At 45.5% G+C, this 60948-nt stretch overlaps 1 protein-coding gene and 2 pseudogenes across 1 annotated transcript; 1 reads left to right on the forward strand and 2 right to left on the reverse strand.

Annotated features, from left to right (window-relative positions):
- Positions 1 to 17424: 17424 nt before the first annotated feature.
- LOC149457662 (vomeronasal type-2 receptor 26-like) lies at positions 17425 to 32525 on the reverse strand. The gene is made up of 3 exons (XM_089683394.1): positions 32513 to 32525; positions 20856 to 20942; positions 17425 to 18317 (listed from the first exon to the last, which is right to left on the reverse strand). Exons 1-3 carry the CDS (start codon positions 32523 to 32525, stop codon positions 17425 to 17427), a joined length of 993 nt encoding a protein of 330 aa, XP_089539520.1.
- Positions 32526 to 34380: 1855 nt separating this feature from the next.
- LOC149457663 (vomeronasal type-2 receptor 26-like) lies at positions 34381 to 48131 on the reverse strand (annotated as a pseudogene).
- A 3206-nt stretch (positions 48132 to 51337) lies between these two features.
- On the forward strand, positions 51338 to 51939 carry LOC149457664 (uncharacterized; annotated as a pseudogene).
- The last annotated feature ends 9009 nt before the right edge of the window (positions 51940 to 60948 follow it).

A 60948-nucleotide genomic window follows, 5' to 3' on the forward strand; every position in this document is an offset into this window, starting at 1 on the left:
CTGGCTGACTGCTACTTCCTCCGTGCACACCGGCACCACTACTGGCCGTTGTGGTAGGCTGCAGTGGAGCTGGTGCTCTACTCCGTGGCCGTTTGCCTCCACTGACACTGCTGCGACCCTGCTGCCTCCTGGCAGCAGCAATGGGAGGCCGTACAGTGACCCATGACACACTCTGGACCTGGCAGCAGCATGAAGAGGCGGTACAGGGGCCCATGGCAGATTAGGGGCCTGGCAGCAGCAATGGGAGACCCGTAATCTGCCAGCACCCTATGACAAAAAATGGAACACACCAGCAGTGTGAGGAGACCTGAAAGTGGCACATGGCATGAGACACTGTGGACCTGGCAGCATGAGGAGGCGGTACAGGGGCTCATGGCAGATTAGGGGCCTGGCAGCAGCTATGGGAGGCCCGTAATCTGCCAGCACCCTATGACAAAAAATGGAACACACCAGCAGTGTGAGGAGACCTGAAAGTGGCACATGGCATGAGACACTGTGGACCTGGCAGCAGCATGAGGAGGCGGTACAGGGGCCCATGGCAGATTAGGGGCCTGGCAGCAGCTATGGGAGGCCCGTAATCTGCCAGCACCCTATGACAAAAAATGGAACACACCAGCAGTGTGAGGAGACCTGAAAGTGGCACATGGCATGAGACACTGTGGACCTGGCAGCAGCATGAGGAGGCGGTACAGGGGCTTATGGCAGATTAGGGGCCTGGCAGCAGCTATGGGAGGCCCGTAATCTGCCAGCAACCTATGACAAGAAATGGAACACACCAGCAGTGTGAGGAGACCTGAAAGTGGCACATGGCAGAGTGTGGCGATGGAGACAGCAACAATGGGAGGCCGTACAGGGACCCATGAGAGACTCTGGACTTGGCAGCAGCATGAGGAGGCGGTATAGGGGCCCATGGCAGATTAGGGGCCTGGCAGCAGCTATAGGAGGCCCGTAATCTGCCAGCACCCTATGACAAGAAATGGAACACACCAGCAGTGTGAGGAGACCTGAAAGTGGCACATGGCAGAGTGTGGCGATGGAGACAGCAACAATGGGAGGCCGTACAGGGACCCATGAGAGACTCTGGACCTGGCAGCAGCATGAGGAGGTGGTATAGGGGCCCATGGCAGATTAGGGGCCTGGCAGCAGCTATAGGAGGCCCGTTATCTGCCAGCACCCTATGACAAAAAATGGAACACACCAGCAGTGTGAGGAGACCTGAAAGTGGCACATGGCATGAGACACTGTGGACCTGGCAGCAGCATGAGGAGGCGGTACAGGGGCCCATGGTAGATTAGGGGCCTGGCAGCAGCTATGGGAGGCCCGTAATCTGCCAGCACCCTATGACAAAAAATGGAACACACTAGCAGTGTGAGGAGACCTGAAAGTGGCACATGGCAGAGTGTGGCGATGGAGACAGCAGCAATGGGAGGCCGTACAGGGACCCATGAGAGACTCTGGACCTGGCAGCAGCATGAGGAGGCGGTACAGGGGCCCATGGCAGATTAGGGGCCTGGCAGCAGCTATGGGAGGCCCGTAATCTGCCAGCACCCTATGACAAAAAATGGAACACACCAGCAGTGTGATGAGACCTGAAAGTGGCACATGGCAGAGTGTGGCGATGGAGACAGCAGCAATGGGAGGCCGTACAGGGACCCATGAGAGACTCTGCACCTGGCAGCCGCATGAGGAGGCGGTATAGGGGCCCATGGCAGATTACGGGCCTGGCAGCAGCTATGGGAGGCCCGTAATCTGCCAGCACCCTATGACAAAAAATGGAACACACCAGCAGTGTGAGGAGACCTGAAAGTGGCACATGTTTGGGGCATGATTCATGGCAGATTTAGTCAGTTGTGTCAGGAACTGGTGGTTTGAAATCCAGACTAATCCACGCCTGATTCATTTTCACAAACGTGAGTCTCTCCACACTTTGGGTGGACAGTCGTGTCCTCCGCGGAGTTACAATACCTCCTGCCGCACTAAACACGCGCTCCGATGCCACGCTACTGGCCGGGCATGACAGCCTTTCAAGGGCAAATTCAGCTAGTTGGGGCCAAAGGTCAAGTTTCGTTGCCCAGTAGTCAAGGGGATTGTCTACCTCGGTTGGCAGGGTGCTGTCCAAGTAGGCCCAAGCCTGTTGTTTGAGGTCCTGCTCCAGGTCCACCTGATGCTGCTGCTGCTGCTGCGGCTGGTTAGTAGTTTCCTCACTGCGCTGGTGAAGAAAGCTACTCATCATCGACTGCAGACTGAGGCAGCCGCTGCTGGTGGAGCTGCCACTGCTCCTACCACCCCACCCCTCCCCTGCTGCCATGGCAGCGGAACGCGAGCGCACAGGGCCCACAGTGTCTGAGGATGGACGTTGGCGCAGAAAGGCAGAGACCAACTGACTACATAGGTGGTTTTTATAGTACGTTATTTTGGCCTCCCTCTCAGCAGGTGTGAAAAAGGCCACCATTTTTGAACGGTAGCGAGGGTCCAACAAGGTGGACAGCCAAAAGTCATCCCTCTGTCTGATGGTTATTATTCGGCTGTCACTACGCAAGCAACCGAGCATGCTATGGGCCATTTGTGCCAAGGAATGCGAGGGACTCCCTGCCTCCATCTCCACAGCATACTGCCACGGTGCGTCTGGGTCCTCTGTCTCCTCCTCCTCCTCCTCTACCAGATGCTCCTGCTCCTCCACTCCTGTCCGCTGAGTGGAAAAACCACCCATTTCACTCAATAATTCCTGAGCACAAATGTCCTCCTCTACCTCCTCCTCTTCTTCCTGTCCTGCCCCCACAGGGGTCATGTGGCGTTGAGATCTGTGCGCCACGTCTACCGCACCCTGACCAGCCATTGTTAACAGCATTTGTTCCAGGACGTGCAACAGAGGAATGACGTCGTTCATCCCATAGTCCTGCCGACTCACGAATAGCGTGGCCTCCTCAAAGGGCCTGAGCAAGCGGCAGGTGTCACGCATGAGCTGCCAATGGCTGACATCGAAGTTACACAGGGGAGTACCTTTATCCGCTTGTAACATCAGGAAATCGGTGATGGCCTTTCGCTGTTCGTAAAGGCGGTCTAACATGTGTAGGGTTGAATTCCACCTTGTTGCAACGTCGCAGATCAGGCGATGCTGTGGAATTCCGTTCTGCCGCTGCAGCTCAAGGAGGGTGTGCTTTGCGGTGTAGGAATGGCTGAAATGCATGCAAAGTTTATGTGACATTTTAAGGATGTCTTGCAGTGGGAAGGTGGATTTTAGGAACCGCTTGACAACCAGATTGAACACGTGAGCCATGCATGGCGCATGGCACAACCTTCCTTGACGCAGAGCAGACACCATGTTCTTTCCGTTGTCGGTCAACATGGTTCCGATTTTCAGTTTGCGCGGAGACAGCCATCTGTCGATTTCTCTGTTCATTACACTGAGAAGTTCCTCCCCTGTGTGACTACGTTCTCCAAGGCATACCAGGTGCAGCACAGCGTGACACCGTTGCGCCCTGCACATGTGATATGCCGGTCGGGTAATGGGACTTGGCACGGGGGTGGCGGCTGAGGACACGGCGGAAGAAGAGGTGGTAGAGGCGGACATATTTTGTGGACCAAGGACGTGCAAACGTGAAGGCAAAAGCGGCGTGACCTGTCCAAGTTGCTGGTGCGGCTGTGACGGCACCACGTTCACCCAGTGGGCCGTAAATGACATGTACTGTCCATGACCGTAGTTACAGCTCCACACGTCGGCGCTGCCGTGCACTTTGGCAGAGACCGACATGCTCAAAGACTGGCCCACCATTTCTTCTACATGTGAATGCAGGGCTGGCACTGCCTTTTTGGCGAAGAAATGACGGCTTGGCACTCTCCACTGCGGCGCGGCACAAGCCATCATTTCTCGGAAAGGTGCTGAGTCCACCACTTGGAAAGGGAGGGACTGCAGCACCAGCAACTTGGACAGGAGGACGTTCAGCTTTTGCACCGTCGGGTGCGTGCTCGCAAACTGTTGTCTCTTGGAAACGGATTCCAAGAAAGACTGCTGATGGAATCCGTGAAGAGGAGTAGCAGGAGAAGGAGCATCAGAACGAGCGGAAGATGCCAACGAGCGACAACTCTCCTCAGCAGAGGTGTTGGAGCCTTGACTGGCTGATAGAGGGCGATTGACGTCGGGTGACAGAGCAAGTAACGGAGCGGGTGATGGAGCGGGGGCTGGGGCAGGCAGAACCGCCGTATCTTTATCACGGTTTTCCCAGGCCACCAAATGGCGACGCTGCATATGCTGCCGCAACGCTGTAGTCCCAACATGGGCCCCCTGGCCACGCTTGACTTTCTGGCCACATAGTCGACATACGGCTACGTTTACTTCCTCGGGCGGCTTGACAAAAAATTGCCTCACCGCCGAGTAGGAAACTTTGCCCCCGATACTCCTCACTGGCTGACTGCTGCTTCCTCCGTGCACACCGGCACCACTACTGGCCGTGGTGGTAGGCTGCAGTGGAGCTGGTGCTGTACTCCGTGGCCGCTTGCCTCCACTGACACTGCTGCGACCCTGCTGCCTCCTGGGCAACCCACCGACTGTTTTGTTCGCTGCCAAGCTGCCACCCTCTTCTCCTGATGATGCGGAAGCAATAGCCTGATGACGACGAGGCTGCCAAGTGCGATCAGCCTCATCATCATCAATTAGGGTCTCCGCCTCACTACTAGCCCCCTCGGCTGCGTGTGGGTCAGGAGACAGACCTGTCTCTAGACCGGCTACCGAGCCACTCTCCTCACCACTACTTCTTCGCCTGGCTGCTGAAGAGGCGGATGTCTCCCCCCGTTCCTGACCGCCCACTGTTAGCTCTTCCTCACTGTACAGTGGGGCTGAGCCCACAGCATACGATACTTCGCTTGGTGAGGGAACACCAAAGGACAGGGGCAGGTCGAGGACACGTGATTTCAGTGGGCTTGCTCCCGGGCCATGCCAACTAACGGTTGTGTCTGACGTACCCACCGGCCGTTGGCTGTAGGTGTCAGAGGTGACCTGGGAAGAGGAAGACGACCGAGCCAACCAATCGATGACGGCAGGGTTGTGGGTGGAGACACGACCGCTGGATGACACCGGGAGCACTGGCCTCTGGCTGCGACTAGTGCTGCCTCGACCCCTTCCTCTGCTGCCACGTCTGCTCGCTCCTAAAACATTGCCTCCTCTGCCACTCCTATGCATGTTGTCTGACATACTCTTTAATTAAACGATTCTGTGTCCCTGAGTAACAATTCTGTGTCTGTCCCTGAGTAACAATTCTGTGTCCCTCAGTAACAATTCTGTGTCCCTCAGTAACAATTATGTGTCCCTCAGTAACAATTCTGTGTCCCTGAGTAACAATACTGTGTCCCTGAGTAACAATTCTGTGTCCCTCAGTAACAATTCTGTGTCTGTCCCTGAGTAACAATTCTGTGTCTGTCGCTGAGTAACAATTCTGTGTCCCTCAGTAACAATTCTGTGTCCCTCAGAAACAATTATGTGTCTGTCCCTGAGTAACAATTCTGTGTCTGTCGCTGAGTAACAATTCTGTGTCCCTGAGTAACAATTCTGTGTCCCTCAGTAACAATTCTGTGTCCCTCAGTAACAATTTTGTGTCTGTCCCTGAGTAACAATTCTGTGTCTGTCCCTGAGTAACAATTCTGTGTCCCTCAGTAACAATTCTGTGTCCCTCAGTAACAGTTCTGTGTCCCTCAGTAACAATTCTGTGTCCCTCAGTAACAATTCTGTGTCTGTCCCTGAGTAACAATTCTGTGTCTGTCCCTGAGTAACAATTCTGTGTCTGTCGCTGAGTAACAAGTCTGTGTCCCTGAGTTACAATTCTGTGTCCCTCAGTAACAATTCTGTGTCTCTCAGTAACAATTCTGTGTCTGTCCCTGAGTAACAATTCTGTGTCTGTCCCTGAGTAACAATTCTGTGTCCCTCAGTAACAATTCTGTGTCCCTCAGTAACAATTCTGTGTCTGTCCCTGAGTAACAATTCTGTGTCTGTCCCTGAGTAACAATTCTGTGTCTGTCGCTGAGTAACAAGTCTGTGTCCCTGAGTAACAATTCTGTGTCCCTCAGTAACAATTCTGTGTCCCTCAGTAACAATTCTGTGTCTGTCCCTGAGTAACAATTCTGTGTCTGTCCCTGAGTAACAATTCTGTGTCCCTAAGTAACGTTTCTGTGGCCCTAAGTAATGGTTCTGTGGCCCTCAGTAACAAATCTGTGTCCCTCAGTAACAATTCTGTGTCCCTCAGTAACAATTCTGTGTCCCTCAGTAACAATTCTGTGTCTGTCCCTGAGTAACAATTCTGTGTCTGTCCCTGAGTAACATTTCTGTGTCTGTCCCTGAGTAACAATTCTGTGTCCCTCAGTAACAATTCTGTGTCCCTCAGTAACAATTCTGTGTCCCTCAGTAACAATTCTGTGTCCCTGAGTAACAATTCTCTGTCCCTCAGTAACAATTCTGTGTCCCTCAGTAACAATTCTGTGTCTGTCCCTGAGTAACAATTCTATGTCTGTCGCTGAGTAACAATTCTGTGTCCCTCAGTAACAATTCTGTGTCCCTCAGTAACAATTCTGTGTCCCTCAGTAACAATTCTGTGTCTGTCCCTGAGTAACAATTCTGTGTCTGTCCCTGAGTAACAATTCTGTGTCCCTGAGTAACAATTCTGTGTCCCTCAGTAACAATTCTGTGTCTGTCCCTGAGTAACAATTCTGTGTCTGTCCCTGAGTAACAATTCTGTGTCCCTGAGTAACAAGTCTGTGTCCCTCAGTAACAATTCTGTGTCCCTCAGTAACAATTCTGTGTCTGTCCCTGAGTAACAATTCTGTGTCTGTCGCTGAGTAACAATTCTGTGTCCCTCAGTAACAATTCTGTGTCCCTCAGTAACAATTCTGTGTCTGTCCCTGAGTAACAATTCTGTGTCTGTTCCTGAGTAACAATTCTGTGTCCCTCAGTAACAATTCTGTGTCTGTCCCTGAGTAACAATTCTGTGTCTGTCCCTGGGTAACAATTCTGTGTCCCTGAGTAACAATTCTGTGTTCCTCAGTAACAATTCTGTGTCCCTCAGTAACAATTCTGTGTCTGTCCCTGAGTAACAATTCTGTGTCCCTAAGTAACGTTTCTGTGGCCCTAAGTAACGGTTCTGTGGCCCTCAGTAACAAATCTGTGTCCCTCAGTAACAATTCTGTGTCTGTCCCTAAGTAACAATTCTGTGGCACTATGTAACGTTTCTGTGGCCCTAAGTAAAGTTTCTGTGGCCCTAAGTAACGATTCTGTGGCCCTAAGTAACGTTTCTGTGGCCCTAAGTAACGTTTCTGTGGCCTTAGTAACGTTTCTGTGGCCCTAAGTAACGGTTCTGTGTCCCTCAGTAACAATTCTGTATCCCTCAGTAACAATTCTGTGTCTGTCCCTGAGTAACAATTCTGTGTCCCTAAGTAACAATTCTGTGTCTGTCCCTGAGTAACAATTCTGTGTCCCTAAGTAACGTTTCTGTGGCTCTAAGTAACGGTTCTGTGGCCCTAAGTAACAAATCTGTGTCCCTCAGTAACAATTCTGTGTCTGTCCCTAAGTTACAATTCTGTGGCCCTAAGTAACATTTCTGTGGCCCTAAGTAACGTTTCTGTGGCCCTAAGTAACGATTCTGTGGCCCTAAGTAACGATTCTGTGGCCCTAAGTAACTTTTCTGTAGCCCTAAGTAAAGTTTCTGTGGCCCTAAGTAACGTTTCTGTGGCCCTAAGTAACAGTTCTGTGGCCCTCAGTAACAATTCTGTGTCCCTCAGTAACAATTCTGTGTCTGTACCTGAGTAACAATTCTGTGTCCCTAAGTAACGTTTCTGAGGCTCTAAGTAACGGTTCTGTGGCCCTCAGTAACAAATCTGTGTCCCTCAGTAACAATTCTGTGTCTGTCCCTAAGTAACAATTCTGTGGCACTAAGTAACGTTTCTGTGGCCCTAAGTAAAGTTTCTGTGGCCCTAAGTAACGATTCTGTGGCCCTAAGTAACGTTTCTGTGGCCCTAAGTAACGTTTCTATGGCCCTAAGTAATGGTTCTGTGTCCCTCAGTAACAATTCTGTATCCCTCAGTAACAATTCTGTGTCTGTCCCTGAGTAACAATTCTGTGTCCCTAAGTAACAACTCTGTGTCTGTCCCTGAGTAACAATTCTGTGTCCCTAAGTAACGTTTCTGTGGCCCTAAGTAACGGTTCTGTGGCCCTCAGTAACAAATCTGTGTCTCTCAGTAACAATTCTGTGTCTGTCCCTAAGTAACGTTTCTGTGGCCCTAAGTAACGTTTCTGTGGCCCTAAGTAACGATTCTGTGGCCCTAAGTAACGTTTCTGTGGCCCTAAGTAACGTTTCTGTGGCCCTCAGTAACAATTCTGTGTCCCTCAGTAACAATTCTGTGTCTGTCCCTGAGTAACAATTCTGTGTCCCTAAGTAAGGTTTCTGTGGCCCTAAGTAACGGTTCTGTGGCCCTCAGTAACAAATCTGTGTCCCTCAGTAACAATTCTGTGTCTGTCCCTAAGTAACAATTCTGTGGCACTAAGTAACGTTTCTGTTGCCCTAAGTAAAGTTTCTGTGGCCCTAAGTAACGATTCTGTGGCCCTAAGTAACGTTTCTGTAGCCCTAAGTAACGTTTCTGTGGCCCTAAGTAACGTTTCTGTGGCCCTAAGTAACGGGTGTGTGTCCCTCAGTAACAATTCTGTAACCCTCAGTAACAATTCTGTGTCTGTCCCTGAGTAACAATTCTGTGTCCCTAAGTAACAATTCTGTGTCTGTCCCTGAGTAACAATTCTGTGTCCCTAAGTAACGTTTCTGTGGCCCTAAGTAACGGTTCTGTGGCCCTCAGTAACAAATCTGTGTCCCTCAGTAACAATTCTGTGTCTGTCCCTAAGTAACAATTCTGTGGCCCTAAGTAACGTTTCTGTGGCCCTAAGTAACGATTCTGTGGCCCTAAGTAACGATTATGTGGCCCTAAGTAACGTTTCTGTAGCCCTAAGTAACGTTTCTGTGGCCCTAAGTAACGTTTCTGTGGCCCTAAGTAACAGTTCTGTGGCCCTCAGTAACAATTCTGTGTCTGTCCCTGAGTAACAATTCTGTGTCCCTAAGTAACGTTTCTGTGGCCCTAAGTAATGGTTCTGTGGCCCTCAGTAACAAATCTGTGTCCCTCAGTAACAATTCTGTGTCTGTCCCTAAGTAACAATTCTGTGGCCCTAAGTAATGTTTCTGTGGCCCTAAGTAACGTTTCTGTGGCCCTAAGTAACGATTCTGTGTCCCTCAGTAACAATTCTGTGTCTGTCCCTAAGTAACAATTCTGTGTCTGTCCCTGAGTAACAATTCTGTGTCCCTAAGTAACGTTTCTGTGGCCCTAACTAACAGTTCTGTGGCTCTCAGTAACAATTCTGTGTCCCTCAGTAACAATTCTGTGTCTGTCCCTAAGTAACAATTCTGTGGCCCTAAGTAACGTTTCTGTGGCCCTAAGTAACAGTTCTGTTGCCCTCAGTAATAAATCTGTGTCCCTCAGTAACAATTCTGTGTCTGTCCCTAAGTAACAATTCTGTGGCCCTAAGTAACGTTTCTGTGGCCCTAAGTAACGTTTCTGTGGCCCTAAGTAACGATTCTGTGGCCCTAAGTAACGTTTCTGTGGCCCTAAGTAACGTTTCTGTGGCCCTTAGTAACGATTCTGTGGCCCTAAGTAACGTTTCTGTGGCCCTAAGTAACAGTTCTGTGGCCCTCAGTAACAATTCTGTGTCCCTCAGTAACAATTCTGTGTCTGTCCCTGAGTAACAATTCTGTGTCCCTAAGTAACGTTTCTGTGGCCCTAAGTAACGGTTCTGTGGCCCTCAGTAACAAATCTGTGTCTCTCAGTAACAATTCTGTGTCTGTCCCTAAGTAACAATTCTGTGGCACTAAGTAATGTTTCTGTGGCTCTAAGTAACGTTTCTGTGGCCCTAAGTAACGATTCTGTGTCCCTCAGTAACAATTCTGTGTCTGTCCCTAAGTAACAATTCTGTGTCTGTCCCTGAGTAACAATTCTGTGTCCCTAAGTAACGTTTCTGTGGCCCTAACTAACAGTTCTGTGGCTCTCAGTAACAATTCTGTGTCCCTCAGTAACAATTCTGTGTCTGTCCCTAAGTAACAATTCTGTGGCCCTAAGTAACGTTTCTGTGGCCCTAAGTAACAGTTCTGTTGCCCTCAGTAATAATTCTGTGTCCCTCAGTAACAATTCTGTGTCTGTCCCTAAGTAACAATTCTGTGGCCCTAAGTAACGTTTCTGTGGCCCTAAGTAACGTTTCTGTGGCCCTAAGTAACGTTTCTGTGGCCCTAAGTAACGTTTCTGTGGCCCTTAGTAACGATTCTGTGGCCCTAAGTAACGTTTCTGTGGCCCTAAGTAACAGTTCTGTGGCCCTCAGTAACAATTCTGTGTCCCTCAGTAACAATTCTGTGTCTGTCCCTGAGTAACAATTCTGTGTCCCTAAGTAACGTTTCTGTGGCCCTAAGTAACGGTTCTGTGGCCCTCAGTAACAAATCTGTGTCTCTCAGTAACAATTCTGTGTCTGTCCCTAAGTAACAATTCTGTGGCCCTAAGTAAAGTTTCTGTAGCCCTAAGTAACGTTTCTGTGGCCCTAAGTAACGTTTCTGTGGCCCTAAGTAACGTTTCTGTGGCCCTAAGTAACAGTTCTGTGGCCCTCAGTAACAATTGTGTGTCCCTCAGTAACAATTCTGTGTCTGTCCCTAAGTAACAATTTGGTGGCCCTAAGTAACGTTTCTGTGGCCCTAAATAACGATTCTGTGGCCCTAAGTAACGTTTCTGTGGCCCTAAGTAACGTTTCTGTGGCCCTAAGTAACAATTCTGTGGCCCTAAGTAACTTTTCTGTAGCCCTAATTAACGTTTCTGTGGCCCTAAGTAACATTTCTGTGGCCCTAAGTAACAGTTCTGTGGCCCTCTGTAACAATTCTGTGTCCCTCAGTAACAATTCTGTGTCTGTCCCTGAGTAACAATTCTGTGGCCCTAAGTAACAGTTCTGTGGCCCTCAGTAATAATTCTGTGTCCCTCAGTAACAATTCTGTGTCTGTCCCTAAGTAACAATTCTGTGGCCCTAAGTAACGTTTCTGTGGCCCTAAGTAACGTTTCTGTGGCCCTAAGTAACGATTCTGTGGCCCTAAGTAACGTTTCTGTGGCCCTAAGTAACGTTTCTGTGGCCCTAAGTAACGATTCTGTGGCCCTAAGTAACGTTTCTGTAGCCCTAAGTAACGTTTCTGTGGCCCTAAGTAACGTTTCTGTGGCCCTAAGTAACAGTTCTGTGGCCCTCAGTAACAATTCTGTGGCCCTCAGTAACAATTCTGTGTCTGTCCCTAAGTAACAATTCTGTGGCCCTAAGTAACGTTTCTGTAGCCCTAAGTAACGTTTCTGTGGCCCTAAGTAACGTTTCTGTGGCCCTAAGTAACGGTTCTGTGGCCCTCAGTAATAAATCTGTGTCCCTCAGTAACAATTCTGTGTCTGTCCCTAAGTAACAATTCTGTGGCCCTAAGTAACGTTTCTGTGGCCCTAAGTAACGTTTCTGTGGCCCTAAGTAACGATTCTGTGGCCCTAAGTAACATTTCTGTGGCCCTAAGTAACGTTTCTGTGGCCCTTAGTAACGATTCTGTGGCCCTAAGTAACGTTTCTGTGGCCCTAAGTAACAGTTCTGTGGCCCTCAGTAACAATTCTGTGTCCCTCAGTAACAATTCTGTGTCTGTCCCTGAGTAACAATTCTGTGTCCCTAAGTAACGTTTCTGTGGCCCTAAGTAACGGTTCTGTGGCCCTCAGTAACAAATCTGTGTCTCTCAGTAACAATTCTGTGTCTGTCCCTAAGTAACAATTCTGTGGCACTAAGTAATGTTTCTGTGGCTCTAAGTAACGTTTCTGTGGCCCTAAGTAACGATTCTGTGTCCCTCAGTAACAATTCTGTGTCTGTCCCTAAGTAACAATTCTGTGTCTGTCCCTGAGTAACAATTCTGTGTCCCTAAGTAACGTTTCTGTGGCCCTAACTAACAGTTCTGTGGCTCTCAGTAACAATTCTGTGTCCCTCAGTAACAATTCTGTGTCTGTCCCTAAGTAACAATTCTGTGGCCCTAAGTAACGTTTCTGTGGCCCTAAGTAACAGTTCTGTTGCCCTCAGTAATAATTCTGTGTCCCTCAGTAACAATTCTGTGTCTGTCCCTAAGTAACAATTCTGTGGCCCTAAGTAACGTTTCTGTGGCCCTAAGTAACGTTTCTGTGGCCCTAAGTAACGATTCTGTGGCCCTAAGTAACGTTTCTGTGGCCCTAAGTAACGTTTCTGTGGCCCTTAGTAACGATTCTGTGGCCCTAAGTAACGTTTCTGTGGCCCTAAGTAACAGTTCTGTGGCCCTCAGTAACAATTCTGTGTCCCTCAGTAACAATTCTGTGTCTGTCCCTGAGTAACAATTCTGTGTCCCTAAGTAACGTTTCTGTGGCCCTAAGTAACGGTTCTGTGGCCCTCAGTAACAAATCTGTGTCTCTCAGTAACAATTCTGTGTCTGTCCCTAAGTAACAATTCTGTGGCCCTAAGTAACGTTTCTGTAGCCCTAAGTAACGTTTCTGTGGCCCTAAGTAACGTTTCTGTGGCCCTAAGTAACAGTTCTGTGGCCCTCAGTAACAATTGTGTGTCCCTCAGTAACAATTCTGTGTCTGTCCCTAAGTAACAATTTGGTGGCCCTAAGTAACGTTTCTGTGGCCCTAAATAACGATTCTGTGGCCCTAAGTAACGTTTCTGTGGCCCTAAGTAACGTTTCTGTGGCCCTAAGTAACAATTCTGTGGCCCTAAGTAACTTTTCTGTAGCCCTAATTAACGTTTCTGTGGCCCTAAGTAACGTTTCTGTGGCCCTAAGTAACAGTTCTGTGGCCCTCTGTAACAATTCTGTGTCCCTCAGTAACAATTCTGTGTCTGTCCCTGAGTAACAATTCTGTGGCCCTAAGTAACAGTTCTGTGGCCCTCAGTAATAATTCTGTGTCCCTCAGTAACAATTCTGTGTCTGTCCCTAAGTAACAATTCTGTGGCCCTAAGTAACGTTTCTGTGGCCCTAAGTAACGTTTCTGTGGCCCTAAGTAACGATTCTGTGGCCCTAAGTAACGTTTCTGTGGCCCTAAGTAACGTTTCTGTGGCCCTAAGTAACGATTCTGTGGCCCTAAGTAACGATTCTGTGGCCCTAAGTAACGTTTCTGTAGCCCTAAGTAACGTTTCTGTGGCCCTAAGTAACGTTTCTGTGGCCCTAAGTAACAGTTCTGTGGCCCTCAGTAACAATTCTGTGGCCCTCAGTAACAATTCTGTGTCTGTCCCTGAGTAACAATTCTGTGTCCCTAAGTAACGTTTCTGTGGCCCTAAGTAACGGTTCTGTGGCCCTCAGTAACAAATCTGTGTCCCTCAGTAACAATTCTGTGTCTGTCCCTAAGTAACAATTCTGTGGCCCTAAGTAACGTTTCTGTAGCCCTAAGTAACGTTTCTGTGGCCCTAAGTAACGTTTCTGTGGCCCTAAGTAACGGTTCTGTGGCCCTCAGTAACAAATCTGTGTCCCTCAGTAACAATTCTGTGTCTGTCCCTAAGTAACAATTCTGTGGCCCTAAGTAACGTTTCTGTGGCCCTAAGTAACGTTTCTGTGGCCCTAAGTAACGATTCTGTGGCCCTAAGTAACGATTCTGTGGCCCTAAGTAACGTTTCTGTAGCCCTAAGTAACAGTTCTGTGGCCCTCAGTAACAATTCTGTGTCCCTCAGTAACAATTCTGTGTCTGTCCCTGAGAAACAATTCTGTGTCCCTAAGTAACGTTTCTGTGGCCCTAAGTAACGGTTCTGTGGCCCTCAGTAACAAATCTGTGTCCCTCAGTAACAATTCTGTGTCTGTCCCTAAGTAACAATTCTGTGGCCCTAAGTAACGTTTCTGTGGCCCTAAGTAACGATTCTGTGGCCCTAAGTAACGTTTCTGTAGCCCTAAGTAACATTTCTGTGGCCCTAAGTAACATTTCTGTGGCCCTAAGTAACATTTCTGTGGCCCTAAGTAACGGTTCTGTGGCCCTCAGTAACAATTCTGTGTCCCTCAGTAACAATTCTGTGTCTGTCCCTAAGTAACAATTCTGTGGCCCTAAGTAACGTTTCTGTGGCCCTAAGTAACAGTTCTATGGCCCTCAGTAACAATTCTGTGTCCCTCAGTAACAATTCTGTGTCTGTCCCTAAGTAACAATTCTGTGGCCCTAAGTAACGTTTCTGTGGCCCTAAGTAACGTTTCTGTGTCCCTAACTGTTTCTGTGGCCCTAAGTAACGATTCTGTGGCCCTAAGTAACGTTTCTGTGGCCCTAACTAACGTTTCTATGTCCCTAACTCTCTCCCTGCATACAGCCAGGTCTGCCTCTGTTGAATGACTGGAGGCAAATGGAGAATTCTAAAATGGCCGCCATTTATAGCTCGACCATTACACAGTGCTGGCTGGCTGGCTGCTGATTGGCTAATGCGATCACATGTCATGAATGAATGCATTATGGGTCAGCGCGCCTTGTCTGCGCGCCTTCCCAGACATCCCCTCTCCGTTGCCGCACATGTCGCCGCCATTTTAGGAAAATTTTCGATTCGCGCATCCGAAGTCTGCTTTTTTTTGGATTCGGCGCGAATCGAAATTTTCCTAATATTCGAAACGAATTGCACTTCGCCTACTTCGATTCGCTCATCTCTAGTGATTATCTAAGGCTCGCAATGGGGATGCCAATGGTTTTAACTCAACTTCAAAGTCCAGCAATACAATAATAACTTGATCCCTAATCTAACATAAAAAATATTTGATAACTATCAAATCCTAGGGACAAGTACTAAGATATACATACAAGATGAAACAATGTATACATACCATACAGAACAGACTGTTAATCCCTTTGCATATTAGGACGATTTTCAACCACAACCACTACCACCATCAGGGACATGCAACATAGTCCAAAAAACAGAAAATGAAGCCCAGGATTGGCCAATATATACTCCCACAGAAGTCCACCCACCTGCATCATCAAATGGCACCAGTGTTGTTACTTCCTTCATAGGCAACAGGACACAAATGCCGGAACACAACTCCCAAATGCTGGTAAACCAAGCAGAGGGGTGGATAAATGAACCAGCCCAAGTGTTGGGTGCCCAATTGGCCCACCAAGCAGGAGACAGTACAGCACCAAGAAGCCCCTACACTGGTGGATTAAAGCCAAGCACTTCACTGAACACCTCATGCACCCAGAATATAAATATAAAGAAATACATAATATGTATCCCATTACAAGTATTACATTGGCTAGTCTCCAAGTTCCGTATCCACGTGACTTTTACTTCTTGCATGACCTATGTGTAAAACAAAAAACTAGGAACTGTTACCTTCACTTGAGCTGGGACGTTAAATAAGCATGGGGGTCCCCATTGTGGGCCTTAGATAATTATATTGCTTGTCATTTATTATAGATAATGTACTGTTTATGGTCAGTTGCTAACAGTCAGCAATGAAATTTGGATTGATTAAGGGGATATTACCAATGAATTTGGTGTAGACATTGTTGGTAATTATGGTAATTAACTCCAGAGACTGGGTGCAAGTGGTATTACATAGTATTTGTGTTGTAATTAGGGATGTACTTATCATAGTATATTACTGCATACTATATATTTATACAACCATGTAGGATACATTGAAAATGTTGGAGGCTGGTGGGATGGTGGCCCCTTCTGTCCTTGTATTCTCCAGTGGTCTTGCGTGGGGGGTGGCACATGGTCCCGGGGATGTCTCTCCCTCACTGTGGGGTCTTGGGCTGATTGTTATGCCTGAATACCCACATGCATCTTGGGGAAGATAATGAAGTGGTAAAGAGAAGATGTGATGTGTATTTGTATCTATGTTGTTATATTTTGTCATTGTGTATATACTTACTGTATATTGTTTTATAGATTGTAATAGATTCTGATCTGTACTTCTGATGAAGCTGCTTGGACCGCGAATTGTGTAGAGCCCATCGGTGACCCTCTTCTCCCCCCTCTTTGTATAAAACCTATTTATAGTGCTGTACGTGGTCAGAGCATTTGACTATCTTGATCTACAAGTATCATACGGATATAGAGGGTTGGATATTTGTTTTGGTTGCACCTATATTAATGATTCAGAATCTTTTTCCTTTTGTAATGTGTTTTATGTATAATCTTTTTTTATTGTGTAAAAATAAACATTTGTATGTATGTTGATACATAGTTGTCATTATTTGATACCTGGTTCCTTTAAAAGCCCAAATGGTTTTCTGTGACTGCACCAAAAACACATGGCATTTACCAATATGTGGGGGTACTATTGAGAATGAATGGCATCTGCTAAAGAGCAGTGTGTGTGTCTGCGTGTCAGGAACATGCACAATTTTACACATATTACTAACAGCAGTAATGGGAACCAAGCCTTAGATTGGGAGGCCTCAAGACTAAAATTACTTTTCTTTTTTTGCTTACAAACGATTTTATTGTATAAAAGTAGACTGTAAAACAACAGTACATTTTCAAATAAAACTTTCCGCTAAAGCATGGCACTTTTGAATAGTACATTACAGAAAAGTATATTAACGTAAGAGAGAAAAGGAATAGAAAAAAAATTAGATAGCAAGCACATGAAATGTGTAAACGATTAAATGATACATCTGTCAACAGTATATGCCATTCAACTTTCATTGGGAATGTAATTAATCATGCAATAAATGTCTATAATCCCTCCATGACTCCCATTTTTTATCAGATAAGTGCATCTTATCCAGTAGGGTATAATGAATGCGTTCCATGAGCATTACAGTATCAATTCTGTGTAAAACGGAGGTCAAGGGTACAGCATTGGACTTCCAATGCAAGGCAATAGACCATAAAGTGGCAATACATATAGTATGTATCAATCTCATAATGGCATCAGAGACCCCCGGGATATGAGCCCCCAATAAACAGGTCTGCATAGACAATCATACCTGGGTACTCGCTAGTGAGGTGGCCACCTTAGATATCTTGCACCAAATCAAAGATATGGTCGGGCAGTCCCAAAATATATGAACCAAAGTTCCTGCATGACCACAGCCCCAGAAACAGAAAGGGGACGTTTGTGGGAACAATACATGTAGTCTTGATGGGGTGTAATACCATCTGGTTAAAACCTTAAGGGCCGTCTCACGAACAGAAAGAGATCTAGAACACTTACATATGTTATCCACCATGGAATCCCAATCCTCATTCGAAAAGGTGATACCACTATCCTCCTCCCATTTTTGTCTGTATAAAGTGGTCCAAAAACGTTTTTGAGACCTGGATGAGGCCATGGAGATAAGGCGGCCACGTAGGACTAAAATGAACAATAATAGAGATAATTCCATAGCTACAGGTAGCCCAGTGTTGCTCCTCACATATTAGCGGATAAATGTTTTTGTATTCAGGTCAGGTCTGAACAGAATTATGTAACATTTTGGGAAAAATATACAGCCAAGAAGTCCAGAACTTGATGCTATTATAGCAAAAACCTCCACAGCCACCATGTATTTCCCTCTGGTGCTCAGATAGGCCGGGATCATGGCAATCCAGACACTGCAGAACACCAGCATGCTGAAGGTGATGTACTTGGCCTCATTAAAACTGTCCGGTAATGTCCTGGCTATAAAAGCTATAATGAAGCTCACAGCTGCCAGAAGCCCCATATATCCCAGGACAGAGTAGAAGCCGATAACTGAACCCTCATTACACTGAATGATGATCTTCCCCTGATAAGAGTGAGTGTCCTGATCCTGGAAGGGGGGAGAAATAGACAACCAAGTGACACAGATTATGACTTGGACCAATGAGAAGACACAAATGATAAAATTGGACAGTTTGGTTCCCATCCATTTCCTCCAGGGACTCCCAGGTTTGGTGGCTTTAAAAGCAATACACACCATGATACTTTTGGCAAGTAGAGAAGAGACGGCAACTGAGAAGATGACACCAAAAGAGGTGACACGCAGCATGCAGGTTACATCTACTGGATGGCCGAGGAACAAGAAGACACAGAGAAAGCTCAGCATGATGGAGACCAGGAGAAGATAGCTCAGGTTCCGGTTATTGGCTTTAACAATGGGGGTGTCCTGGTAATGTATAAATATCCCCAATATTAAACCAGTCAGAAGACAACAGAGGATGGAGACAGCTGAAAATACTGCAACAATGGTGTCATCAGTGTAGGAGAGAAATTCCACCACTCTTGGAACACACCGATCCTTCTTCTCATTTGGCCATTCTTCATCAGGACATTTTATGCAGTCTTCACTGTCTGCAGGAAGAACAATACAAACACAATGAATATCGGGGTCAGAGATTCTGAGAAAATGAATTGTCTTGTGTAGTCTCACAGCTAGCTTTCCCTTGGTGCATTGTGGGAGGGAAAAAGAAAATATGACCTAAATGTTCCTGGTACCAACAACTTCAATGTGGGCACCCGGCCGTGACAGCTTGCAGCTTTACACCTGGGTGCCTACTGTGCATGCACGAGTAGCGCTGCACTTTCTGAATGGTCCCATAGTCTTCTGTGATATGTGACAGGGAGGAGGACAACTTCTGCTTCCGATCCCCTAGGCAATCACAGCAGAAGCGGGAGTGGGTACCTGACAATTTCGGGTACCTGTCCCCCGCTCCCCGAAGGTGCCAATCCTTAATGGGGAAGAGGGGACCAGTATCGAAAGCGGAACTTATTCTTTTAGGTGGAGCGCCACTTTAAGTATACCATTGGGAAAATGTTGTTATATCTGTACAATAAGTGCAAAGCAAAACCCTGCTGATCATGTCAGAAATTCAGATCTGTCCAGTGCACACTTCCTGTGTTATCTCAGCTCAGTCTAATTAGCCCTCCTAGTTCTTATCTTGAGGCTACAGAGTGTGATGGTAGTGTGACCTGGGCACACCAAAAACTGTGTAAGAAGATTCAGGACAGACATGTTGTTTGAAATACATAAGTCAGCCATGACATTTTTTAGAATATGAAGTGCATCTCCATAGCTATTTACCTTGAGTAAATAGTTTGCCAAGGGTCGGACAGAATGGTTAATGGCCTTTCCTGTGTTCCAGTACTTATCATATACGTAACTAATAAACAGGGATTTGCTAAAGCTGTAAATAACTAATTGAATGGTTTATCAGGAGATCTGGAACAGAACACTGCAGTATGTCAGGAATTCTCTTAATATCTGTTAGCAGTAAGCATCCAGAAAGGTATATTAGAACTTACCATTGAGGGAATTGGGGTCAGACATCGTAAAGCTGTAAAATATTATAGTTTTGCCACGCTGTGGACCTCCTGGTACTAAAATCTATTAGAAGTACATGGTGTGCAATAAAATGTCTTACCCTGGGCTAATTCATACCATAAAAGATATTTAGGTCGGCCTCCTGAACTATACTGATAGCTATCCTACTTGACCCCTGAGGGATCAGCAGGGGGGCCACTTCGGTTGCTGTGGCTCCCCTGCAGCACCTGAAGTGGAGGGAAGGTGCTGCTGAAGATCAGTGCTGGAGTCTGGCAGAAGGAGGAATGCCAGGTCACTACAGCATACTGACCTGGCCAACTGGAAGTGGTTCTGTAGGTCCATACGCTGTACAAACGTGGCAGCAAAGGGTTAAGAACTGGTAAGGTGCTATAATGCATCTCTGTTTTCGGGTATATATGCTTTAAGGTGAACTGTAGTAATAGTAGTAGCAGACTGGGTAGGGCTGACACCATTTCTGTAAGGGAATTCCTGTGAGATGGCTGACGAATAGAAGTGCGCATGCACACGGAAATATCCAGAGAAGAAAGACCAGAAATGCGCGATCGTGCATATGCACGGCGAAGATTGGCACCAGACGGACTATTTAAAGGGTGCCTCTGCCTGTGCTGAGTGCTGACTGGTCTTCAGCAGTTCCCCGTGTTCTGCTTGTTCCTGTGTGATTCCCTTGTTACTGACCCGGCTTGTTCCTGACTTGACTCTTGTTTCCTCTCCTGCTTGATACCCGTTCCTGACCTTGACTCTGCTCCTGACTTTGGCTTGCTTATGATTTGGTACCTCGCTGTCCACCCATTGATGACCCTGGCTATTCCTATAACATTGCTCCTGTCTCCCATCCCAGCTTCCTGCCTTACTCTGGTACACTCCTGGCGATCTACCATACCAGCTCTGCATATCACTACTGTTCCTGAATCGGAGGTCTATCATTCTTTTAAGGACTCCAGCTGCAAGTGCTTCAAGCAACATCTGCTGGCACTCTTGTCCCCCTGGTCCCTAGACACCCTCTGTTCCACTTCCAGTGGGGTCGTTGATAGTGACACAAGTGAGGCCAACCTTGTCATTTCATTCTCCAATCAGCTCTGTTGCACGTCTGGCGATCTACCATACCAGCTCTGCATATCGCTACTGTTCCTGAATCGGTGGTTCATCAGTCTTTTAACGACTCCAGCTGCAAGTGCTTCAAACAACATCCGCTGGCACTCTTGTCCCCCTGGTCCCTAGACATCCTCTGTTCCACTTCCAGTGGGGTCAGTGACACAAGTGAGGCCAACTTCATCATTTCAGTCTCCAATCATGTATGTGACAATTTCTTTTGATTTCAGACCACAAACTGCTTTGTGTTGTCAACCCATAAAAGGACTTGAGATCTGAGTATTTCTGACACGAACAACAGGTATATTTCTGTACTTGCAGAGTCCTATAAGGGATAAAACATGGGGAAATGTGCACACGTTACAGACTTGTACTTCATATGTTTCTTTTTTTTCCCCGGACAGAGCAGTACCTTCTTACCAGTACAACAATAATTTACTAACAAATACAAACGCTACCAGAAATGTTGGATATCTCTCCTTCCGGACATGGGACACACTCATAGCAGCATTTTTGAAATGAAGATCCAAACTTTTTTCTGCTGCCTGGTAAACAGGGATCTGAGCATTAGATATCGGAACCTGAAATCAGATATTATTATTAGTTTGTAAAGGTGCATCATCATATATCATGAGGCTATACAAATTAAGTGTTAAAATTAGGAATGAGGGTCAGGTTTGCCTCTAACACAGGTTCAAGGAGAATTCTGAAGGACTGAGATCCACTGGGGGGCAGTCTGGGGTTCCATTTTATTGTGTTATTGTCTAATTTACTGTATGCCCCTAGAAAGCCTGAAGGTGCTCCTTGGATTTTATGGCCTCTCTATGTAGCTAGGCTGTGAAAAAGTCATGGTATTAGCATACACGGGAGGAGTAGCAGAATGTGTTTTGAGATGCAATTCTAAGTATGCCCATGATGTATGTTTGAAATATCTTATTAATTCACAATGTGTACAATTTACTTAGTGTACAAAATGCATCATCTTTTTCTTTCTTGTATTTTTCAAAAACTGGTGGTAAAAAAAGGACATTTTCAAAATACTGACCTTTCAGAAAAAACATTAGGGTGTCTCCTTTCTAAAATGGGGCCATTTGTGTGGGTGTTTCTGCTGTCCTGTCCCTGCACTTCAGGGACTCAAGAAATGTCATGGGTTGTCAAAGTAATACCAGACGGAATTAATGCTTCTTAAAAGCCCAGAGGTGCTCTCTGGATTTTGGGCTCCTCAATGCATCTAGACAGTAGAAAAATGTCACACATGTGGTATCCACATACTTAGAAGTAAAATAATGTGTTTTGGGGTATAATTTTATGTATGCCTATACCATTGCGCAAATTACATCTTTGTGAGAACAAAACAAAAAAAAAACGTAATTTTCCAAAAAATGTTGAGAAGAAAAGTAAAACTTTGAAAACCTCATAATGCCTCTTAATATATAGCTTGGACTGTCTACTTTCTGAAAAAAAGGGGTCATTTGGGGGAGCATTGTACTGTCCTGGCAATGTAGGACCTCAATAAATGGGATAGGCAGTAAGTACATTATGATAGATCAATTTTCAAATATATATATATATATATATATAAATAGATTGTAAACTCTATAACTCTCACACAGACTCAATAATACATTTTTTTTCTTACCAAAGAAATGTAGAAAAATATATTTAGTTTAAATAAATTAATAAGAAATATTTATTTGCAAAGTTATATAACAAAACTAAGAAAAAGGTTTTTTTTTCAAAAATGTCCTTTTTATAGTGAAAGGATATTATCACCGTTTGACAAAAAAACTATAAATGAACATTTTTTAGTAGGTAGCATTGCACCAGCGATCAGCAGATCAGCCAGTCCATTCATGACATGTTACATGTTACACCCTGAATATGGGTGTAACATGTTATGAAAGGTGAACGCTTCCTTTAAAAGTAAAATCTCAGTGATTTTCTTGCAACTAAAAGTGACATTTCCAAGAAACAAAATTTACATTTTTTACAATTTCACTTTTCTCTAGCATTTACCTAACAGGTTATTTCTTCTGTGAAAAATGGCAAAAAAAAACTCACAAAATACCCACCAGACAGTCAAAATTCTGGAATGTGTTTTGGGGGTTTCACCATAATGTTCTTTGTAAGAAAAAAAACTGTAATTGAAAGCCAGCAATAACATGTTTTTTTTCTTTGCAAATGTCCCTTTTGCTATAGTGCAATCTACAGCAAAAATGATACAAAAAAAACATGGAGTCACCCCAGGCCTCCCACCCTCAATGTTCAAGTGGTGGAGCAATAATGGGTTTTTATGAATTGCAGATGTGTGCAAAGCTCAAAGTGCTCTGAGAACTCTTATACTCAGCTCATTTTGTATATATTCCTTGTTGTGTAAATTTGACATGTCTGGATTTACTGCTTTTGAATCTTTATGCTGTTCTGTTGATACATTTTCAGGCTACAACTCAGAGCTCTATATTGTCATTGAAATCTGTGAAACTCCCTTATATAACAAAATGGGAGAGTGATTTAGATGTGATATTGGACTTAGCTACTTGACAGAAGATGATAGGCTGTGTTCTAAAATGTATATTAATTGTTGTATTATAGAGGCTAACTATAAAGTAGTACTTTAGTACTACCCAGTATATGGCGCTGTCCAAACTGGCCTCTTATGTTCCAGAAGCCTCATCACTGTTTTAGAGGTTGTGGCTAGGAAGGCACATCCAACGATACTAGATGGGCTTGCCCAAAAGTGTGCAGAATCTGGATATGTGTATGAACTTTCATATACTCTTTGAAAAGTCACACCAACACACTTTACTAGGCCAACCATTGAGGGAGGCTGTGAAACAGCTAATAACATTTATTTTCATAGCAGCTTGGATCACTATAGCTACCGTAGGTCCTGAAACTCTCCTACCATCTTGTTTGATTTACTCAAGACTATGTTATCCTGGATTATGAATAATTAAAAAAAAAACAATTCTGCAATCCTGAAGGATAAAATGGAGTTGTTTGAGCTACCTTGGATCACATACATTTCAGGGAAGGGCTAATGCCCTCTATTTTTTTTTTTTTTTTTTAATTTAAATATTTATTAGTTTTTCATATTATTACAAAAATTCCATAAGAAGAGACACAATACATATACATAATCAATACATTTCTACTTTGCCCCTTCTAATTACCTCTTTTCTTTCCCTCCCTCCCTACCCATTTCTACCCCCCTTCCCCCTCCCTCCCCTCTGCAAGATCTCCAATCTCTCCAGGCCCAATAACTTTAAATAACTTCCTAGTTTAAAATTTTCTATATTTTTCTTTCAATCCTGATTTTTCCCATCGCGAATAGTATATTCTATATACTAGTATATAGCAACCTATCTTCCTGCATATAGTAAGATTTTTCCATTCTACTAATCTGGATTACTCTATTGATCCAATCCTCCTCCATCGGCACCTCTATCTTCCGCCAAAACTTGGGTATCAACCCTTTTGCCGCACTTAAGTAGTACCATACGCCTGATTCTTTATATTTATTTACTGTTGTCTCAGCATTATGTAGGAGACACATAGTTGGGTCTAATCCTATGTCCTTTCCCGTTATTATTTCTATTAATTTAACTATTGTCTTCCAGAAAACCTGAATTTTTGGACATTGCCACCAAATGTCAAACACCGTGCCCTCCTCCCCACATCCTCTCCAACACATTTTTGAATTCTCCCCACTCATCCTGTGCTCAGTGCTGGGTGTGATATGCCATCGTGTCAGACATTTATAGTTAATCTCAACGTCTCTCATACTAACACTCTCGTGTACCAGTCTGAATATCTTATTCTGTTGATCCTCATCTATCACCACCTCCATATCTCTCTCCCAATTTGTTATAAAAATTAACTTTGTGTCTGTGTCTAATTCTGTGAGTATTCTATAAATTTTTGTAACACCGTGTTTCCCATCTCTACGTGTTTCTAATAGCCTTTCAAACATATTCCACTCCTTTTTTAATCTTAAGGGTTTTGGGAGATTTCCAATGAAACATTTTAATTGATGATATTTCCACTCATCTATTCTAGTAAACATATCTCCTCCCCTCTCTTTTAATTCTTTAAATGTTCTCAATTCCCCCTCTACCAATACATCTCTCAATTGGATATCTTCCTTTTTAAACCATCTCCCTGATATCTCATCCTTTCCTGGAGGGAAATACTCCGTGTTTGCAAGAGGCATTAATATAGAGTTGAATTCCCATTTCATGTGTTTATGTAAATTATCCCATGTCCTTAAAACATTTAAAGTGTAAGTGCTTGTGCCCTCTTTAATTCTTCTATAATGTGCTGTAACCCATATCATCTTACTCAAACTAATTCCACTCAGTTCGTTTTCTATTTTTACCCAACTTTTTCCCTTATGGTTAAATGTCCAATCATAGATTCTTGCTAAAATTACTGCTTTATAATATCTTTTGACATCAGGTAGTCCCATTCCCCCTTTCTCTTTAGTCCTACTTAGTGTTTCGTATGATATTCTTGTTTTTTTATTCCTCCATATATATCTTGTTAACATTCTTCTCATTATCTTAAAAAACGCCTCTGGGAGTTTGATTGGGACCATTTAGAATCTATAGAGTATTTTAGGTATAATTACCATTTTAACTAGGTTTATACGTCCTAACCATGATGGATTTCCTCCTTCTAATCTTTTTAGTTCGTCCTTAGTCTCATTTATCAGAGAAATATAGTTTAATCTATACAGTTGTTTATATGAGGTAGCAAGTTTTATTCCTAGGTATTTTATATCTTTTTCTCTCCATATAAAGGGGAATTCTTTTTGTATCTTTTCTTTTTCGCTCTTTGGTATATTAATGTTCAGAATCTCTGTTTTTGTTGGGTTAATTTTTAGATTTGATAGTTCACCATATTCCTTCAGGGTCTTCATTATACTTGGTAGTGTTATTCGGGGGTTGCCTACATAAAACAATAGGTCGTCCGCTACTTTATGTTCTATATTTTCTATCTGGATTCCCTTTACCGCTCCACTATTCCTTATTATTGACAACAGGGGTTCCAATGTCAAAACGTACAACAAGGGGGACAATGGGCAGCCTTGTCTTGTTCCATTGGACATCCCAATGGATTCCAACCTCTCACCATTTACCGTGATGATTGCGGTGGGCTCCCTATATAATTTACCTATCCACTCACGCATTCTCTCTCCAATCCCCAACACTTCCAAGTTGTCCATCATAAAGCCCCAGTCCACTCTATCAAACGCCTTTTCGGCATCAATTGACAAGAGCACCACCGGGGCTTTCCCTTTTCTACTTTTCTGAATAAGCATTAAAGTTCTCAACCCATTATCTCTACCCTCTCTCCCTGGGACAAAGCCCACCTGATCTCCATGGATCCATTCAGGCATTAGATCTTTCAGCCTGTTTGCTAAAACCTTTGCGTACAACTTGGTATCAGTGTTCAATAATGTAATATTAATTTTTTAATATCCAAACTTTAATTCGGTCTTTAGTAGTTTTTGAAATATATGCTGGCAGAATATATATATATTCCCTATTAATTGGATGTGAATGGGAGGTTTTGTATTAGAGTGGTCAGATGTGAATTATTTGTGTTTGAGTCTAGGTAATCAGTAGAGGTTTAAAGTCATGTTTTCTTTTAAAATACTCATGTAATGTATACCATACTGTGAATTCGTATAATGAGTCTGAGAGTTTAAATTGTAGTCATAAATCATGGATTTTGACAGTTGTATGTAATATAAGAACTTCAGAAACCTTTCTCATAATCTGTATGTCAATCATGATAATGACTTGGTGGTTTGAATGGGAACATCTGTTTCTATTCAAACTAGGAGTTGATTATGGGAGTGGTTTAGAAGCCCGCGAATTTGAAACAAAGCTTAATGGGAGGATCTAATTTCTCATGCATTTTAAGTATGCAGCTTTTCAAACAACGAGGCAGAAGTTTCTCAGATAGACTACACTTCACTTCATTCACTCACACACACAGAGATATTCTTTTCACACACTCTTACTCAAAGCACATGCTTGGACAAAGAACAAAAGAAATTGAATCTCACATGGTCATTTCTTAAACTAGGCCAAGAAAACTTCTATCTAAGATATGCAAAGGAACTACATTATTTCCTAATATCCAAGGCAATTTATTCTTTATTTTTATTTCATTTTAAGCTACATATGTCTGAATTTACTGTTTTTTATTGACTTTGTATTTTTGGTGTGTGATCAAATAAAGTCACACTGCTCATACTGACCTGGTTTTAATAAGGATTTCTTCCCACAACCATCTACAAGAACCTAGAAATATTAATAGAGTTTTTTCATAACTCTGGAAATCTAACAAATAATGAAATCGGTCTGTAGCTAGAGCACTGAGAAGGATCTTTTCCCTCCTTATGAATGAGAACGACATGGGCCTGAAGGGATTCCCTCCTCCCCTCCATCCCACCTCCCAAGTCATTCATATACTTCTTCAACTTCGGTAACAGTAATTCACTAAATTTTTTATAGTACTTAACTGTATAACCATCCGGGCCTGGGCTTTTCCCACCCCCTGTACTTCTTAATGCTGCTTCTATTTCTTCCTGGGAAATTTCCGCATCCAAGGAGTTCAATTGTGTTTCACTGAGCTTTGGTAATCCCGCATTTTTTAAATATATCATCCTTTTTTCGTTAATACCTTCTCTAATTTCTTTTGGTGAACCTTGGTGACTAATGTTATACAACTTTCTATAATACTCCGTGAATACTTTAATAATTTATTTAGTTGAGTGGACCAACTCCCCCTTAGGGCTTTTTATCTTTTCTATATAATTCCTGTTTTTCTTTTTATTCAGGGCTCTCATTAAGTATTTTCCTGGTCTATCTCCCCATCTATATCTTTCACTTAATACTTTGTTATATACTCTTCTCCTCTCCTCTTCCCTCAATCTCTCTAATTCGTCTTTTTTATCCATTAACTTCTGTCTTGTTTCTATTGTTATTTTCTTCTTATGTATCTGCTCCAAATCCAGGATTTCCTTTAGGAGTCCACTAACCCTCTCTCTTCTTTCTTTTTTCTTCCTTGCTCCCATCGCAATCAAGATTCCTCTTATATATACCTTATGGCTTTCCCATACTGTAGCTGTCGATACTTCCTCTGTCTCCTTCTCCTTGAAATATACCTTAATCTCTTCCCTGATCTTCTGCACAATGTCCTCATCCAAGAGAAGAGCCTCATTTAACCTCCATCCCAAGCCTCCCGTCCACCTTCTTCCCCATCTTATTTTCATTATGACAGGGGCATGATCCAAGAAAGTTCTTGTCTCTATTTCTATTTTAACCAGCATTTCAATGAGTTGATGGTCTATTAAAATATAATCCAGTCTCGAGTATATCTCATGTGCATTAGAGAAGAAGGTATAGTCTCTGTCTTTCATATGCATTATTCTCCAGGTGTCCACCAGTTGGTACTCATGGATCACCTTCTTCAAAGCTCTCAGAGACCTACCCCCCTCTCTCTGCACAAGGGAGGTTGCATCCTTTTGTGGGTCCATACAGAGATTTAAATCTCCTGCTATTATCAAACGCCCTTTTTTAAAATCTATCAATTTTTTCAGCAAACCCTTCAAAAAGATCTCCGGTTTCTTGTTGGGGCAATATATATTGGCTAGTGTACACTCAATTCCCTGTAATTTACCCTTCAAGAACAGGAATCTCCCCTCCGGATCAGTCTTTCTATCTTCCAGCTCAAATCTCATATTCTTTGCCAATCCTATTGCCACCCCCTTTGCTCTTTTAATTGGAGAGTCAGCGTAATACCATGTTGGATAATATTTGGATTTTAGTTTCACGTTTGATTCTCAAAATGTGTCTCCTGTAAAAATACCACTGACGTTGCCCTGTGATGTAACTCTTTAAACAACTTAAATCTTTTCCCAGGACAATTCAACCCATTCACATTATATGTTATAAACTGTATTTCTTCCATCCTTCTTGATTCTGTCTATCTCTCTTCTAATTTGTCTCCTCCTATTAGGCCCGAATATCTTGCAGAATATTAACCCCATAACCCCTCCCCCCCCCCCCTCCCTCCCGCCCAACCCCCATCTCCCCCCCACCCCCACCCCCCCCTCTCTTATTTTTCCCCTACCCATTTTTAGACTTATAAACTGCCTACAAATCATTTGTGGAACTGTTTCCACGGCTGATTTAAAATATTGGGCGTAAGCTCCGCCCATGGACGGCTCACCTCTCCTCCGACCTCCCCAGCTCCCCTTTCTCTATCAACTGGGCTCAGCAATAACCTTTACTTCCCCCCCTTAACCGGAGCTTCCAAAGGGACTTCCACTTCAACAGGGGGGATACAAGGGGGGGTGAGGGAAAAAGAGAGAGAAGAAGAAAAACATATTTTTTACTTAATTCTCCCTCCCCTTTCTCCCCAACCCCAGGGCCTCCCTCCCCCTCCCCCAGACCCGCTGCCAGTCCTCCTTTCTTGTACCATCCGTATCTCCTTTTTCTTCTTCTTCTTCTTCCCACCCAGCTATCTCCATTCTTTGCAAGTCCAGTCTATCACAAAAATCTCTCAGTTCCTCCGGGAATCTCAGATATGCTGTGACCCCATTTTTCCAGCCAATTAGAGATGCTGAGGTACCCCATCTATATTGCACATTCTGTTTTCTCATTTGCTCTAATAGGGGTCTCAGGGATCTCCTTCTCCATAGAGTCTCTGATGTTAAGTCCGCAAAAATTTGAATAGTCAAATCTCCATACTTAATTAATGATCTTCCCTTGATCTTCTTCCATATCTCATTTTTGACCCCAAATTTCTGGAACTGGACAACTATATCTCTCGATCTTTCCCTCTCAGTAGCTTGTTTGAACTTTCCTATTCTGAACACTCCATCCAGTTCAATCACGTCTGTTTCAGGTCTGTCTCTTATGGAGTTTAAGATTTTATTAACTAGTTCATATAATGTTTCCCCTTTTGCAGACTCTGGAATTCCTCGTACTCTAAGGTTACACCTTCTTTCTTTATTTTCTTGAACTTCCATCCTATAGAGCAATTTTTTCTGGGTTTTCTCCAAATGGGTTGTTTTTTTTCCTTAGATTATCTGTGGTTTGGGCCTGGGTTTTAACTTTCTCCTCTGTTTCTTCCATTCTCGATAGTAAATGCCCTAAGTCGTTTCGAATAACTGTCATTTCATGTTTTATCGTCTTCTCCAAACCTTGAAACATTTCTATCATCTCCTTCTCATTCGGTACTTGTAGTTCACCATCAAGTTCTTTTTTTCCCAAGCCATCCGCTATTTGTTGGCTACAACTGCTGTTCATACCCAGTGATAATCTAGGACTATTTCCTGAGCTAGTGTCCATTTCCCCTTTAGCACTTGCACCTTGGGCCCTTTCTGGCGTAATATTTACATATGATGTAAATTTCTTTATCGTGCCTGATTGAGACCCTTTGAGCCCTGCTCCCTTAGGACCTTTATTCTTCATATCCTCTATATGTCTTTTGTCTTCTATATTCTCTAGATGGGGATGTACCTCTCCTTTATGGTTTGTGATCCAGACAGGTTTGCTGATTTTCCTTATATTTTACTCTCCTAGGGCACCTGGGACTCTCCTCTTCTATACCCAGGGAATCCTCCCCTCTCCTCCTTAACCCCTTGGTCCTCAATGTCACTCAGGAGTCCACTACACAATAGACCCCCAACAGCTCTCACTGACCCTTCTCTTCCCAGGACGGTGGCTCCAAGCTTGGGTGGAGGGCCTTCACAGCAGCTCTGTCCTGGGGGGGATTCCTCTGGCTTCTGACGCTGTGCCTTGTTTTTTTTTCTCTCTGGGCTTCGTCCCAGGGATGCAGGGTGGGCCTCCTAACACTCCAGGATCGCACAGTCAACTGGCCGGGGGCCGCAGGCAGCTGCAAACCGGGGGCTACAGACAGTAGCAATCCGGGGGTAGTAGGCAGCAGTAAACCGGGGGTTGTGGGGAACAGAGAGCCGGTAACAGTAAGCCGGCGTCTCCCTGTTTCATCAGGCGGCCGGCCGGCCGGCCGGCTTTCTCTTCCCCCAGAGATCCTCCGCGGCTGGACACATGCCCCCACTACGTCACCTTGCCTCCAAGCCGTCCAGCTCCCTCCCTCAGGAAGCGCCGGAGGGGCCGGCGCGCCACTCCAGCCCATGCCCAGCTCCCATCTCTGGCTCCCCGGGCTCCACTCCACGGCCCCCCAGACTCCAGTGAGTCGGTTTCTGAGGGTCCCTAGGGAGGTCGGGAAGCGGGACCTAGCCAAAAGCTAGTGCCGCTCGCTCCCCACAGCCGCCATGTTCAGGCTCCTCCCAATGAAATCCAGTCGCATAGTATGTCTCCCAAACAACTATGTGATAATAAATGGCTTCATATGATCATTATCCTTCAATAAAAGAGCATTTTTTGGCATGATCAGTCATATTTTCAATATCAATGCCACAATTTCTGTCAGGGTATGTAAACTTTTGAGCACAAATGTATCACTCAAAAGTAGAATTTTTTTAAACAAGAAAATATCTCCATCCTGTTCCTTTTATTTATTTTATTTTTTATCGCAACAGTCAAAAGCAAACATTGATTTGACCCCATTAAGTACTAGAACATTGAATAAACATTATGGAATCATTTTTTTTTTTTAAAGACTGTCAGGTCTCAGTGTCAGGCAATAACAGAGATAGCTGCTGTAAGGAGAGGCCTTCATGAGAAGGACACTAGAGGGTTTGTTCCAAAATCTTAATCTGGATACTGAAGTGCCACACTAAATAGTTTTAGTTTGAAGTTAGGTTTATTTCAAATATTAAATGGGTAACACATTTCAGACATCAGCCCCTTCAACAAGGGTTAACAAAATATGAGGTTGACAATCTGGTGACTCAGACGTTGTTGTGGGTCTTTTGAATTTACATCTCAAAAACATGATTTTATCAAGGCATAATCCTATATAACAGCAAGTCCGCATAGCCGGACGTTAAGGGTTAATTTGTCTTGGTTGAAAAGTCGAATGACCATCCAGCTAGAGAAATGTAAACGATGGGTGAAGGGATTTTTTTTTTCCTCCTAGAGACAATATACTATTTGAAGTTCTACAGGTGGTCAAACACCATTATTTAGACTTCGATGGCAGGTAAACATATACAAGGTCTGGACATGACAATAGAGGAACCAAACTGATTGTCTGAGAGCTCACATGGAACTTTGCAAAGTGTAATGAAACAACAAACCTGTCGAACCATCACAATATACTATTGTCCACCAAGGTTGAAAGTATTAATGGTTATTTACTCTGACTCCAATACAAGAGCCAGGCAAACAGAGAGTCTTTTACTACCTATGGGAATGTTTAATTCTGAAACAGAAGTTAAATTCAGGACATTTTAAAGCTAAAATTTGAATGTATCTAACCACAAAGATATTACTACAAAAGCATAGTATCTAGAGATGTTATAAAGAATAGGTTTCACACAACACAAAATATTCAGCAATGGGAATTGTATATCACTAATTTGAGTATTGAGATGATAAAAAGTAAGATATATGGTGAGTTAGCCTCAGTGGTATGTCTCATCGGGAAATAGATGCTTTCACACAAGCTTGTATTTCAGGGAGGAATAACTGAATATACACATATATTCCATGGTTCTTATTTAGAACACTATAGGTATGATCACTTCTATATCTGAAAAAGACGTATATTTAATCCCTGAAATTACCTTAAAATTCCACCCGAGGTATGAGTCATCACAAATACTCAAATTGTTCTATGATACATGACTGCCATCTGGCGGGCAGGTGAGAAATAGCTTATGTACACACATTTCTCAACTAGCCAATCAAGAAGCCTGGTGGGAAGGTATCTTAGAACAATGGATTAGTTGGTATAAAAGCCCATGCACCTTTAAAAAAAAAAAGACTGATCGAAAGAAAAAACCTGACTGAAGAAAGACCTCATTGGAAGAAAATCGGAAGACATCTGAAGAGACCTCTCTATAACCCCTCTTCCATCCTTTCAAACTTCCAAAACTTTACTAAATTGCTAAACCTCTGTACTCCTAACTTCCTACATTCTCCCATACTAAATATCTATCACTTACCCTGTGATATCATTCTAAAGGCGTTCCATTGCCAGCTGATCCACGGGAGAGTTTCATAGTCTGAATTCCGGGTGTGGTGAGATTGTTAATTTAATTTTGCATTGCCTATTTTCTCTGTTGTGTAGAGTCATAGAATTACCTTAGTGTATCACAACCATATTGGGTAGTTATATATATGTAGAGAGATCCTGTTTTACTGTTAAAATTGTTTGGTGTCATATTATATTTTTTTTTATATTTCATAATTTATTAAATATTAATAATTAGAGTATATTTTATCAGAGAATATCTTCTTTCAATCCTATGGCCACGGTTTGTGAGAATATAACCTTTGAGATACTCGAAATTATTAATTATTAATAAATTTAATCAATAATCAGATCATCTAGAAATTGTTATATTGATTTCATTAGTTCGAAACCTTAGTATTGTGTATGATATCGGCATAGTATATCTTTGAACGTGTGTATCAATATTCATTTATCACCAGTCTTTTGTGTTTTGTGTTAATATATATATAATTTTTGTACATAAATAAATTTTTATATTTATCTATTATAAGGCAAATTTTGTGTGTATGGTACGAAATCATACTGGCTAAAAGAATTCAAGGTATAATAATAAGTGGTGATCAAATTATCAAGGTGTCCAAATTATTGGTTTACTAAATATTTGCCGTATTTTAACGGCTGGAGGCACTGTAATATTTCATCTAAGGGAAAGGGACACGCCCTTTATAAGTAGAATATATCCTTACATAAACCACCACAACGTAACTAATGAATTAAGATGTGTGGCAGTGTGAACAAGGGCGGACTGACAACTCATGGGGCCCCCCGGGCAATAGGGGATCATGGGGTCCCTGTGTCCTTGCCCAAACTCAAAGAAGCCTATGAAAAAGGTACCAGGCAGGGGTGGACTGACAACTCATGGGGCCCCTGGGCAGTAGGGGATCATGGGGCCCCCATGTCCTTGCCCAAATTCAAAGAAGCCTATGAAAAAGGTACCAGGCAGGGGCGGACTGACAACTCATGGGGCCCCCCCCTGGGCAAAAGGGAATTATGGGGCCCCTGTGTCCTTGCCCAAACTCAAAAAGGCCTATGAAAAAGGTACCAGGGGCATCCCATGGGGCCCCCTACTGACCCCAGGCCCTCCGGCAGTGCCCGAGTTTCCAAATGGTCAGTCCGCCCCTGCGTGTGAACACACAAATGTATTCATCAGCACCCAATTCACTTTTGGAATAAACTTCACTTTGAAATCAAACAATTTGGTATGGCTCTCCAATCTCTATATCAGAGTTTTGAATACACAACCCAGGGTGACTGTAGGAACCCCTAGATTTGCAGAAGCTTACTACGTACTAATCAGATACCCTACAGGGACGACACCAACATAATAAGTGACATTAATTTGAACAAAAAACCATCACCCACTTCAAGCCCCAGGTTTCATCACCATCCACCTTCCTGAGTATTTAAAACAATCACATAATATTCACACAAATTTCACCCAAGATTAACAACATTTTCTACTTGAATCTGATTAGAGTTGGGTGAAAGCTATGAAAATCTTGTGTGAAAAATATTTATAAGTAGATCCCTAGAGCAGGCCATAGACGTTTGAGATTCAAACCATGTGTGGGCAGGCTGAATCTACCCAGCCTGTCAGATTGATGTGATTATTGCTAGTGGCTAGTACAGCCGCTAGCAGTAAACATCATTTTCTCCCAATGTGGATGGCTACCCCTGCCCCCCCACCACCCAGAGAACACAACGGCTCCACGGGAGGGATTCCCTCATCAACACTGACTGTGTTGATGGGGGTTTCAGGAAAGAATATTGTTTTGTCTATGGTCAGCTTGATAGTCGCTACTCATGTCTATTTTTTGCTGTTATATAAACATGTTTGTGTATTCAGTTCAGGTTTAAATACGACAATAAAACATTTTGGAATAAATATACAGCTTAGAAGTCCAGCACTTGAGGCCAATATGGCAAATATCTCCACAGCCACCATGTGTTTCCCTCTGGTGCTCAGATAGGCCGGGATCATGGCAATCCAGACACTGCAGAACACCAGCATGCTGAAGGTGATGTACTTGGCCTCATTAACCACTTGTCTACCAGGCACTTATACCCCCTTATTTACCAGGCCAATTTTCAGCTTTCAGCGCTGCCGCCCTTTGATTGACAATTGCGCGGTCATGCAACATTGTACCCATATGAAATTTTGATCATTTTTTTCTCACAAATAGAGCTTTCCTTTGGTGGTATTTAATCGCCACTGGGCGCTTTACTTTTTGTGCTATAAATTAAAAAAGTGCAAAAAATTTGAAAAAAAAAAGTTTCTTTGTTTCTATTATAAAATTTTTCAAACAGGTATTTTTTCTCCTTCACTGATGTGCGTTGATGAGGCAGCACTGATGGGCACTGATAGGCGGCACTGATGGGCACTGATAGGCAGCACTAAAGGGCACTGATAGGCAGTACTAATGAGGTGGCACGGATAGGCGGCACTGATAGACAGCACTAATGAGGTGTCACGGATAGGCGGCACTAATATGCAGCACTGATAGACGGCACTGATAGGTGACACTGATGATGGGTACTGATAGACGGCACTGACTGGCATCACTGCTGGGCACTGACTGGCGGCACTGACTGGCACAACCCCGGGCACTGACTGGTGGCACTGACTGGCAGCACTGCTGGGCTGCACTGGTGGGTGGCACTGGTGGGCAGCACTGGTGGGTGGGCACAGGTGGGTGGCACTGGTGGGCACAGGTGGGTGGGCACAGGTGGGTGGCACTGCTGGGCACAGGTAGGTGGCACTTCTGGGCACAGGTGTGTGACACTGCAGAGTGGCACAGGTGGGTGCACTGCTAGGCACAGGTGGGTGCACTGCTGGGCACAGGTGGGTGATCTGCTGGGCACAGGTGGGCGGAGCTAGTGGGCGCACTGCTGGACACAGGTGGGCGGAACTTGCGGGTGGCGTTGCTGGGCACCGATCATCAGGGCACTGATCATCAGTGCCCTGATGATCGGTGCCGATCTCCGCTTCTCGGCACTACTTTCCTCACGATCTGACAGCGTGAGGAAAGTGCAGCCGAGAACCGGCACTTGCATTTCCCTGTGATAAGCGTGTCATTGGACACCGCTGATCACGTGGTAAAAGGCCGGTATGATTGGCCTTTTACCACATCACGTGGTCAGCTGTGTCCGTAGGACACAGCGATCACGGAGATCGCCGGGTGCGCGCCCCCTGGGGAGCACAGGAGAGCGCGTTCTGGGAGGACGTCATATGACGTCCACTCAGAACTGGCCGGCCGCAGTTTAGCCGTCATTCGGCTATCTGCGGTCGGCAACTAGTTAAAACTGTCCGGTAATGTCCTCACTAGAGATGAGCGAAGTATTCAAAAATTCGATTCGACTGATTCGGCGAATTCGTGGAAAAATTTTGATTCGAGTCGAATATATTCGCTGCGAATTTAACTTAAAAAAGGGTGTTTCTAGGCTTCAGAGAGCCTTTATATTAGTGCAGAACACTGTACCTTTAACTTAAATGCCCTTGGAGTCTGCTGGGGAAGAGAAATAATACTGACAGTCAGTATGACATGCAGATGAGTGCCGTCGATCTTAGAATCACCGCACACTTCACTCATTTGGGCAGTCACGGGGCCAAAACCAGAGTGTGGAGCCACAGTGTGGCGGTGGAGGCAGCAGCAATGGGAGGCCATACAGCACCCTATGACAAAAATGGAAACCACCAGCAGTGTGAGGAGACCTGAAAGTGGCACATGGCAGAGTGTGGCGATGGAGACAGCAGCAATGGGAGGCCGTACAGGGACCCATGACACACTCTGGACCTGGCAGCAGCATGAGGAGGCGGTACAGGGGCCCATGACAGATTACGGGCCTGGCAGCAGCATGAGGAGTCGGTACGGGGGCCCATGGCAGATTAGGGGCCTGGCAGCAGCTATGGGAGGCCCGTAATCTGCCAGCACCCTATGTCAAAAAATTGAACACACCAGCAGTGTGAGGAGACCTGAAAGTGGCACATGGCATGAGACACTGTGGACCTGGCAGCAGCATGAGGAGGCGGTACAGGGGCCCATGGCAGATTAGGGGCCTGGCAGCAGCTATGGGAGGCCCGTAATCTGCCAGCACCCTATATCAAAAAATTTAACACACCAGCAGTGTGTGAGGAGACCTGAAAGTGGCACATGGCAGAGTGTGGCGATGGAGACAGCAGCAATGGGAGGCCGTACAGGGACCCATGAGAGACTCTGTACTTGGCAGCAGCATGAGGAGGCGGTATAGGGGCCCATGGCAGATTAGGGGCCTGGCAGCAGCTATGGGAGGCCCGTAATCTGCCAGCACCCTATGTCAAAAAATTGAACACACCAGCAGTGTGAGGAGACCTGAAAGTGGCACATGGCATGAGACACTGTGGACCTGGCAGCAGCATGAGGAGGCGGTACAGGGGCCCATGGCAGATTAGGGGCCTGGCAGCAGCTATGGGAGGCCCGTAATCTGCCAGCACCCTATGACAAAAAATGGAACACACCAGCAGTGTGAGGAGACCTGAAAGTGGCACGTGGAAGAGTGTGGCGATGGAGACAGCAGCAATGGGAGGCCGTACAGGGACCCATGACAGACTCTGGACTTGGCAGCAGCATGAGGAGGCGGTATAGGGGCCCATGGCAGATTAGGGGCCTGGCAGCAGCTATGGGAGGCCGGTAATCTGCCAGCACCCTATGTCAAAAAATTGAACACACCAGCAGTGTGAGGAGACCTGAAAGTGGCATATGGCATGAGACACTGTGGACCTGGCAGCAGCATGAGGAGGCGGTACAGGGGCCCATGGCAGATTAGGGGCCTGGCAGCAGCTATGGGAGGCCCGTAATCTGCCAGCACCCTATGACAAAAAATGGAACACACCAGCAGTGTGAGGAGACCTGAAAGTGGCACGTGGAAGAGTGTGGCGATGGAGACAGCAGCAATGGGAGGCCGTACAGGGACCCATGACAGACTCTGGACTTGGCAGCAGCATGAGGAGGCGGTATAGGGGCCCATGGCAGATTAGGGGCCTGGCAGCAGCTATGGGAGGCCGGTAATCTGCCAGCACCCTATGTCAAAAAATTGAACACACCAGCAGTGTGAGGAGACCTGAAAGTGGCATATGGCATGAGACACTGTGGACCTGGCAGCAGCATGAGGAGGCGGTACAGGGACCCATGGCAGATTAGGGGCCTGGCAGCAGCTATGGGAGGCCTGTAATCTGCCAGCACCCTATGACAAAAAATGGAACACACCAGCAGTGTGAGGAGACCTGAAAGTGGCACATGGAAGAGTGTGGCGATGGAGACAGCAGCAATGGGAGGCCGTACAGGGACCCATGAGAGACTCTGGACCTGGCAGCAGCATGAGGAGGCGGTATAGGGCCCCATGGCAGATTAGGGGCCTGGCAGCAGCTATGGGAGGCCCGTAATCTGCCAGCACCCTATGACAAAAAATGGAACACACCAGCAGTGTGAGGAGACCTGAAAGTGGCACATGGAAGAGTGTGGCGATGGAGACAGCAGCAATGGGAGGCCGTACAGGGACCCATGAGAGACTCTGGACCTGGCAGCAGCATGAGGAGGCGGTATAGGGCCCCATGGCAGATTAGGGGCCTGGCAGCAGCTATGGGAGGCCCGTAATCTGCCAGCACCCTATGTCAAAAAATTGAACACACCAGCAGTGTGTGAGGAGACCTGAAAGTGGCACATGGCAGAGTGTGGCGATGGAGACAGCAGCAATGGGACGCCGTACAGGGACCCATGAGAGACTCTGGACTTGGCAGCAGCATGAGGAGGCGGTATAGGGGCCCATGGCAGATTAGGGGCCTGGCAGCAGCTATGGGAGGCCCGTAATCTGCCAGCACCCTATGTCAAAAAATTGAACACACCAGCAGTGTGAGGAGACCTGAAAGTGGCACATGGCATGAGACACTGTGGACCTGGCAGCAGCATGAGGAGGTGGTACAGGGGCCCATGGCAGATTAGGGGCCTGGCAGCAGCTATGGGAGGCCCGTAATCTGCCAGCACCCTATGTCAAAAAATTGAACACACCAGCAGTGTGTGAGGAGACCTGAAAGTGGCACATGGCAGAGTGTGGCGATGGAGACAGCAGCAATGGGAGGCCGTACAGGGACCCATGACAGACTCTGGACTTGGCAGCAGCATGAGGAGGCGGTATAGGGGCCCATGGCAGATTAGGGGCCTGGCAGCAGCTATGGGAGGCCCGTAATCTGCCAGCACCCTATGTCAAAAAATTGAACACACCAGCAGTGTGAGGAGACCTGAAAGTGGCACATGGCATGAGACACTGTGGACCTGGCAGCAGCATGAGGAGGCGGTATAGGGGCCCATGGCAGATTAGGGGCCTGGCAGCAGCTATGGGAGGCCCGTAATCTGCCAGCACCCTATGTCAAAAAATTGAACACACCAGCAGTGTGTGAGGAGACCTGAAAGTGGCATATGGCAGAGTGTGGCGATGGAGACAGCAGCAATGGGAGGCCGTACAGGGACCCATGACAGACTCTGGACTTGGCAGCAGCATGAGGAGGCGGTATAGGGGCCCATGGCAGATTAGGGGCCTGGCAGCAGCTATGGGAGGCCCGTAATCTGCCAGCACCCTATGTCAAAAAATTGAACACACCAGCAGTGTGAGGAGACCTGAAAGTGGCACATGGCATGAGACACTGTGGACCTGGCATCAGCATGAGTAGGCGGTACAGGGGCCCATGGCAGATTAGGGGCCTGGCAGCAGCTATGGGAGGCCCGTAATCTGCCAGCACCCTATGTCATAAAATTGAACACACCAGCAGTGTGTGAGGAGACCTGAAAGTGGCACATGGCAGAGTGTGGCGATGGAGACAGCAGCAATGGGAGGCCGTACAGGGACCCATGAGAGACTCTGGACTTGGCAGCAGCATGAGGAGGCGGTATAGGGGCCCATGGCAGATTAGGGGCCTGGCAGCAGCTATGGGAGGCCCGTAATCTGCCAGCACCCTATGTCAAAAAATTGAACACACCAGCAGTGTGAGGAGACCTGAAAGTGGCACATGGCATGAGACACTGTGGACCTGGCAGCAGCATGAGGAGGCGGTACAGGGGCACATGGCAGATTAGGGGCCTGGCAGCAGCTATGGGAGGCCCGTAATCTGCCAGCACCCTATGACAAAAAATGGAACACACCAGCAGTGTGAGGAGACCTAAAAGTGGCACATGGAAGAGTGTGGCGATGGAGACAGCAGCAATGGGAGGCCGTACAGGGACCCATGACAGACTCTGGACTTGGCAGCAGCATGAGGAGGTGGTATAGGGGCCCATGGCAGATTAGGGGCCTGGCAGCAGCTATGGGAGGCCCGTAATCTGCCAGCACCCTATGTCAAAAAATTGAACACACCAGCAGTGTGAGGAGACCTGAAAGTGGCACATGGCATGAGACACTGTGGACCTGGCAGCAGCATGAGGAGGCGGTACAGGGACCCATGGCAGATTAGGGGCCTGGCAGCAGCTATGGGAGGCCCGTAATCTGCCAGCACCCTATGACAAAAAATGGAACACACCAGCAGTGTGAGGAGACCTAAAAGTGGCACATGGAAGAGTGTGGCGATGGAGACAGCAGCAATGGGAGGCCGTACAGGGACCCATGACAGACTCTGGACTTGGCAGCAGCATGAGGTGGTGGTATAGGGGCCCATGGCAGATTAGGGGCCTGGCAGCAGCTATGGGAGGCCGGTAATCTGCCAGCACCCTATGTCAAAAAATTGAACACACCAGCAGTGTGAGGAGACCTGAAAGTGGCACATGGCATGAGACACTGTGGACCTGGCAGCAGCATGAGGAGGCGGTACAGGGACCCATGGCAGATTAGGGGCCTGGCAGCAGCTATGGGAGGCCCGTAATCTGCCAGCACCCTATGACAAAAAATGGAACACACCAGCAGTGTGAGGAGACCTGAAAGTGGCACATGGAAGAGTGTGGCGATGGAGACAGCAGCAATGGGAGGCCGTACAGGGACCCATGAGAGACTCTGGACCTGGCAGCAGCATGAGGAGGCGGTACAGGGGCCCATGGCAGATTAGGGGCCTGGCAGCAGCTATGGGAGGCCCGTAATCTGCCAGCACCCTATGTCAAAAAATTGAACACACCAACAGTGTGTGAGGAGATCTGAAAGTGGCACATGGCAGAGTGTGGCGATGGAGACAGCAGCAATGGGACGCCGTACAGGGACCCATGAGAGACTCTGGACTTGGCAGCAGCATGAGGAGGCGGTATAGGGGCCCATGGCAGATTAGGGGCCTGGCAGCAGCTATAGGAGGCCCGTAATCTGCCAGCACCCTATGACAAAAAATGGAACACACCAGCAGTGTGAGGAGACCTGAAAGTGGCACATGGCATGAGACACTGTGGACCTGGCAGCAGCATGGGGAGGCGGTACAGGGGCCCATGGCAGATTATGGTCCTGGCAGCAGCTATGGGAGGCCCGTAATCTGCCAGCACCCTATGACAAAAAATGGAGCACACCAGCAGTGTGAGGAGACGTGAAAGTGGCACATGGCAGGGGCATGATTCATGGCGGAATTTCTCAGTTGTGTCAGGAACTGGTGGTTTTAAATCCAGACTAATCCACGCCTGATTCATTTTCACAAACGTGAGTCTCTCCACACTTTGGGATTCGTGTCCTCCGCGGAGTTACAATACCTCCTGCCGCACTAAACACGCGCTCCGATGCCACGCTACTGGTCGGGCATGACAGCCTTTCAAGGGCAAATTCAGCTAGTTGGGGCCAAAGGTCAAGTTTTGTTGCCCAGTAGTCAAGGGGATTGTCTACCTCGGTTGGCAGGGTGCTGTCCAAGTAGGCCCAAGCCTGTTGTTTGAGGTCCTGCTCCAGGTCCACCTGATGCTGCTGCTGCGGCTGGTTAGTAGTTTCCTCACTGCGCTGGTGAAGAAAGCTACTCATCATCGACTGCAGACTGAGGCAGCCGCTGCTGGTGGAGCTACCACTGCTCCTACCACCCCACCCCTCCCCTGCTGCCATGGCAGCGGAACGCGAGCGCACAGGGCCCACAGTGTCTGAGGATGGCAGAGACCAACTGACTACATAGGTAGTTTTTATAGTACGTTATTTTGGCCTCCCTCTCAGCAGGTGTGAAAAAGGCCACCATTTTTGAACGGTAGCGAGGGTCCAACAAGGTGGACAGCCAAAAGTCATCCCTCTGTCTGATGGTTATTATTCGGCTGTCGCTACGCAAGCAACCGAGCATGCTATGGGCCATTTGTGCCAAGGAATGCGAGGGACTCCCTGCCTCCATCTCCACAGCATACTGCCACGGTGCGTCTGGGTCCTCTGTCTCCTCCTCCTCCTCCTCCTCTACCAGATGCTCCTGCTCCTCCACTCCTGTCCGCTGAGTGGAAAAACCACCCATTTCACTCAATAATTCCTGAGCACAAATGGCCTCCTCAAAGGGCCTGAGCAAGCGGCAGGTGTCACGCATGAGCTGCCAATGGCTGACATCGAAGTTACACAGGGGAGTACCTTTATCCACTTGTAACATCAGGAAATCGGTGATGGCCTTTCGCTGTTCGTAAAGGCGGTCTAACATGTGTAGGGTTGAATTCCACCTTGTTGCAATGTCGCAGATCAGGCGATGCTGTGGATTTCCGTTCTGCCGCTGCAGCTCAAGGAGGGTGTGCTTTGCGGTGTAGGAATGGCTGAAATGCATGCAAAGTTTACGTGACATTTTAAGGATGTCTTGCAGTGGGATGGTGGATTTTAGGAACCGCTTGACAACCAGATTGAACACGTGAGCCATGCATGGCGCATGGCACAACCTTCCTTGACGCAGGGCAGACACCATGTTCTTTCCGTTGTCGGTCAACATGGTTCCGATTTTCAGTTTGCGCGGAGACAGCCATCTGTCGATTTCTCTGTTCATTACACTGAAAAGTTCCTCCCCTGTGTGACTACGTTCGCCAAGGCATACCAGGTGCAGCACAGCGTGACACCGTTGCGCCCTGCACATGTGATATGCCGGTCGGGTAATGGGACTTGGCACGGGGGTGGCGGCTGAGGACACGAAGGAAGAAGAGGTGGTAGAGGCGCACATCTTTTGTGGACCAAGGACGTGCAAACGTGGAGGCAAAAGCGGCGTGACCTGTCCAAGTTGCTGGTGCGGCTGTGATGGCACCACGTTCACCCAGTGGGCCGTAAATGACATGTACTGTCCCTGACCGTAGTTACAGCTCCACACGTCGGCGCTGCCGTGCACTTTGGCAGAGACCGACATGCTCAAAGACTGGCCCACCATCTCTTCTACATGTGAATGCAGGGCTGGCACTGCCTTTTTGGCGAAGAAATGACGGCTTGGCACTCTCCACCGCGGCGCGGCACAAGCCATCATTTCTCGGAAAGGACTGCAGCACCAGCAACTTGGACAGGAGGACGTTCAGCTTTTGCACCGTCGGGTGCGTGCTCGCAAACTGTTGTCTCTTGGAAACGGATTCCAAGAAAGACTGCTGACGGAATCCGTGAAGAGGAGTAGCAGGAGAAGGAGCATCTGAACGAGCGGAAGATGCCAACGAGCGACAACTCCCCTCAGCAGAGGTGTTGGAGCCTTGACTGGCTGATAGAGGGCGATTGACGTCGGGTGACGGAGCAAGTAACGGAGCGGGTGATGGAGCGGGGGCTGGGGCGGGCAGAACCACCGTATCTTTATCACGGTTTTCCCAGGCCACCAAATGGCGACGCTGCATATGCTGCCGCAACGCTGTAGTCCCAACATGGGCCCCCTGGCCACGCTTGACTTTCTGGCCACATAGTCGACATACGGCTACGTTTACTTCCTCGGGCGGCTTGACGAAAAATTGCCACACCGCCGAGTAGGAAACTTTGCCCCCGATACTCCTCACTGGCTGACTGCTGCTTCCTCCGTGCACACCGGCACCACTACTGGCCATGGTTGTAGGCTGCAGTGGAGCTGGTGCTCTACTCCGTGGCCGTTTGCCTCCACTGACACTGCTGCGACCCTGCTGCCTCCTGGGCAACCCACCGACTATTTTGCTCGCTGCCAAGCTGCCACCCTCTTCTCCTGATGATGCGGAAGCAATAGCCTGATGACGACGAGGCTGCCAAGTGCGATCAGCCTCATCATCATCAATTAGGGTCTCCGCCTCACTACTAGCCCCCTCGGCTGCGTGTGGGTCAGGAGACAGACCTGTCTCTAGATCGGCTACTGAGCCACTCTCCTCGCCACTACTTCTTCGCCTGGCTGCTGAAGAGGCGGATGTCTCCCCCCGTTCCTGACCGCCCTCTGTTTGCTCTTCCTCACTGTACAGTGGGGCTGAGCCCATAGCATGCGATACTTCGCTTGGTGAGGGAACACCAAAGGACAGGGGCAGGTAGAGGACACGTGATTTCAGTGGGCTTGCTCCCGGGCCATGCCAACTAACGGTTGTGTCTGACGTACCCACCGACCGTTGGCTGTAGGTGTCAGAGGTGACCTGGGAAGAGGAAGACGACCAAGCCAACCAATCGATGACGGCAGGGTTGTCGGTGGAGACACGACCGCTGTATGACACCGGGAGCACTGGCCTCTGGCTGCGAATAGTGCTGCCTCGACCCCTTCCTCTGCTGCCACGTCTGCTCGCTCCTAAAACATTGCCTCCTCTGCCACTCCTCTGCATGTTGTCTGACATACTCTTTAATTAAACGATTCTGTGTCCCTGAGTAACAATTCTGTGTCTGTCCCTGAGTAACAATTCTGTGTCCCTGAGTAACGTTTCTGTGGCCCTAAGTAACAGTTCTGTGGCCCTCAGTAACAATTCTGTGTCCCTGAGTAACAATTATGTGTCCTCAGTAACAATTCTGTGTCTGTCCCTGAGTAACAATTCTGTGTCTGTCCCTGAGTAACAATTCTGTGTCCCTAAGTAACGTTTCTCTGGCCCTAAGTAACAGTTCTGTGGCCCTCAGTAACAATTCTGTGTCCCTCAGTAACAATTCTGTGTCCGTCACTGAGTAACAATTCTGTGTCTGTCCCTGAGTAACAATTCTGTGTCCCTGAGTAACAATTATGTGTCCCTGAGTAACAATTCTGTGTCCCTGAGTAACAATTCTGTGTCCCTGAGTAACAATTCTGTGTCCCTCAGTAACAATTCTGTGTCCCTGAGTAACAATTCTGTGTCTGTCCCTGAGTAACAATTCTGTGTCCCTAAGTAAAGTTTCTGTGGCCCTAAGTAATGGTTCTGTGGCCCTCAGTAACAAATCTGTGTCCCTCAGTAACAATTCTGTGTCTGTCCCTGAGTAACAATTCTGTGTCCCTAAGTAACGTTTCTGTGGCCCTAAGTAACGTTTCTGTGGCCCTAAGTAACGATTCTGTGGCCCTAAGTAACGTTTCTGTAGCCCTAAGTAACGTTTCTGTGTCCCTAAGTAACGTTTCTGTGGCCCTAAGTAACGTTTCTGTAGCCCTAAGTAACAGTTCTGTGGCCCTCAGTAACAGTTCTGTGGCCCTTAGTAACAATTCTGTGTCCCTCAGTAACAATTCTGTGTCTGTCACTGAGTAACAATTCTGTGTCCCTAAGTAACGTTTCTGTGGCCCTAAGTAACGGTTCTGTGGCCCTCAGTAACAATTCTGTGTCCCTCAGTAACAATTCTGTGTCTGTCCCTAAGTAACAATTCTGTGGCCCTAAGTAACGTTTCTGTGGCCCTAAGTAACGTTTCTGTGTCCCTCAGTAACAATTCTGTATCCCTCAGTAACAATTCTGTGTCTGTCCCTGAGTAACAATTCTGTGTCCCTAAGTAACAATTCTGTGGCCCTAAGTAAAGTTTCTGTGGCCCTAAGTAACGTTTCTGTGGCCCTAAGTAACGATTCTGTGTCCCTAAGTAACGTTTCTGTGGCCCTAAGTAACGGTTCTGTGGCCCTCAGTAACAAATCTGTGTCCCTCAGTAACAATTCTGTGTCTGTCCCTGAGTAACAATTCTGTGTCCCTAAGTAACGTTTCTGTGGCCCTAAGTAACGTTTCTGTGGCCCTAAGTAACGTTTCTGTGGCCCTAAGTAACGTTTCTGTGTCCCTCAGTAACAATTCTGTATCCCTCAGTAACAATTCTGTGTCTGTCCCTGAGTAACAATTCTTCTTCCCTAAGTAACGTTTCTGTGGCCCTAAGTAACGGTTCTGTGGCCCTCAGTAACAATTCTGTGTCCCTCAGTAACAATTCTGTGTCTGTCCCTGAGTAACAATTCTGTGGCCCTAAGTAAAGTTTCTGTGGCCCTAAGTAACGTTTCTGTGGCCCTAAGTAACGATTCTGTGGCCCTAAGTAACGTTTCTGTGGCCCTAAGTAACGTTTCTGTGGCCCTCAGTAACAAATCTGTGTCCCTCAGTAACAATTCTGTGTCTGTCCCTAAGTAACAATTCTGTGGCCCTAAGTAACGTTTCTGTGGCCCTAAGTAACGGTTCTGTGTCCCTCAGTCACAATTCTGTATCCCTCAGTAACAAGTCTGTGTCTGTCCCTGAGTAACAATTATGTGGCCCTAAGTAACGTTTCTGTGGCCCTAAGTAACAATTCTGTGGCCCTAAGTAACGTTTCTGTGGCCCTAAGTAACGTTTCTGTGGCCCTCAGTAACAAATCTGTGTCCCTCAGTAACAATTCTGTGTCTGTCCCTAAGTAACAATTCTGTGGCCCTAAGTAACGTTTCTGTGGCCCTAAGTAACGGTTCTGTGGCCCTCAGTAACAATTCTGTATCCCTCAGTAACAATTCTGTGTCTGTCCCTGAGTAACAATTCTGTGGCCCTAAGTAAAAATTCTGTGGCCCTAAGTAAAGTTTCTGTGGCCCTAAGTAACGTTTCTGTGGCCCTAAGTAACGATTCTGTGGCCCTAAGTAACGTTTCTGTGTCCCTAAGTAACGTTTCTGTGTCCCTAAGTAACGGTTCTGTGGCCCTCAGTAACAATTCTGTGTCCCTCAATAACAATTCTGTGTCTGTCCCTAAGTAACAATTCTGTGGCCCTAAGTAACGTTTCTGTGGCCCTAAGTAACGTTTCTGTGGCCCTAAGTAACGATTCTGTGGCCCTCAGTAACAAATCTGTGTCCCTCAGTAACAATTCTGTGTCTGTCCCTAAGTAACAATTCTGTGGCCCTAAGTAACGATTCTGTGGCCCTCAGTAACAAATCTGTGTCCCTCAGTAACAATTCTGTGTCTGTCCCTAAGTAACGTTTCTGTGGCCCTAAGTAACGTTTCTGTGGCCCTAAGTAACGATTCTGTGGCCCTAAGTAACGTTTCTGTGGCCCTAAGTAACGATTCTGTGGCCCTAAGTAACGATTCTGTGGCCCTCAGTAACAATTCTGTGTCCCTGAGTAACAATTCTGTGTCCCTAAGTAACGTTTCTGTGGCCCTAACTAACGATTCTGTGGCCCTAAGTAAACGTTTCTGTGGCCCTATGTAACGTTTCTGTGTCCCTAAGTAACGTTTCTGTGGCCCTAAGTAACGATTCTGTGTCCCTAAGTAACGTTTCTGTGTCCCTAAGTAACGTTTCTGTGGCCCTAAGTAACGTTTCTGTGGCCCTAACTAACGTTTCTCTGTCCCTAACTCTCTCCCTGAATACAGCCAGGTCTGCCTCTGTTGAATGACTGGAGGCAAATGGAGAATTCTAAAATGGCCGCCATTTATAGCTCGACCATTACACTGTGCTGGCTGGCTGGCTGCTGATTGGCTAATGCGATCACATGTCATGAATGAATGCATTATGGGTCAGCGCGCCTTGTCTGCGCGCCTTCCTAGACATCCCCGCTCCGTCGCCGCACATGTCGCCGCCATTTTAGGAAAAATTTTGATTCGCGCATCCGAAGTCTGCTTATTTTTGGATTCGACGCGAATCGAAATTTTCCTAATATTCGAAACGAATTCCACTTCGCCAAGTTCGATTCGCTCATCTCTAATCCCCACCATGAAAGCCAGAAGAAAACTCACAGCTGCCAGAAACCCCATATAACCCAACACAGAGTAGAACCCGATAACTGACCCTTCATTACACTGAATGACGATCTTGTCCTGATAAGAGTGAGTGTCCATTTCCATATAAGGGTGAGAAGAGGACATCCAAATGATACATATTATTACTTGAATGGATGAACACACGGATACTATGGAATTGGCCAGTTTGGTTCCAATCCATTTCCTCCAGTAGCTGCCAGGTTTGGTGGCTCTGAAAGCGATGTAAACAATGATTGTTTTAGCAAGAAGAGAGGAGATGGCTATGGAGAAGATGACTCCAAATGTCATGACACGGAGTATACAGGTTATATCCAGTGGCTGGCCAAGGAACAAGAACACACAGAGGAAACTCAACAAGATGGAGACAAGGAGAACAAAACTCAGATTTCTGTTATTAGCTTTGACGATGGGGGTGTTCCGATACGTAATAAAAATCCCCTTTATTGCAACAGTCACAATGCAGAGTAAAGCAGAAACTGTTAGGAATACTTTAGAAATGCCATCATTGTAGGAAAGGAATTCAAGGAGTTTTGGAATACACTGATATTTGTTCTCATTGGGCCATTCTTCCTCAGGGCAATTCATACAGTTCTCACTGTCTGCAAAGAGCAATAGATATAACACAGATTAATTTTTATTCTCAATAATTAAACAGTCATTTGTAAAGGAGCAGTGGGAATGCAAATTGTACATACAGTATATTTACTGATGTTTTTCAGTACTGGGAACTTGTCAATAAACCAATTATGCTCATTGCACCAAAACAACCAATAATGTTCTAGGGAAGTAGGTATGTTGACATTAGTTGCTATGATGTTGGCAGGTGGTCTGCCCACAAAAATGGCAACTCAGGATGCTAATCCAGGGCAGTTGGCATGCAAGGCCATCCCATCATTCAGGAGAGGATGGAAGTCTCGCTTCCAAACATTTACCACACTACTGTGGGGCTTTGATGTGAAGAGGGGACTGTGTGATGGGGGAACTGTGTAATGAGAGTTTTGTGATTTGGAAGGGCCCTGCAACGGGTCTACTCTGAAGTGCTTAGAAGACTAGGTAAGGGGAGAACCTGATATGTTGGGGGGACTTTGACATATAATGGGTCTTTGATGCAAAGGGAGAACTCTAATGTATTGGTGGGGACTCTGACATGCTGGGGGAGGGTGCCACATCTGAAAAATGTTGAGAAATACTGAGCTAAATATATCCTCCTGAGGCTACCCAGTTTTCAACCAACAATTGGAGACACTGCATAGGTCTCCACTCATCCATGTCCTTATGGACCTTTTTTCGTGCACTGGTGAGCAGTCTTGTTGAAACAGGAAGGGGTCATCCCCAAATCATTCAAAAAAAGTTGGAAGCATTAAATTGTCCAAAATGTCTTGGTATGCTGATGCCTTAAAAGTTCTCTTCACTGGAACTAAGAGGCCAAGCCCACCGCTGAAAAACAACCCCATGCCATAACCCCCCCTCCACCAAACCTTACACTGGGCACAATGCAGTCAGGCAGGTACCATTCTCCTGGCAACTGTCAAACCCAGACACGTCCATCGGATTGCCAGACAGAGAAGCATGATTTGTCACTCCAGAGAACATGTCTCCACTGCTCTAGAGTCCAGTGGCGGTGTGCTTTACACCACGGCATCCGATGTTTGCATTGCATTTGTTGATGTAAGGCTTGGATGCAGCTGCTCGGCCATGGAAACCCATTCCATGAAGTTCTCTACATACTGTTGTTGTGATAATCTGAAGGCCATACCAATTGCGGAGGTCTTCAGCTATTGACTCTGCAGACAGAGGGCGACTTCTGTGCACTGTGCGCTTCAGCATGCGCTGACCCCGCCCTGTCATGTGACGTGGCCTACCACTTCATGGCTGAGTTTCTGCTGTTAATAATTGTATATACTATATTACCACCAACAGTTGAGCGTGGAATATTTAGTAGCCAGGAAATGTCACAGATGGACTTATTGCACAGGTTTCAACCTATCACGGTACAACGCTTGAATTCATTGAGCTCCTGAGAGCGATCCATTCTTTCACAAATGTTTTTAGAAGCAGTCTGCATGCCTAGGGGCTTGATTTATACACCTGTGGCCATGGAGGTGATTGGAAAACCTAAATACAATGATTTGGAGGGGTATCGCAATACTTTTGGCAATATAGTGGACCGCCCCATTCTTTAATGCAGGTAGATATCCTTGGGAAGGTCTCTTCATCTCTAAGTTACTATATTATCTTAATATTGACAGATTCCATTTATCATCATTATAATTTATTGTGAGATTTTGAGCAACAACCTCCTTCCCTCAGGCAGAGCATTGAAGATGGGTCATGGATGGGTCTTCCAACATGACAACGACCCGAAGCACACAGCCAGGATAACCAAGGAGTGGTTCCGTAAGAAGCATATCAAGGTTCTGGAGTGGCCTAGCCAGTCTCCAGACCTAAATCCAATAGAATATCATTGGAGGGAGCTGAAACTCCGTGTTGCTCAGCGACAGCCCTGAAACCTGACAGATCTAGAGGAGATCTGTGTGGAGGAGGGGGCCAAAATCCCTGTTGCAGTGCAAACCTGGTCAAGGACTACAGGAAACGTCTGACCTCTGTAATTGCAAACAAAGGCTTCTGTACCAAATATTAACACGGATCTTCTCAGGGGTTCAAATACTTCTGTTCAGCCGTGCAAGACAAATACATTCTTTACAAATCATACAATGTAATTTCCTGAATTTTTTTTTAAATTCTGTCTCAGAGTGGGAATGCACCAACAATGTGAATTTCAGACCCCTCCATGATTTCTAAGTGGGAGAACTTGCAAAATCGCAGGGTGTTCAAATACTTCTGTTCCTCACTGTGTATTGAGCCAAATATGGAAATGTGGTACAGATTATAGCAATGGTCATTGTTTGTGAATGATAGAGTATACATGGAGGTATTAAAGAATACAGAACTCTAATACGCATCATTCTTTTCACATGAGTTTATAACCATCTGATAATAACATTTTAGCAGTGACACTTGTTTGTACCCATATGTTTTTTAAACTTTTTTTCTTTATTATTCAGTAAATTAGGGATTTTGGTAAACTCCATGAGGGAAAATCTGTAGCATCCATGCCTAATTAATTTCTTTGTAATCTCAAAAAATACACTGTAATGTTTGGTTTAGGAAAATGCCTGCCTCAGTTCTCCTTCTACATTGCAGCCTTACCAGGCTGCTTACATACTGCCCAGCCACTATATGATATTTTTGGCTATTGTCACGTAAATAGTACCCTTTTTTGTTTCTTAAAATCTGCCATGTCAGGCTGCATGCACGGTGACTCCAAAGATGGCTGCATAATCTGGGAGCTCCGTCCCGCTCCAGCCAGTTCTTTACTGCTACAGCAGCTACATAGTGCTACCTCTACTGGACAGCACACTGGTACTGGGGTAAGCCCAGAGGCACTCATTTATGCCTGGAGGAACAGCCCAGAGAACCCTTTCCCGTCAACTGGGAGTCTGTGGCCCGGAAATCAGGTCTCCCAAGATGGCGTCCAAACCACAAGCCAAGGAATATACTGCAGGAGAGGGCTCCATAGCTGATGATGACTCCCTATCACAATGCCCGCATATCAGTGGAGGGCTGCATGTAAGCACTCCTCCACTCTCTGTACCATCTTCGGCCTCCACTGAATCCCTCCTGGATCACACATTGGGCATCTGTCCACTTGGCACCCTCCATCATTACCAGGGACTCCCTCCAGCCCTACTACCTCGTTGGTTGCACAAAAACTCCCAGCTAGACACTATATGGACACAACTCTCATGTTTAATAGGTCCTCAGAGCTTTTAGACCGCAGCCTATCCCACACGATGGTACAGATTACCAAGGATATAACGGCAAATCTACAAAATCTGGGCTGCCGTATTAAAGCCATTGAACAGAAACTAGACTTAACAGTCTCCCAGGCCAACCAAAACACCTCAATTATAGGAGCTACAGGAACAACTGGAAGGGGCTCTAGCCCCTTGAGTTCGAAAACAGGTCTAACCAATACAATTTTAGGATTTTTAGGATCAGAGGCCTCTTGGAATATTTCAAAGACGTGCAGTCCATCGTCCGCAATTTCATCAAGGACCTCTTTCCTGATATACCTGATCACTGACTGGAATTAGATAGGGCCCAGCGAGCCTTACAGCCTCACAGGGCAGATGGTCTGCCCAGAGACATAGTGGTTAAGCCACACTTTTACCCAGTGGAGGAAGAAATTATGAACCTATCACACTCCACTGGCTCCTTATCAATCCAAGGTCATCCTATTCAGATCTTTGCAGACATATCCCCTACCACTATTCAAAAAAGGAGATTTCTTAAACCTTTCCTGATGGTGTTGTCGCAAAAAGCAATTTAATACTGGTGGACCTTTCCATTCCGCCTACACTTTCCGCACTAAAACAAGCAATACTCATTTTCTTTATTCCGGGAAGGCAAATCTGTGCTTCTTCACCTGGGCATAATCTCGCAAGCCCCACCAATTTCCTCTTCTCACAAGAGTGCAGGAGCTGCTAAAAGGCCCACACCTTATAGCCCGTAAACTCCTGTCTGGCAAAAGTCACAAACCAAGAAATCCAGGGACTCTCACCCTACTTGATTGAGGAAGCCCCCATATGGCATTCTACCTGCTGGAATACTATTTTTGTTTTCTGCCAGAAACACCCTTTGTCTCCTCTGATGTCCTTCTGAGGAAGGTCCCTCTGGTCTCTACTACATTCTAGAAGAAAACAAATTGAGCCAATTTGTGTGAACTGATCATATTTGTACACTTGATAATATGTGCAGCTATTGCAGTTCATTTGTTTGTATTCTCAGATGCTAGTTCTATATTTCACAGTTTGTTAATTTTTCTAGCCTAGGGCAGTTTTGTTTGCTACGGACAGTTCTTAGGATGGAGCAGTAGCCATGTTCCTCCACCTGCTTCATGGATTTGGAAACCGAGGTCACACAAGACAGGTCATCCCCCCCCCCCCCCCATTGGCAGTTGGCAATATTGGACAGGGTTAGGGAGCTTCCTACCTGCCCATGAGTTTGATATTGGGATATTAACCTTATCTCTTTTTTTCCCACTCTCTGCTTCTATTTGACAATTTTTTCTCTGATATCAGGTTGGAAGTCCTTCATCGTCTCCTGCTGGTGCACTTGCCCAGGACCCAGGAGTAATAAATTTCCTGTTTGTTGCTTTGGGGTTTGCTTGTTAAATGACTGTGGATCAATAGCGTCCCCCTATTCTCCACACTGTGGAGATAATAACAATAACCCACATCCCTCAATTTTAAGAATTGTCAACTCTAATACCCAGGGTTTGAACTCACACTACCACTCTCAAAAAACTGATGTTCTCCTCCTGCAGTAAACGCATTTTCCTAGAATTTATAATCCATCATTTATCAATCCTAAATATCCAACCTTTTACCTGGCCAATGCAGAGGGTAAGACTAGAGCAGTGGCCATTCTATTTTCCAAGAGGGTTTCCTTTACCCCTACATTAGAAATTAAAGACTCAGAGAGTCACTATCTACTCCTTAAAGGCTCCCTAGAAGGCACATTATTCACTTTTAATTTCACTAATAATTTTAAACTATGCCCTGAACCAGGGTCAAACTCAATTTTTCATCTCAATGCTGCAAGTCCTTGCTCCCCATGTTGAAGGGACCATTGTCTATGGTGGAGACTCCAATATCCATTTGGACCAAAGCCTTGATAAATGACAGCCATCTGTTTCCCACTTAACCACTTGCAGACCGCACTATAGCCGAATGATGGCTACAGCGCAGTTGTCCAGTTCTGGGAGGGCGTCATATGATGTCCTCCCAGAACGTGCCCTCCCGTGTGCCCCCAGAAGCACACACACGGCGATCTCTGTGATCGCTGTTTCCAATGACACAGCAGATCACGGAGTAAATATAGTTGCCAGTTATCGGCAGCACTTTCCTCATGCTGTCACAGACGAGATCGGCACATATTATCAGGGCACTGATGATTAGTGCCCTGCAATGCCACCCAGCAGTGCCACCCATCAGTAGCCATCAGTGCCTCCCAGCAGTGCCGTCAGTGTGCACAGCCACCCCGAGCAGTGTGCTTACAGAAAAGCACCCCCCCGCGCTCCCTAGTAAAACACTCCCAGCACACAGTTAACCCTTTGATCACCCTTACTTTAACCCCTGCCTACCCAGTGCCATTAGTACTGTTTCAGTGCTTTTTATTAGCACTGATCACTGTATTGGTGTCAATATGAATGTCAGTGACACCAAGTTAGTTCCCCCCAGTGTCAGAAAGTCCACCGCAGTCTCACTGATCTAGTAGAAAAAAAATCTCATTATTTATTCCGCCATTTGTAAACGCTATAACTTTCACATAAACCAATTAATTTACACGAATTGGGATTTTTTTTTAGCAAAGACATGGAGCAGAATACTTTTTGGCCTAAATTTGTGACGAAATTTGATTTTTTTACATTTTTTTACTGGACATGTTTAATAGCAAAAAGTAAAAATATAGTTTTTTTCTCAAAATTGTCAGTCTTTTTTGCTGATAGAGCAAAAAAGAAAAATGACACAGGCAATAAAATACCACCGAAAGAAAGCTCAATTCATGGGAAAAAAAGGACACAAATTTAATTTGGGTGCAGCGTTGCAATGACCATGCAATTGTCAGTAATATTAACGCAGCGCCGTAACACAAAAAAAGGCCTGGTCAGAAAGGGGGGCAAATCCTCAGGAGGGTGAGGGATTAATGATACCACCAAGACAAAGTCTGACTATCGCCAAGCTACCTCCTCACTTTCAGGGACAAATAGATATTTGGTGCAAATTACACGCCACCTCCGGGAATTATACTCATTTCTCTTGTCCACATAAGACCTTTGCTAGAATCGATCATATCCCTTTGATCTCAAGAGCATTTATCAGAGACACGGAATGGTTACATAGTTACATAGTTAGTCTGGCTGAAAAAAGACAAAAGTCCATCCAGTTCAACCAGAAAAAAAAAGTTATAATTCTATACCCATAGTTGAGCCAAAGGAAGGAAAAAAAAAATAAAGCACGATCCAATTTACTCCTTCAGGGGAAAAAAATCCTTCCTGATCCCCCAAGAGGCAATCGAATATTCCCTGGATCGACTTTACCTATAAATATTAGTATCCAGTTATATTCTGTTTTTTTCAAGGAAAGAATCCAGGACTTTTTTAAAGCAATCCACTGATCTGGCCAGAACCAACTCTTGAGGGAATCTATACTACATTTTTAAAGCTCTTTCTGTGAAGAAACCTTTACATGTTTGGAGATTAGATCTCTTTTCCTCCAAACATAAAGAGCGCCCCCTTGTCCTCTGTGATGACCTCAGGGGGAATAACTACACCGAGTTCACCATATGAACCACTGAAGTATTTATACATGGAGATCATATCCCCCCTTATGTATTATACATGGAGATCATATCCCCCTTATGTATTATACATGGAGATCATATCCCCCCTTATGTATTATACATGGAGATCATATCCCCCCTTATGTATTATACATGGAGATCATATCCCCCCTTATGTATTATACATGGAGATCATATCCCCCCTTATGTATTATACATGGAGATCATATCCCCCCCTTATGTATTATACATGGAGATCATATCCCCCCTTATGTATTATACATGGAGATCATATCCCCCCTTATGTATTATACATGGAGATCATATCCCCCCCTTATGTATTATACATGGAGATCATATCCCCCCTTATGTATTATACATGGAGATCATATCCCCCCCTTATGTATTATACATGGTGATCATATCCCCCTTATGTATTATACATGGAGATCATATCCCCCCTTATGTATTATACATGGAGATCATATCCCCTCTTATGTATTATACATGGAGATCATATCCCCCCTTATGTATTATACATGGAGATCATATCCCCCCTTATGTATTATACATGGAGATCATATCCCCCTTATGTATTATACATGGAGATCATATCCCCCCTTATGTATTGTACATGGTGATCATATCCCCCCTTATGTATTATACATGGAGATCATATCCCCCTTATGTATTATACATGGAGATCATATCCCCCCTTATGTATTATACATGGCGATCATATCCCCCCTTATGTATTATACATGGAGATCATATCCCCCCTTATGTATTATACATGGAGATCATATCCCCCCTTATGTATTATACATGGAGATCATATCCCCCTTATGTATTATACATGGAGATCATATCCCCCCTTATGTATTATACATGGAGATCATATCCCCCTTATGTATTATACATGGTGATCATATCCCCCCTTATGTATTATACATGGTGATCATATCCCCCCTTATGTATTATACATGGAGATCATATCCCCCTTATGTATTATACATGGATATCATATCCCCCTTATGTATTATACATGGAGATCATATCCCCCCTTATGTATTATACATGGAGATCATATCCCCCTTATGTATTATACATGGAGATCATATCCCCCCCTTATGTATTATACATGGAGATCATATCCCCCCTTATGTGTTATACATGGAGATCATATCACCCTTATGTATTGTACATGGAGATCATATCCCCCCCCCTTATGTATTATACATGGAGATCATATCCCCCTTATGTATTATACATAGAGATCATATCCCCCCTTATGTATTATACATGGAGATCATATCCCCCCTTATGTATTATACATGGAGATCATATCCCCTCTTATGTATTATACATGGAGATCATATCCCCCCTTATGTATTATACATGGAGATCATATCCCCTCTTATGTATTATACATGGAGATCATATCCCCCTTATGTATTATACATGGTGATCATATCCCCCTTATGTATTATACATGGAGATCATATCCCCCCTTATGTATTATACATGGAGATCATATCCCCCTTATGTATTATACATGGAGATCATATCCCCCCCCTTATGTATTATACATGGAGATCATATCCCCCTTATGTATTATACATGGAGATCATATCCCCCCTTATGTATTATACATGGAGATCATATCCCCCCTTATGTATTATACATGGAGATCATATCCCCCCTTATGTATTATACATGGAGATCATATCCCCTCTTATGTATTATACATGGAGATCATATCCCCCCTTATGTATTATACATGGAGATCATATCCCCCCTTATGTATTATACATGGAGATCATATCCCCCTTATGTATTATACATGGAGATCATATACCCCCTTATGTATTATACATGGAGATCACATCCCCCCTTATGTATTATACATGGTAATTATATCCCCCCCTTATGTATTATACATGGAGATCATATCCCCCCCTTATGTATTATACATGGAGATCATATCCCCCTTATGTATTATACATGGAGATCATATCCCCCCCCTTATGTATTATACATGGAGATCATATCCCCCCTTATGTATTATACATGGAGATCATATCCCCCTTATGTATTATACATGGTGATCATATCCCCCCTTATGTATTATACATGGAGATCATATCCCCCCTTATGTATTATACATGGAGATCATATCCCCCCCTTATGTATTATACATGGTGATCATTAGAGATGAGCGAATCGAAGTATCCGAAGTGGAATTCGAGTCGAATATCGGAAAAATTTCGATTCGTGCCGAATCCGAAAAATAGCCTAATTCGGACGCGCAAATCGAAATTTTTCAGAAAATGGCGGCTGACATGTGCGGCGACGGAGCGGGGATGTCTGGGAAGGCGCGCAGACAAGGCGCGCTGACCCATAATGCATTCCTCAACGACATGTGATCGCATCAGCCAATCAGCAGCCAGCCAGCCAGCACTGTGTAATGGTCGAGCTATAAATAGCGGCCATTTTGGAATTCTTCATTTGCCTGCAGTTATTGAACAGAGGCAGACCGCTCTGTACTAGGGACAGGGACAGAGTTAGGGCCACAGAAACGATAATTGGGGACAGAGAAAAGTTACTTAGGGACAGAGAACCATTACTCAGGGACACAGACTTGTTAATGAGGGCCACAGAATCGTTATTTAGGGACAAAGAAATGCTAGTTAGGGCCACAGAATTCATAATCAGGGACAGACAGAATTGTTACTCAGTGCCAGAGAATTGTTACTTAGGGCCACAGAAACGTTATTAGGGCCACAGAATTTTTACTCAGGGACAGACAGAATTGTCACTGAGTGCCAGAGAATTGTTACTCAGGGACAGACAGAATTGTTACTGAGTGCCAGAGAATTGTTACTTAGGGCCACAGAAACTTTAATTAGGGCCACAGAATTTTTACTCAGGGACAGACAGAATTGTTACTGAGTGCCAGAGAATTGTTACTCAGGGACAGACAGAATTGTTACTGAGTGCCAGAGAATTGTTACTTAGGGCCACAGAAACTTTACTTAGGGCCACAGAATTTTTACTCAGGGACAGACAGAATTGTTACTGAGTGCCAGAGAATTGTTACTCAGGGACAGACAGAATTGTTACTGAGTGCCAGAGAATTGTTACTCAGGGCCCCAGAAACTTTACTTAGGGCCACAGAATTTTTACTCAGGGAAAGACAGAATTGTTACTGAGTGCCAGAGAATTGTTACTCAGGGACAGACAGAATTGTTACTGAGTGCCAGAGAATTGTTACTTAGGGCCACAGAAACTTTACTTAGGGCCACAGAATTGTTACTCGCACAGACACAGAATTGTTACTCGCACAGACACAGAATTGTTACTGAAGGCCACAGAACTGTTACTTAGGGCCACAGAATTGTTACTCGCACAGACACAGAATTGTTACTCGCACAGACACAGAACTGTTACTGAGGGCCACAGAATTGTTACTTAGGGCCACAGAATTGTTACTCGCACAGACACAGAATTGTTACTCAGGGCCACAGAACTGTTACTTAGGGACAAAGAAACACTAGTTAGGGCCACAGAATTCATACTCAGGGACAGACAGAATTGTTACGGAGTGCCAGAGAATTGTTACTCTGGGCCACAGAAACTTTACTTAGGGCCACAGAATTTTTACTCAGGGACAGACAGAATTGTTACTGAGTGCCAGAGAATTGTTACTCAGGGACAGACAGAATTGTTACGGAGTGCCAGAGAATTGTTACTCAGGGCCACAGAAACTTTACTTAGGGCCACAGAATTTTTACTCAGGGACAGACAGAATTGTTACTGAGTGCCAGAGAATTGTTACTCAGGGACAGACAGAATTGTTACTGAGTGCCAGAGAAGTGTTACTTAGGGCCACAGAAACTTTACTTAGGGCCACAGAATTGTTACTCGCACAGACACAGAATTGTTACTCGCACAGACACAGAACTGTTACTGAGGGCCACAGAAACTTTACTTAGGGCCACAGAATTGTTACTCGCACAGACACAGAATTGTTACTCGCACAGACACAGAACTGTTACTGAGGGCCACAGAACTGTTACTTAGGGCCACAGAATTGTTACTCGCACAGACACAGAATTGTTACTCAGGGCCACAGAACTGTTACTTAGGGACAAAGAAAAGCTAGTTAGGGCCACAGAATTCATACTCAGGGACAGACAGAATTGTTACGGAGTGCCAGAGAATTGTTACTCAGGGCCACAGAAACTTTACTTAGGGCCACAGAATTTTTACTCAGGGACAGACAGAATTGTTACTGAGTGCCAGAGAATTGTTACTCAGGGACAGACAGAATTGTTACGGAGTGCCAGAGAATTGTTACTCAGGGACAGACAGAATTGTTACTGAGTGCCAGAGAATTGTTACTTAGGGCCACAGAAACTTTAATTAGGGCCACAGAATTTTTACTCAGGGACAGACAGAATTGTTACTGAGTGCCAGAGAATTGTTACTCAGGGACAGACAGAATTGTTACGGAGTGCCAGAGAATTGTTACTCAGGGCCACAGAAACTTTACTTAGGGCCACAGAATTTTTACTCAGGGACAGACAGAATTGTTACTGAGTGCCAGAGAATTGTTACTCAGGGACAGACAGAATTGTTACGGAGTGCCAGAGAATTGTTACTCACGGCCACAGAAACTTTACTTAGGGCCACAGAATTTTTACTCAGGGACAGACAGAATTGTTACTGAGTGCCAGAGAATTGTTACTCAGGGACAGACAGAATTGTTACTGAGTGCCAGATAATTGTTACTTAGGGCCACAGAAACGTTATTAGGGCCACAGAATTGTTACTCAGGGACAGACAGAATTGTTACTGAGTGCCAGAGAATTGTTACTTAGGGCCACAGAAACTTTAGTTAGGGCCACAGAATTGTTACTCAGGGACAGACACAGAATTGTTACTGAGGGCCACAGAACTGTTACTTAGGGCCACAGAATTGTTACTCGCACAGACACAGAATTGTTACTGAGGACCACAGAACTGTTACTTAGGGCCACAGAATTGTTACTCGCACAGACACAGAATTGTTACACAGGGACACAGAACTGTTACTGAGGGCCACAGAACCGTTACTTAGGGCCACAGAATTGTTACTCGCACAGACACAGAATTGTTACTCGCACAGACACAGAATTGTTACTCGCACAGACACAGAATTGTTACTGAGGGCCACAGAACTGTTACTTGGGGCCACAGAAACGTTAATCAGGGACACAGAATTGTTACTGAGGGCCACAGAACTGTTACTTAGGGCCACAGAATTGTTACTCGCACAGACACAGAATTGTTACACAGGGACACAGAACTGTTACTGAGGGCCACAGAACCGTTACTTAGGGCCACAGAATTGTTACTCGCACAGACAGAATTGTTACTCGCACAGACACAGAATTGTTACTCGCACAGACACAGAATTGTTACTCAGGGACACAGAACTGTTACTGAGGGCCACAGAACTGTTACTTAGGGCCACAGAATTGTTACTCGCACAGACACAGAATTCTTACTCGCACAGACACAGAATTGTTACTCAGGGAAACAGAACTGTTACTGAGGGCCACAGAACTGTTACTTAGGGCCACAGAATTGTTTCTCGCACAGACACAGAATTGTTACTCGCACAGACACAGAATTGTTACTGAGGGCCACAGAACTGTTACTTGGGGCCACAGAAACGTTAATCAGGGACACAGAATTGTTACTGAGGGCCACAGAACTGTTACTTAGGGCCACAGAATTGTTACTCGCACAGACACAGAATTGTTACTCAGGGACACAGAATTGTTACTCAGGGACACATAATCGTTTAATTAAAGAGTATGTCAGACAACATGCAGAGGAGTGGCAGAGGAGGCAATGTTTTAGGAGCGAGCAGACGTGGCAGCAGAGGAAGGGGTCGAGGCAGCACTATTCGCAGCCAGAGGACAGTGCTCCCGGTGTCATCCAGCGG

Source organism: Staurois parvus, unplaced genomic scaffold (assembly GCF_062004578.1).
Source record: "Staurois parvus isolate SC_StPar_1 unplaced genomic scaffold, SC_StPar_1.0 ptg000308l, whole genome shotgun sequence".
NCBI lineage: Eukaryota > Metazoa > Chordata > Amphibia > Anura > Ranidae > Staurois > Staurois parvus.

Bases quoted from the DNA above. Each gene is read 5' to 3' on its own strand.
- LOC149457662 (XM_089683394.1), bottom strand. The intron at 18,318-20,855 runs GTAGCGTTTGTA...TTCTTCCTGCAG, and splicing joins AGAGATATCCAACATTTCTG to ACAGTGAAGACTGCATAAAA.